The sequence below is a fragment of the Vicia villosa genome, linkage group LG2 (assembly GCF_029867415.1).
Source record: "Vicia villosa cultivar HV-30 ecotype Madison, WI linkage group LG2, Vvil1.0, whole genome shotgun sequence".
Classification (NCBI taxonomy): domain Eukaryota; kingdom Viridiplantae; phylum Streptophyta; class Magnoliopsida; order Fabales; family Fabaceae; genus Vicia; species Vicia villosa.
In genome coordinates, this window is record NC_081181.1 from 90,064,741 (window position 1) to 90,136,829 (window position 72,089).

The 72,089-nt window shown below is 39.2% G+C and overlaps 2 protein-coding genes across 3 annotated transcripts; both read right to left on the reverse strand.

Moving 5' to 3' along the window:
* Window positions 1-12,557: 12,557 nt before the first annotated feature.
* Window positions 12,558-15,270, reverse strand: LOC131651631 (F-box/kelch-repeat protein At1g26930-like). Of its 2 annotated transcripts, none has more exons than XM_058921298.1 (2): window positions 14,985-15,270; window positions 12,558-14,641 (listed from the first exon to the last, which is right to left on the reverse strand). In XM_058921298.1, exon 2 carries the CDS (start codon window positions 14,466-14,468, stop codon window positions 12,960-12,962), a length of 1,509 nt encoding a protein of 502 aa, XP_058777281.1. In that variant the 5' UTR covers window positions 14,469-14,641; window positions 14,985-15,270; the 3' UTR covers window positions 12,558-12,959. The 2 variants fall into 2 exon arrangements, with proteins under 2 accessions (XP_058777281.1, XP_058777282.1); XM_058921299.1 differs by having other exon boundaries at window positions 12,558-14,449; window positions 14,985-15,269.
* LOC131649561 (uncharacterized) lies at window positions 14,539-55,924 on the reverse strand. The gene is made up of 4 exons (XM_058919320.1): window positions 55,741-55,924; window positions 55,102-55,596; window positions 54,386-55,008; window positions 14,539-14,607 (listed from the first exon to the last, which is right to left on the reverse strand). Exons 1-4 carry the CDS (start codon window positions 55,922-55,924, stop codon window positions 14,539-14,541), a joined length of 1,371 nt encoding a protein of 456 aa, XP_058775303.1.
* Window positions 55,925-72,089: the final 16,165 nt, after the last annotated feature.

Genomic DNA, 72,089 nt, shown 5'->3' on the forward strand with positions numbered 1-72,089 from the left:
ATGGTTAATTAAGTAAAAATGTATTGTCTAATTATAGCCTTTAACTTAAAATTATGATTAGACAAAATATTTATCTTGATTATCAAACATTTTTTAAAAATTAAAATTAAAAAAAAAGTGTTATAAATCCATAAAGCAAACTAGGTGAATCTAATGACATAAATCAAACAACTTAAATCGAGTTGTTCGTGAACTTACGAGTCGAATTTAAATTTAAAAAAATTTAAATCAAATTTGAATTAAATTTTGAACTAAACCAATATTTACCGAGTCGAACCGAAGCAAGTTTAACTCGACTCATTGAACTCTTCCCAAAGAATATTAATGTAAAAATACTTCTTCATGAGAGTGACGGGCAAAATTTAAGATGGCAGAATAATTTCTCTCTTTTATGTGATTAGACACCGTTGAATTTGGTGGCAGAATAATTTTTCTCAGACAACAATTAAACTTTGTATAAACTATCTGATCGTACCTGATCAGAAGAATCGTCGTAGGCTGCTCGGACTGGATCTTCTAGGAAGGAGAAAGGGGGGGTGTGCCTGCAAGGTACTCCAATGCCAAAGTAAGTTGACGAGCAAAGGAGCGCAAGTACTAGCTAAGAGTGAGTAAGAATTGAATACCTGACCCTCTACTGAGAGAGGGTATTTATAGCCCCCAGCGCTGGGCCATGATCACGCTAGTGGACTGGATTTCCAAGCCCAACTAGGAGACTGCCAGGTTTCCTAGGCGGAAATATCGGAGGTGCGTGATGCCCTCTGTCCTGGTTAACCGCTCCGGAATCCAAGGGAGACGCGGTCTTATAGGGGCCACGTGGACTCCGTAGTATTCGGAGGATTGGGTGTGAAGGACCACTGCGCGGAGCAGGGTCCTCGGCAGTTAGATGCTCGCGGGGAGACCACTGCACGGAGCAGGGTCCTCGGCCGTTAGATCCTGCTCGTGGAGAGCACTGTGCCGAGCACCAGCTAGAAGACGGAGAGTGGCGCCGGGCAATGCCTAGACGAGCATCGTCCGCCAGTAGCTTAGGTTGGTTTGGGCCTTTAAGCCTAATGGGCTGACACTAGGTTGGGCCAAATCTTGGCCCAGCCCAGAACAGGAGCCCCCCAAGTCGGAGTTCCGAGGAAGGAGCTTCGAGTTTTACTTCTGCTGGCCGGCCACCCCGAGCAGCGTTACCTCGAGGAGAAAGTCGGAAGGTCGCGCGTGGAAGGCACGCGCTGACGTGGCAGTGTAATGATTGCCTAGGGGTAGGAGGCGGCGCCTAGGGGACCTGTGTCAGCCGACGTGACGTTTCGTATTCCGGGCAAAACCCCCTATAAAAGGGAGTAAAATCCCTCATTTGGGAATTTTTCTGCTCCCCGTTGTATGCTCGGCATCCAGGTCAGTCTGCCAACTCCGCTTCTGCCAGCGTTTCTTCAGCAATCGAGTTTCTCTGAGATCATGTCTCAATCAGGTGCGTTTGAGTTTTCTTTCTGGTTTAGAATGTCTTTTGTTTAACTTTATTGAGGATCTACGTAGTGATTCTGCTGTTTTTGCCGTCTAAGTCGGCAAACAGATGCAAGAACCTGACTTTATCCTCGGGTTATTCATGCGATGCCTGGGGGATGTCAACGTAGAGGTTGTACTTTTACTGATTCTGTTCGACCTCTTTACCCTCTAGCCCGTCAAATTCATATACTGGCCGGCAACGTTGGGTTGTCGGCCGGCTTATTCATAATTATGCCTGATGTGCTCTAGGGTTCTTCATGCCTTGTCGGGCTAGATCCGAGCATTCGTGTTTCATTCGTTAAGTTAGTCTTTTCTCGGGCGAAGACCTTGGCCGAGGATCAACGAATTCTTCGAGGGGGTTTGGTCGGTGGCTTTATTGCTCGCCGTTTCACCCTTTCACTTGCCTCGCGGTGGAAGGGTGGATTTGATGATCATCGAATTCACTATTTCCTTCTGCGTGCAGGTGAATCAGGCTCGGGATCCAGCTCGGGGTCCAGTTCTAGTTCTAGCTCGTGGGGTGGTTCGTATACCACGACCGCGAGCAGCTCTGAAGTCGAGGTAGTGGAGGTTGAGAGTTCGCACCTTACCAGGATAGAAGAGGGCGACGAGGAAGGGGTGCTCTCGGGATCTGATGAGGAGAGTCATTTAACTCCGCTTTTTGAATATGACTTCGAGGTGGACCTAGATTGGGTGGCCGAAGAGCCCCAAGTGGAGGTATCGCGATACACCGAGACGCTGTCCGGTGCGTTCCGTGAAGTTGAAGAACGAGGGCCGAGCGATGAACTGAACTTTCAGGTGGTGTGCCCGTCCGCCGACGAGCGCATTTGCTCTCACTTTCATGGAGATAGTTTCGCCATGTACGAGTATGTTTTTCGGGAGCTCGGATTTCGTCTGCCGTTCACCAGCTTCCAGGTTTCGCTTCTGGCTCGGCTTGCATTGGCGCCGTCTCAACTACATCCGAACGCCTTTGCTTTTATGCGAGCCTTCGAAATTGTCTGTGAGTATCTGGGCATCGGGGCCACGACCGACCTGTTCTGTCGGTGTTTCAGAGTCCAACGGAAGGTGGCCGACGGGCGGTATGGCTGGGTTTCCTTCAAGAACGCCGATCGTAAGCTCTTCAAAATGTTTGTTGACTCGGTTAAGGACTTCAAAGACCGGTATTACGTCATCCGTCTGCACAGCCGGGCAGCCTACACCTCGCTGTCGAAAATGGTGACAGTACGTGGCGAGGACGGGGCCCCGGAGAGGGACGAGGAAGGGAATGTTCAGACCAGACTCTGCAGCGTGTTCCCCTTTGTTTGGTGGAAGGCCCACTTCAATTTTCCCCCCAAACATTATGCTCGGGAAGACGGGGACTTGGACGAGCAAGATGCAGCATCGTACCTTCGTCTTTGCCAGTGGGTGGATAGTTTCACCCTTAGTTCGTGGGTATCGAGGACCGGGGAACCTATCTGTGACGAGGATGGGGTCCCGATGACCGAAGCTAGAGCCATCAATACCCGGGCTCTTTTGATGTGCCGGACGACGGCGGACATGAAAGCGTTGTTAGGTGGACTTTTAGTCTATTTTGTTTTGTTTGTTGATTGCTGTTCGGCGCTAACCTGTTTGTTTTGTTTTGTTGGTTGATGCTCGGCGCTAACCTGTTTGTTTTGTTTCAGATGCTATGCCCTTGAAGGAAGACAAAGTTCTGAAAGCAACCCAGGACCGAAAAAGACTCCGGGCGTTGAAGAACAAGAACCGGGGAACGACCTCGGGTGACCACTCTGGATCTGCAGGCTCCCCCCTGGTAATCCCGGAAGGCGGGACGCCGAAGAGGCCGCGTCGAACGGAGACGCAACGAGATGAAATGTCGGCTCCAGGATCTGAGCGCGGATTTGTTCTCCCCCCTTGCTTCAATGAGGGCTTGTTTTTCGAGAAGTTCCCTTTGTCTGTCTCCCCGGACGAGGTCCGTCGAGTGGAGGGGATGTCCTCTTCTGCTCGTCAAAAGCAGTTGGCCGGCGACAGTGCTGCCGTTATGAGGGTCATTGGCATGGCCCAACTATTTGCTCAGGGGGGTGGCGTTTCTGCTGATGCTTTGAAGAAGGTGGAGGACGAGAAGCGGATTGCCGAAGAGGAAGTTGTCAGGCAAAAGGCTCTTCGGGAGAAGACGAAGAAGAGGATGGAGGATCTTCTGAAGCTGAAGGATGATGAGTTGGAGGGTGAGAAGAGAAAGGTCACCGAGAAGGATGAGGAGTTAGAGAGGGAGAAGAAAAAGGTTGCCGAACTCGAGCAGAGTTGGGAGCCGACGCCGGAGGAATCTGCCGACGTGGCGGTGTTGAAATCACGGGTGGAGTTCGTCGAGAAGATCGACGACCTAAAGATCGAGCTTGCCGATATGGCTGAAGCGGGGTTCAACTGCGCCGTTCAACAGTTGAAACTCTTGAATCCGGATCTAAAAATGGACAACGTTGGAGTGTCGAGCCGGATTGAGGATGGTCGGCTGATCCCCGGCACACCTGAAGACGATTGAGCTTGTTTGGGGCCTGCGTGCCTTTGTCTTCTTGGCCTGCGCGCCGTTTTTTTATCTTTAGGATTTTTGGGGCTTATGCCCGGTATATTTGGGGCCTGCGTGCCCGACATTTTGATTGTAACCTTTGGACATCGTCGACCACGTTGGTCGGCAATTTTAATGTTTTATAACTTTGCTTGCTAATATCTGTTTATCTGCACCTTCGGTGTTATCGTTGTATGCTCGTGTATTGATAACTTTCCTGTTGTGCTCGTATGACGAGGTATTTCCTCCATACTTAGAATATTTTTCGATTGTTTTAGGTAACTGATGGCTTATGCTCGGATACGCCGGAGAGTTACTTATATACTTGTGACATTATCGGTTTTGTGGACTATGCTCGGCCTAGATTGATTGCCCGGGCGTGTTGAGTACGGCCCGGGTGCGCAGAGCAGGTGTGCGCTGTTAGCGAGTACGAGTCCATGATCATGGCCAAGTCCTCGCGGCGTGAACGGTCCCATCGCGAGTTGGGGTTCTGCCATGCAGGTACTTCCACGGAGGGTCTAGGTGTAGAGTCTTCCGTGTGGTCGGTTCTCCCATTTTGTGGTGGTATCCGACCGTTGCTGTCGTGGAGTTCTCGCGTTCGTACCTACGACGCGGGTCCATACCCGGTTAGCACCCGTGTTGGATACAGGCGTCCGGGAGTGTTAGGTCGGGTCTAACTGTAGTAACGTCTGAGTTTTTCAGCGTTCCAGGGCCGAGCAAGTCTTACTCCGAGGAGATCCTCGAGGTAGTAGGCGCCGTTCTCTGTTTTATCGTAAACTCGGTACGGGCCTTCCAAGTTTGGGGCTAGTTTTCCCTCGCGCGAGTCTTTCATGTTTCTGCGGAGTACTAGGGCGCCGATTTCAAATTCGCGCTTTATAACTTTGGCGTTATGGCGGAGGGCTATTTGCTGTTTTAGTTTAGCTTCTCGGAGGGAGGATCCTGCTCGGATCTCCTCTACCATATCGAGCTCTTCCCTCATGGCCTCGTCGTTAAGTTCTTCCTCGAGGGGGTATTCGGTGCGCCGAGAAGGTTCTCGGATTTCCACGGGGATTACGGCTTCGGTGCCGTAGGTTAATCTAAAGGGAGTCTCGCCCGTGCTCGAATGGGGCGTCGTCCTATACGCCCAAAGTACACTATGTAGTTCCTCGACCCAAGCTTTTTTAGCTTCGCCGAGCCTCCTTTTCAGTCCTCGGAGGATGACTCGGTTGGCTGCCTCCGCCTGCCCGTTCGTTTGAGGGTGTTCGACTGAGGTGAAGTGCTGTTTTGTGCCGAGCTTGGCCACGAATTCTTGGAACTTCCTATCGGTGAATTGGGTGCCATTGTCGGTGATTATAGCCTGTGGCACCCCGAACCGAGCGAGTATGTTTCGTTTGTAGAAGCGTAGCACGTTTTGAGATGTGATCTTGGCGAGAGGTTCGGCCTCTATCCATTTCGTGAAGTAATCCACGGCGACCACCAGGTACTTATTCTGGTATGAGCCGACTGGGAAAGGGCCGAGGAGGTCCATTCCCCAGGTGGAGAAAGGCCAAGGAGAGGAAAGGGATTTAAGCTCGTTGGGGGGAGCTAGGTGCATGTCGGCATGCCGCTGACATCTGTCGCATTTCTGAACATGCTCTTTGGCGTCCTGCTGCATAGTCGGCCAATAATAGCCGGCTCTGAGGGCTTTCCTCGCCAGCGACCGACCGCCGAGATGCTGGCCGTTAATCCCCTCGTGAAGCTCTTGCAGTACTTCTAGTGCTTGCGAGCCGTCGATGCATTTAAGGAGTGGGACGGAGAAGCCTCGTCGGTAGAGTTTGTTTTCGATGACTGTGTACGAGCAGGCTCTCCTCTTAATGGCTGAGGCTTCCTTCGGGTCATCGGGGAGCTCGTCGTTCGTGATGTATTTGTACACCGGGGTCATCCAGCAATGGTCGTCTCCGATGGCAAACACTTGTATGGCTTGCGTGTTTTTGCCTATGCTTGGATCGGACAAGATTTCTTGTATCACTGACTTGTTCCCTCCCTTCTTCCTCGTGCTCGCAAGCTTGGATAAAAGGTCGGCCCGTGAGTTGTGCTCCCGAGGGATGTGTGCGACGTCTGCCTTTGTGAATCCTTTCATCTTTTCTTTGACGAGCGATAGATACTCGGCTAGTGTGTCGTTTTTGGCCTGGTAATCGCCGCTAACTTGGGACGCGACCAGTTGAGAGTCGGTATAAATCATGACTTCTTGAGCGCCCACGTCCTCGGCGAGGCGTAGGCCCGCTAGGAGGGCTTCGTACTCAGCCTGGTTGTTCGATGTGGTGAAGGATAGGACTAAGGATACTTCGATGACGAGCCCCTCGTCGTTCTCCAAGATGATACCGGCTCCGCCGCCCGCGTGGCTTGAGGCGCCATCAACATCGATGGTCCACTTATTCTCGGTGGGTGTTGGGGAGTTGGAGATCGTCGTCATCTCGGCCACGAAGTCGGCGAGTGCTTGGGCTTTTAACGCTTTCCTGCCCTCGTATTGTATGTCGAACTCGGACAGTTCGAGGGACCACCTCAGCATTCTCCCGGCCATGTCTGGTCGGCTGAGTAGCTGTTTGATTGGTTGGTCTGTCCGGACGACAATAGTGTGGGCGAGGAAGTAGTACCTCAGTCTTCTGGCGGCCGTTATTAGGGCTAGCGCGATTTTTTCTATCTGTTGATAGCGGACCTCGGGTCCCTGAAGGGCTTTGCTAGTGAAGTACACCGGCTTCTGCCCGTCTTCCGTTTCTCGGATTAGGGCCGCGCTGGCCGCCTCGCCCGAAACGGCCAAGTAGAGATAGAGAACCTCGTTGCTGTCTGGTCGGGATAGCACCGGGGGTTTGGATAGCACTTGTTTGAGGTGGGATAATGCTTGTTCGCATTCCTCGGACCACTCGAAAGCTGCTTCCTTCCGAAGAAGCTTAAAGAATGGAAGTGCATGCTGGGCGGATTTCGCGACGAAGCGGGATAATGCCGTGAGCATTCCGTTTAGTACTTGGATGGATTTTTTATTGGTGGGGGTAGGGAGGTCTGAGAATGCTCGGCATTTATCGGGGTTGGCTTCTATTCCTCGTTCTGTTAAGTAGAAGCCGAGGAATTTACCTGCCCGTACTCCGAAGGTGCACTTCTCTGGATTGAAGCGCATCCTGCAGGACCTGGCCTGCTTGAAGACCCGCTCGAGATGTAGCGTGTGGTCGGAGTCCTCTCGAGATTTGACGATCATGTCGTCCATATATACCTCGAGCGTGTCGCCGATTTCTCCTCGGAAGACCTTGTTCATCATCCGCTGGTAAGTTGCCCCGGCGTTTTTGAGTCCGAAGGGCATTACGTTGTAGTAATAATTGCCCGATTCGGTCATGAAAGCCGTGCATTTCTTGTCGCATTTCGCCATGGGAATCTGTTTGTAACCAGAATAAGCGTCCATGAAGGACAACAGTTTATAGCCGGCCGAGTTGTCGACCAGTCTGTCAATATTAGGTAAAGGGTAGGCGTCTTTTGGACATGCCCGGTTAACATCAGTATAATCAACACACATTCTCCATTATCCATTAGATTTTTTAACAAGTACAACGTTTGAGAGCCAAGTTGAATACTTGGCCTCGGAAATAAAATTTGCCTCTAGGAGGTCTTTTACAGCTTTCTCGGCAGCCTCCGCTTTCTCGGGAGACTGCCGACGCCTACGTTGTACTACGGCCTTCGCGGTTGGATTGATGGAGAGGTGGTGGCAGGCGACCTCAGGATCGAGTCCGGGCATCTCTGCGGCGCTCCAGGCGAACAGGTCGGCATTGGCTCGAAGGCAGGCTACGAGTTGCTTCCTCGGCAGGTCAGGGATGCCTTTGCCGATCTTAACTGCTCTGTCGGCGTTGTCTCCCAGGGGGATCAGCTCGAAATCTCCGTCGGGGACAGGCCGGACGGGATGGGGGGCCTTTGATTGTGTCTCTTCCCCGGTCTTCAGTTCTTCTTGTGTGAACCTTGCATCGAGGTCGACTGAGCTGACGTTGGCCGTTGGAACCTGATCTTCCCGGGGGCGTTTGTCTTCGGCTCTCGGTTTTTTGTTGGAGCTGGTCGGAGGGGCGATCAGCTCTAGTCCTTTGACGGAGGCATCGAAGATTCTCCTCGCAGCTTCAATGTCGGCGTTGATGGTGGCCACTTTCCCTGTCCTCGTGTAGAACTTCATCTTCAGATGGACCGTGGAGGGCACGGCGGTTAGCTCGGCCAGTGTTGGGCGTCCGATGATGCAGTTGTACAATGTTTTGCAGTCGATCACCAAAAACCTGGTTTTGACTTGTCTGGACGCTTCCCCTTCCCCGAAGGTGACAATCAGCTCGACGTAGCCCCATGGTTTGGTGGTGGCTCCGTTAAAACCCTGGAGGTCGGAACCCACATAGGGAGTGAGGTGCGAGTCGTCCAGCTGAAATGTTCGAAAAAGGTGAGAGTACATGATGTCGACCGAACTACCTTCATCCACCAGGACTCGTCGAACATCGAAGTTTGCCATTCTGGCTCGGACGAGGAGGGGAATGGTGGCGTTTGGAGCTCCGCCGGGCAGTTCCTCGAGGTAGAAAGTGATTGGCTCCGACTTTCCTCGGAATTTCCGCAGAGTAGGGCCGAGGTCGGCATTGGCGCTGAGTAGCTCGTCGAACTTTCTCTTGACTGAACTGACGGTGAGGGAGCCGGGGTCGCCGCCGTTGGAGATGACCATTGCGGTGGGGAAATGTTCCCAGGTGCTGAGGGCGGTCGTCACGCCGAGTGAAGGGATGAAGTCTTCCGGTCGGGTCACGGACAACGCGACTTGAAGCGGTCTGCTGTCTGGTGAGTTCCCCTCGTCAGAGTTTCGAGGGATGTCTCTTCTGGAGGGTTCTCCCTTCTTGGTATATTTTGCCAGGTGGCCCTCTTTGATCAGGGTCTCTATGGCATCTTTGAGATGTATGCATTCGTCGGTCATGTGCCCGTGACTCTTGTGGTACTTGCAGTACTTGGACTTGTCCGTCCCCGGTCTTGTAGGATTTGACTTCGGGGGCCTGATGTTGGATTTTTTGAATTCGGCGTTCTGGCAGTCGGCCAGGATTCTCTCCCGGGAGGTGTTCAAAGGAGTGTAGTCGTTGAAACGCCCTGCCGGTCCTCGCCGTTCTTTGACATCTCGGGACCTGTCGTCCCTTCTTTTGTCTTGTCCTCGGCGTGACCCTGGATCCTCGAGGTTTGAGCTGCGAGCGGCATTACTGCCCCTCGAGGCTTTGATCGCGGCTGCCTCGGCTTCTTCAAAGTCGATGAATGCCTTTGCTTTGCGAAGGAGGGCATTCATCGAGTGCACTTCTTCAATCTTGATGGCCTTCTTGAAGTCACTGCCGGGGAGAAGTCCTCGCTCCAAAATGTATCTCTTCATGTAGTCGGCCGTCTGCACTTGGACGGCCTCCTTGTTGAATCTTTCAAGGTAATCCCGAAGAGGTTCGTTGGGTCCTTGTACCACGGCCTCGAGATTGGCTTCCGATTTCGGTTGTCGTCGGGAGGCTGTGAAGTGGCTCAAGAAGAGTTCTTTGAGCTCGGTCCAGGAGTGGATGGAGTTCGGAGGGAGGTTCCTGTACCAATTCATCGCTCCCTTCCTGAGGGTGGTCGGGAAAATGCGGCACTTGATCGAGCCTCTGACGACGTGATAGTCCATGACCGCTTCGATGCTCCGAATATGGTCGTCGGGGTCAGTGGTCCCGTCGTATTGGTCCAATACTGGCGGTTTTTCCATCCCCCGAGGGAGGTGAGCTCTCCGGATATTGGCGGACAAGGGGCTGCGGAAGTCCTCCTCGTCGCTCGGTCCTGGTGAACGGTAGTGCCTGTTTCGTCGGGAATCCTCTTGGTTGTCACCCAACGCAGCCTTGGAGGGGCCCCGACGGCCCTGTTCGGGGGAGGGGCTCCTTTGTTCAGCGGCTTCAGGTTTCTGGTTCTTCCTGTTCTTTCTGGGTGGAGAACGGGAACGGGTCCTCCGGCGGCGATGTCTTCTCGGGGGAGACCTTGAAGAAGATGGAGATCGCCGACGGTATCTTCTCGGCGGTGAGCGCGAGGAGGAATAGGAGCGAGACCTGTGGCGCCTCCGCGGAGAGGGGCGACGTCGTCGCTGTCTTTCCAGTTCGTGAATTCGGTCGTCCTGGATTCTGAGGAGGCTATTCGTCAATTGTATTTCTTTGAGCAAGCGGACGGTGATGGGGTCAGTGTCCTCGGGAATGTTGAGTGGTTCCTCGTCTTCTCCATGACGGGTTCTCCGCCTCTCGGAGGTGTGGGTGAATGAGGAAGCATGTTGCCCGTCTCGGAGGTCGGTCTTATTCACATTCTGGGCATGTTCCGGCCCGTTGGTCGTTCGGATCTGCTCGCCGTTCTGAACGTGCCCCTCTGGAGGAACTTGGTCAACATTCTGGACCTGTTGTAGGACCTGCAGCAGCTGAGTGTCCTGGGTTATATGCCCGGACCTTTGTCGCCGACGATCCCCCCGACGATGATTGGCTAGCTCGCGGGAGGATTCCTCGATCAGCTCGTGAAGGAGGAAAGGGTCAGCGCTTGGGATGTTGTTGTCGTTGTCAGCCATGACGAATGGAGATGATTAGCTTTGATCTTTGTTCGTTAAAGATGGGGAAGCAAGTTTCCCACAGACGGCGCCACTGATCGTACCTGATCAGAAGAATCGTCGTAGGCTGCTCGGACTGGATCTTCTAGGAAGGAGAAAGGGGGGGTGTACCTGCAAGGTACTCCAATGCCAAAGTAAGTTGACGAGCAAAGGAGCGCAAGTACTAGCTAAGAGTGAGTAAGAATTGAATACCTGACCCTCTACTGAGAGAGGGTATTTATAGCCCCCAGCGCTGGGCCATGATCACGCTAGTGGACTGGATTTCCAAGCCCAACTAGGAGACTGCCAGGTTTCCTAGGCGGAAATATCGGAGGTGCGTGATGCCCTCTGTCCTGGTTAACCGCTCCGGAATCCAAGGGAGACGCGGTCTTATAGGGGCCACGTGGACTCCGTAGTATTCGGAGGATTGGGTGTGAAGGACCACTGCGCGGAGCAGGGTCCTCGGCAGTTAGATGCTCGCGGGGAGACCACTGCACGGAGCAGGGTCCTCGGCCGTTAGATCCTGCTCGTGGAGAGCACTGTGCCGAGCACCAGCTAGAAGACGGAGAGTGGCGCCGAGCAATGCCTAGACGAGCATCGTCCGCCAGTAGCTTAGGTTGGTTTGGGCCTTTAAGCCTAATGGGCTGACACTAGGTTGGGCCAAATCTTGGCCCAGCCCAGAACACTATCAATTTTATTTTAGAATGGAATAATTTTATTAGTTAACTATTTATTATATTTATGGAGCAAGTTAAAGAGAGAATGATATTTTAGGAATAAAATTGATGATTTACTCATTAATTTTTTTTAGAAAAACCATTTTAGTTTAACTTTAAAAACAGACTTCATACAAAAATTAATAACTTTTTTACACAACATATTTTATCATGTTATTTTTGAATTTTTATTTTTTTTTTGAAAATTGAATGTTATCCTATTTAATTTAACTCTATATATCTATCTTGAGCTCACCAATTTGAATGATTTGACTGAACATTTCCATAACTGTGCGGAGGAAGAAAACAAAAATCTGATAAGATCTGAATTCCTGAGAAGTATATAAAAATAGCAAACAAACAAATGATAAGGCAGACAGAAGGAGAAAATATTGCTCTAACTAACAATCATATTGTATTATCATATCACATCTCACAACCCATCTACTTGGATCAAACTCATAGATTCTGCCCAGATAAAAAATATTAATTTCATTAATTAACTTCTTTTTAATAATCGGATATCCTCTGCAGACAAATGTAGAGACTAATCATCTGCGCCCAATTGCAGAGACTAATCCAAATCCAAAGACTAATCATTCTAGTATGAGAGATTACAATTTTGTACTTATAAAGCATACAAAATCAGTATCATAATTTTTTTTTTCAAAGATAGTACATCTCCACTAACCTCAACCTAAAGTATGTCAACAGAAAACTTTTACCAAATTTGCAGAACCTGACTCTGTACATTTTAGTACTTGATGAGCAGAAGCCAATCAACACAACAGGCTATATCACAAACATAGACACACAAAGTGCAACAAATGAACAAGTACTATACAACATTATCTCAAAATATGTGACAAAAAATCTGAATCACCACTAACATTTAGTAACATTGTTTAACTGTTAACATGACACAGAATACTTGACTTTATTGTTATTAGATTTCTACTATCACAGAAGTTATAACAAGGACTAAGGACACTTTTTATGTCTAATAATTATGATTCAACCACTCAACTTAACATTTAAAGCAACTCTGCTATGCAGGGTGTATAATGAGTTTCTCACATTATGGACAGGACCATTGTCATGAACTTATAATTAGGAATATCTATTAACTATAGTATTTAATAAGATTAGGACAAATAAATGAATAAATGAAATTGTTACATTTCAATTTTCAACTAGAGAGATTAAGATACAATGTTGATGAATTCCAATGGAAAATTGAATCAATACATAATCAAGAGAATTATTTCATTCCTTCAAGAGAAGCTTAAATTAAAACAAACAAACACCAGTAACCTACTAAATCTGTGTTGGAACTTCAATTATTTGACCTATTTTCTTTTGCTACATGATGATATGATACCAAGCTTTGAAAAATCTTGTCAATGAAAATGGGGTGATGGTACAAATTTTTCAATGGAAGGAAAAAAAAAAGTGAATTAAATTGTGAACATAATAAGATTAAAAGACTGAAGTGCTTCTGCCTAATCTTGATTAATATCTTAACCTCATCCCCGCATTCGAAACGAAAATATCATGGAAAGAATGGGGAAAGTAGTACCAATTAGCAAGAATCCAGTGATGATGAATGATAGTTGCTTCATGATGTGTAGTTTTTGTATCATTCAGTGGTTCAACAACCCATCACAGCGCAATTATAAACAAAGTTACCGGATCGTTGTTTTCGATCGAGTAAACGCCATTGTGGAGGTCCTTCACTAGGCACCCAAGAATTGAGCTCAATGAAACCCTCACCGTGAGTCCTTGGTCCACCAATAACAATAAGCCTATTTCCACATGCTCTAAATGCAAGACCCCAGCCGTTCATCGAAACGGCTCGTTCCGGAAGTCTCCCAATGGTATTCCACAGTTTTCTTTCCTTCTCATACTTTTTAACTTCCATGTCAGCATAATCAGCAGCATACAATTCATTATTTACAACGGCAACAAGAGGCGGTGCCTCGGTTGTAGCAGGCATATCGGAACCCCTACTACTTCGTCCGGGTGACATGTTCGGAATCTCCGTCCATGTTCTAGTCTGTAAATTGTACTCCTCCCCGCAAGTAAGAAGCTTGGAATCGCGTCCGCCAATTCCACCTATAACATAAAATTTTCCATCCATAAATACACCAGAACACATCTTCCTTGGTTTTTTCATACTCGGGAGTAGCTCCCATGTTTGCGCCTCCGAGTTGTATAGTTCGGCCGAGTCAAGTATACGTCCTTCAGAATCACAACCACCTGCTAATATTGCAATCTCACCGAGGCTTGCAGACCCGAACAAACATCTTGGGGCATTCATTCTCATTCCTGATGACCACGAGTTAGTCAAAAGACTGTATCGATAAATCACATGAGATCTTAGCTCCCTCCCAAACACAAGAAGTTCAGTTCCTACAGCTAAAGATTCCTTATCAGAACACATGAAGCATTCATTCGAAGCCATCCTCGGCAAATGCATCCATCTTTGACGAATCGGATCATAGGCTTCCCATTCAAGGAGAGCACATGAGAAATAAACCCAATGTTCCATGATACCATTTAGTCTCCTCCATGTATAGAGCTCGCCACTTCGGATTATGTTACGAAAGCTCCTATTAAGAGAAGCAAGCGAACCATAATCAGACCTCGAACATCGGCTAAGACAAGCAATCGAGCTGTCTCGGTTCATCCGCGGCAAAAGTGAACCAGAATCCGACGAATCTCCAGCCTGCTGCTCCTCATCAGATTGCTGACTACCAGAATCCAATGAATCCATTGAATCACCAGCACAAACCCCATGACAAACATCCACAGGCTCAGCAATTTCCTGATCTATTCCAGGAAGAACAGAATCCTTATTCTGCTGAAACGAAAGACGAACCGTTTCAACTATATGACAAGATTCCAACATCTTAGTACACTTCTTAGGATGATGCTCATCCTCATCCTCAGCAGCATCAATTTCCATCGGTCTCTTCCCATTTTTGATATCCAAATCCAACATATACTTCATGTAAGACCAATCGTTCTCCGTTTCACAACTGCTACAAAACAACCTCGGAACAACACAGGAACGACCCTCCAACATCTCTCTCCAAAATATTCCCTCAAACTCCAATCCACCACAGCAAAACCAACAACCTGCCCAAACACAGTTCATCAAACTCAATTCAAATCAAAATTCCATTTTTTCAACACCCATCAAAAACATCGAAGCATAACCGTTTCAATCAACACACAGAAACATCAACAAAACAAAGCACACCAATTCCAGATCGCAATCCATTCACTTCAACCAACTATAAATCCACAAAAAACAACATATTTCATCTCCTGATTAGATAAAAATCAAAACAAAATGTCACTTGTGGTAGAATAACAAACAAACAGATCCGATTCAGAAAAAACAGCAGCAACAACACGAAGCTCCAATTGAACAAATCATGCAGAAACGAATCCATCAATCCAATGTATGAACAAAAAAAATCAAATTTTGAACACAACCCACTATTCTTCACATCTCATGATTCATAAAAAAATTAAAAATAAAACAAAAATCAATCAAGATCTCAATTGATATAAATCACAAAACAAACCCAATCAACTAATCAACAAACAAAAAAACCAAACAAAAATAAAAGTAGAAGAAATCAGAAAAGCAATGCTAAAAACTTACAGTGTTAATCAAAATCAGAAACAGACGAATTGATGAACAAATTCTGAAATTGAACAAGAATCTTCTCTTCAACTAATTTTTTTTTTCTCTCTCATTTTCTATAAATAAAATCTATTGCATGTTAGAAGTAATCAATTTTCAATTTGTTTTCTCTTTCTAAAGCGTGTTTGTTTTTTCCTTTGAGAAATTTCTCTGCAAAAATCAGATAGAAAATTTTCAGTTCTTCAAAATTGGAAAGAGAGAAGAGAAGAGGGTCCTCTTCAAGCCCTTATCTCTCTTAAATCATATCTTAATATCCAATTAAATAATAATCATTTTTTCCTAACTTTTTTATTTATTTTTTAATAAAAAATAAAAAAAGTTTTTTTTTTTTTTTGGAAATGTTCATTTTGTTTAAGTGGTGGCGGTGGACGGTGTAATGGAAGCGGTGGTTGTAGTAAATGTGGGTCCACCACAATTTCATCGCCGTTTAATGACCGGTTACCGGTTAAACCAGTTTCAACACGTTTTGGACGGAGACAGAAAGAGACTAAAACGTTCCGTTTTGGATACGTCTCTCTCCGCCGTTCGATTTTGATTCGAAAAAACGCACGCGACGCGGTGTGGTGACGTGGCGGGATTTGGTTGGTTGGTTTTGTAAAGGCAACCGTTAAATTGAAATTCTCTCTCTTCATTTGTGAGAATTTGACTGGTCCATTTTGATGAATTAATAATAAATCTATGTTTTTTAATTAATTAATTAATTGGTTTTTGAAAAAGTGAAAAGCTATTAATTGATTATGATTTATGATGATTACGGTTGCCAAACACGGCTTGTGAAAAAAAATTACTTAAGTCAAAAAAGTAGATTGTGTCAAATCTTTCTAACTTCGATTTTTTTTTTGTGAACTCTTGTTTGTTTTTTACTGTTGGATGGGATTTATATCGGTCTTGTCGTACTTTAATTTTACGTTTATTTCTATAGTAGAATTTGCGTTTCTACTTGACTTTTTTTTTTATTGAGATAATTTAAAAGAGTTTTCAGTTTCCAAAATACTCCTTTGAAATATGAACTGCACATAGTTTGGTTTTTATATGGACTATGGTTGTGTTTTCTTTGGAAAAATAAATTTCATGGTGGTTTGATAAGTGTGAAAATGGTAGGTTTGATTCAATTTTTTTTAATTTAAATGATTTTTAATTTTATAAAATTTTATTCTACTAAATTATTTCACTGATTACAATTAAAGATAAAACTAATTTATTGGTTGAAGTTGGAAGAATTAAAGAATGTAGTGGTAAGGATGAATTTGGGTTTGATTCTCATATGGATCATAGATAAATCGATTCAAGAAATATTTTATTTATAATATTACTTTTTGCTAATTAAATCAACAAAATAAAAAAATTTAAAATGATATTAGATTTGATTTTCTTAAGTAACTCTAACAAGCATGCTCAAATTACGCATGGGTGTTGAGATTATTGGAGAACTGTGGCCCATTAAGCTCTCTCTAGAGTTGTTTTTAATCGTTATCGAGTCATTCTAAAGTATGATAATCAAATGTGGGATCTTAAGCCCTTTTCGTTCAACTTACATTGAATTCTCTTAAATGGTTTACAACTCCTTGTCTTCTTCTTCATTATCGAGTCAATTTAAGGAGAAGTTTAAATCTCAAAAAGTTAGCCTAAAAGTTTGAAATAAACAAGTGTTTGTTGAACTTGATGATCAAATTGAGTCTTTCAGAGAGGTGATAAGTAATTTGGACACCCTTGCCAAACAAAGGACCCTATCTGGAGAAGAGATTTGGGCTAGGTCTAAAACAATTGTGGATCTTTGGCACTTGCTTAGAATCAAGGATTCTCAATTATTTCAAAGATCCAAAGCTGATTGGATGAAGGAGTGAGATATTAATATTTATTTCTTTCATGCTTCTGTCAATCAAAAATAGAGGTAGCAAAATGCTATATTGGCCCTTAAGGTGGGTGATGGTTGGTTAGAAGAGGTGTTTAAGATTGGAAAAAAGGTTTTTAATTATTTTTCAATCTTTGCAAAGAGCCAAATGTAGATCGTCCCAGACTTGATGGAGTTCATTTCCCCTCCTTATTAGTGGATGATAATTAGGTCATGATAACGCCTTTTCTTCTAGAGGAGCTAGATGGGGTGGTAGCGCAGTGTGATGGAATAAGAGTCCTAATCCTGACGGGTTTAATTTTTTCTTTTTCAAAAGATTCTGGATTTTGCTAAGAGAATATGTAGGGATTATGTTTGATTAATTTCACTTTCGCAAATCCATTTTTGTTGAGTGATTCTTGACCTATTTCTCTTGTAGGTTACCTTTATAAGTTGGTGGCCAATAAACTTGGATTGGTAATGGAGAAACTTATTTCTCCTAACTAGTCAGATTTTTTGAAAAGAAGGCTTTTGGTTGATGGTGTAGTGGCTAAACTCTCTAGAAAGGTTTGTCTTATTTTCAAAGTGGATTTTGAAAACACTTATGATTCAGTCAGCTGGAGCTTTCTGGATTACATGCTCATAAGATGTGGGTTTAGTGACAACTAGAGGTCCTAGGTTAGAGTTTATGTGTTTATCATAAACCTTTTTGTGTTGGTTAATGGTTTTCCAACCTAAAAAATTAAGGTTCAAAGGGGTTTGAAACAAAGAGATTGTTTAGCCCTTTTCATATTATTGCTTGTGCTTGAAGGCCTTAGTGGTTAATTAAAAGGGCTAATGACTTGGAACTGTAACGCCCGTTTTATTTTCGTATCTTATTTAATTGTGTGCTATGTGATTTATTTAATTATTATGTGTTAATTAAGTGCTTATGTGATATTTATGTTATTTATTGGGAGTTAATAGCAAATAACATAAGTTAATAAGTTAGGTGAGTTATTGGGCCTAAGTTGGAACTAGTAAGTGAGGGGTGTTAATTAGAGCCCATTAGAAATTGAGGTTTAGTAAGGGTTTAACTAAAACAAGAGAATTGAGGGGAATTGAGAATTAGAACTCATTTGGCAAAGTTGTGAAAGAAGATAAGAGAGAAGAGAAGAGGAGAATCTTAAGGTTAAAGATAGAGTTGGCTTCAATCCAAATCCTAAGGTAAGGGTGGGATTCTTTCATGCTAAAGGGATGTATGATGATGTTTAGGGTGGGTTTAGATGATATGTTGAACCATGTATTGTGTGTTATAGAAACCTTAGGTTTGTGATGAGTTTTCATGAAATTTAAGGTTGAAAACATGTTTTTATGGATGATTTATGATTGAATAATGATTGTTGATGCCTTTGTATGTGTTTAATTGATGTTTGGAATGGGTTTAGTAGTGGATGTGAAGTTTCGCAGTTCTGTCACGAAGGTGATTTTTCTGCATAATCGCACGTCCGCTAAGCGGGCTCTGGCTCGCTAAGCGGATGGTGTTTGTTTTGAAAATTAAAGAGAGCTCGCTAAGCGGAGCCAGTCCGCTAAGTGGAGCTCAGAAATTATTCGCATATGTTGTGGTCCGCTTGAAGCGGGGTTGTTGATTTTGCAAGTGCATAAGCGCGCTTGAGGGTCGCTAAGCGGACCCCTGTTGCGCAAAACTTGTTCAAACTTTGAATTGATGTATCTTTTGATCCGTGACTCTGTTTTAAATGTCGTTCGAACTTCTATGATGCTCTAATTGATGTCTTTTTAATGAATATGATTGAAAACCTTTTTGAAAACCTTTTGATGTTTTTCTTGAAATGAACCGTTTGGTGTGGTATTTGTTGTTGTGAAGTGAAACATTATTGTATGATGGTACAACATAGCGACATGGTTGTGAAGTGATGAATTACTACAAAAGTAATGATGTTTAGTCGATGTTTGGACAATGTTATCGTATGTTGTGAATATGTGTTTTGTGGATGTGTGTCATTGTGTCGCATCCATTGCATAAGTGTCCTTTAGCTTGAGAATGGAAATGACTATTAGCCTGAAAGATGGCAACGACTATTAGCCTGAGAATGGCAACGACTATGGCCCAATGGCAATGATTGAGACGGGAGTTTTACTCCGAATGGTACCACATGCATTTGCATAAGTCGAGTCACATTTGAATTGCATTTGATGTTGCTTTGAATGTATGTTTGTTGTGACATGATGATGAGATGTTATTGTGATGTATTGAACTCATAATTGTGAATTGAATATGTTGTCATATTGTTTATTGACATGGTTACCATTTCGAAATATGTTTGAATGACGTGAATTATTGGTAACATGTCATGTGATGAGAAGTGGTGATATATGTATGATCTTTACTGTGCTTTGAATATTATCATACGTTTCTTTATAATGAATGACATCTCACCCCTTCTGTTTGAATGTTACCCTTTGTTGGTAACGTGCAAGTAATGACGTGGAGTGGTCGTGTACCTATTAGCTCGAGTCGGTGTGTCGATGCTCTGATACGTAGCACTCGGGGGACGTCTAGCCTGTTTGATTGTGTCGTGTTATCTTATTGCTTCTTGTCGTTATATTTGAATGTTGTCATCTTTTATTGGATTATGTTGTTACATCCTTATGAGATATGTTGGATTCGTTGATTGCCATGATTGGCATAGATGCGATATTTTGGTTTATGTTGTTAATGAATACCGCTGCGATGTTTCTAAGTTTTGGATTGAATGACTAATGAGTTATGAGTTTTCCTCCGATATATGTGTTATGTATCTATGAAATGAGAGCATATTTATGATTTGGTTTAATTCAAAATTGTGACGCCTCAAATAAGATGTTTGTTTTGAGACTTTTATACTCTGATTTCCGTGTTAATTGCGGGGTAGATTTGGGGTGTTACAGGAACTCTTCTCAGGAGTTAGCGTTGGTCTCAAGTTTGGTGGTTTCCCACCTCCAATATATAGACAAAACATTAATCTTGCTTGAGAATTCAGTTGAGAATTTGTGGAGTATTGAAGCTATTATTAGAGGTTTCGAACTTGGTTCAATCCTCTGGGTCAATTTTTTAATAATTATTTGGTCGAGATTAATGTGGATCCTGGCTTTTTAGAGTTTTTTCGGGGTTTTCTTCACTCTACGATTGAGTTTCTACTATTTAGGTATATGAGCCTGTTGGTAAGAGTCAATTCATAATTGGTAAGCACTTTGGACTCTCTAGTTATTCTGATGTGTGCAAAAGACTCAATCTTGGAAACATAGGTATGTTAGCCTTACGGGGCGAGTAACCCTTCTTAATTATGTTTTTAATGTTGTTTCTATATTCTTTCTATCTTTTTAAAAATTTTAGTGAAAGGCGTGGGAGAAATTAGTTAGGATTCAAAAGATGTTTCTTTAGGTGGTGTGAAATGTGAGACTAAGTTCTTTTGGGTGAAATGGTCTGATTTGTGTAAACGTAAGAGTAAAATAGGATTGGGTCTTAGGGACCTCAAGCTGGTCAATCTGGCCCTCTTGAACAAATGGAAGTAGAGACTAATTTTGGGCCTCCAGTTTTTTGTGTGATATACTTGCAGGTAGATATGATGATTCAATTGTTTCCTCCTTAAGTGAGGGTAGGTCTTCGGGGATTACGCCCAGTTTCTCTTTGGTGGAATGGAATGTATCTTCCAGGGTCCAAAATAGAAGATTATGCTCCCAATTGGTTAAAGGATGGAATCATTAAGAAAGTGGGATCGGGTTTTCAGACCTTCTTTTGGGCGGATCCTTGATTAATAGTGCATGTCTAAAGATCAAATTCCAATGGATTTTTAATATCTCTCAAGTTCACAATGGGAGTGTGGGGGAAATATGTTAGTTTGTGGACGAGAGGATTTTATGGAATCTGAGATGGAGAAGATCCTTTTTTGTTAATGATGAACCTTTGGTTTCATAGTTCTATTCGGTTCTCCAAAATGTTTCTTTGTCTGAGGATATAGATAAATGGATTTAGAGACATGCCAAAAATGATATCTTCTCTGTTTACTTTGCTTACAAAATTCAAGTGGACCTTAGAAGTTCTTATACTCCCACCTATATGACGAATATTATTACTCTCCCACTTATTTGCGATAGTTGGGCTCCGTCTAAGGTGGTAGTTTTCTCTTGGAAGCTCTTGTTAGATAGATTTTCTTCTAGATAGAATCTTTTCAAGCGGAAGGTTATTATGACCCAAATAATGTCTTTTGTATTATGTGTGTGGATTTTCTAAATGTTGTCTCTCATTTGTTTGTTATCTGTGTTTTAGCTTCCACAATTCGATATAAGATTTTTAAGTGGCTAGGATGGATGGTTATTCTCCATGAAGATCATTATTCGAGAGATCACTAGAAATTTTGACGAAGATTGACTATCAAATTATCTTTTAGTATCCTCAAACCTTAGTGTGAAATATGACATCCATTACTAAAATTAGAGTGGTTAACTGAGCTTCGTTCTCTCATGGATTAGGTATCACCCATAGTCTCGTTGGTCTATTGTATTAAATAGAAACTCATACTGCTTTTTAATTTTGAGGAGTACATTTTTAAACAATTTGTGAAGCATGTTGAATCCTATATTGTAAAGATGCCTATTGGTTTTCCTTCTTGATCTGTGGTATTTTGGTTAGTAAAAAAAAGGACATAGTCACTAGTGATGATGAGATTGGTATTGTACATAGCATTCTCAATTTTAGTTGAAAGTTGTTTGTCAAGAAAAATGTTATTGATATTGTGCTACCTTTTATTGCTCCTATTGTTGAAACTCATCTAAGAGATGATAGATTTTACTTCTCTACCAGGGTGTGTGAGAAGTCACATTCTCAATACTTTGATTCACGAGGCAAATAACTTACAAGAGATCATCACTGCATCCTCTACTAGAAATATCGTGTGCGAATGAATTATCAAGATGTTCACTCCTCACTCTGTTAGAGCATCAACTTCTCAACCTCCTATTCCTAATTATGACATTGTTGCAATGTTAAGTAAGATGTAATGTAAGAGAGTTCTTTAGAAAATATTTATTTTGTTCTAGAATTTGCATAATCTATTTTTTAAAGATCTTTTTAGAAAATATTCATTTTGTTTAAGATTTGATATATTATGGATTTGTTTGTGAAAACCGAATGGGTCTATTAGTCGAATTGACTCTATATAAAGAGGGAAAATATACACTCACCATATGAGCTTATGATGGATGTTTTGCTGATTAAGAAATAAAGTGTGTTCAACTCAGATCGTGTTATTTTCTATTACTCTTTTGAGAGGTGCAATTGTGATTTTTTCTTGAATTTTATCACGTTTTTATTGCTGAAGACTTACAAACACTCGAGAGAATGTTTGAGTGGAAATGAGATGATCTCAAATTCAGAGAGAAATTGAGTTGAAATTCACGAATAATATTAAAAAAATAATCTAGAACTAAGAGATAGTTTAAATAAGACTCTAATGTACTATTGACTATAATATTTCTATTATTTTACTTCCTTTAGGCGTATCTAACAATTACACTAAATTTAATTAATAATTTTTTTTGTCTTTTATTTATTACTTTATTTAATCATTCTTCTATTATTTCTGATCATCTTTTTATATATATTAATTTAACATTGTGTATATCATCTTATCTAATATACATAATTTCAATTATACTTTAAACATTATATCTCTTATCTTTTATCTTTATCATTTTAGCATACTCTTTAAGCTCCTAGATAGCTCCATAAGATATTTCACATTTTTAAGCAAAACAATGTTAGCAAGCAAAAATTATAATGTGTAATCTTCATTTTCTCACTGTTATTAAACTTTGAAAACAATTAATCATCCAAAACTTCAAGTTAGATTTAAATTATCAAACAATACCAATATTAGTACTAATCTAAGGTAGATATCTTAAACGGTGGTAGAAAGTGTAGATATACTTTACCTAATTATATACCATTATCCAAACTGTAGCAATTTTAATTTAAAACAACAAAAAAGTTAAAGTGTCACCGAAAGGATTAAGTATGCTGGACCTAGAAGCTTTGACATTGGGACACCTCTACAAATGAACAAAGAGATTAACTTCAAATTTGTTGCCAACAACACTATTACTGTATTTAGACGGTGAGAGATTCTCATTCTCGAGTTAAGTTTTCATAATCATGTCAAACTTTTAATTATAGTTCTAATTGTCATTGTTCCCTATCTAATCTTATAGCCTTTGAATTTGATTGATAGGGGTATTCTTTTTCATCTAATTCGTGGCTATCACCCGTGTCAATTACTATAATATAAAATATAAAGTACATTATGTTTTTTTATTATTACATAGTACGCTGATCAAGTGTATATCCTTTATCGCATCATGTGTCGAGTGAGAATAGTTCCCATATGTTGGTCACATTCACATACTAAAGGATTAAACAAGACTTTAGAAAATAAAGCACTAGCTGGACTAGTTAGTATAAATAATAAATTTAAATTTACTATAAATAAAAATAAATAAATAAATAAAAATAAGATAATCTAACTTTACAAGTGTGCATAATATAATATTAAATAAATTTATTAGTAAATTTTAAGTTTAAATATACAACATCCAGTGTAAGTAAGATTCGTTTTAGTTTTATGTAAAAGATTTTTTAAAATTTTTTCCACGTAATATTTAGATTTCTTCGTTATAGTCTTCGGGCACATTATTTGAGTTTAGATGCCATTTTGTGAGTGACTTTGTGAAATTTTTTTATTTTTAAAAATTTATGTAAATTATTTTAATTATTTTAATTTTGTTTTTAATTTTATTTTAATTTTTTAATAAATCAAGAAAGAGGTAGTTCATGTGGATTTTTTCTTAAATTATTTTTTATGAAAATTTAATTGTAAATTAATTAGACTAAATATTTTTTTTTGTCCATGTAGCATTGGAGCACTTCATCCTTTATGATTTAATTTACAAATGATATATACATATTTACATTTCAATTTTTTCTAAAATCTTTGTAATATCACTACTATCAACCAATGATTGAAATTTCTGAAACTCTCCAAATTTCTAAACCCATTGCAATTGAATCAAATTATATGCAAATCTAGATTTTGAGAGATAACTCTTAAAGAAATATAAAATGCTCTTCCACATCTCGTATTTTATTTGTATAAGCTTCCCTATTTAACAGAATTTAGAATTCAACAATCATGATTAGTTTATTACTGCCACACTTGTAGCATTTTGTTACACTGTGTAGCAACCTGCCCTAAAATTTTTAGATTTTAGAGTCGCCACCTATTCTACTAGGGCGAATAGGAAACCCTAAAAAGTTTAAAGATCTGGGTAAGTTATTATAATCAGGTCAAGGGAAGGTGTTAGGCACCCTTAACCTTTTCCTAAGGTTTTGTCTAAGGTAATGGTTTATGGCTAATAAAGAAATGTGACAGAAAGTTAAATAAGGCAAACCTCAAACCTATTGAAATTTTTGAGGAAGGGGACTCGCCTTGTTACCAAGTGCCTATGTACCTCCTTATGGAGGATCAGAGTCTACGTAGTTCGGGGTTTTGTTGGTGTTTTTTAGAGGTTGTACGCCTTCGTAATTTGTATGTTGAAGTGTGTTTTAAATTGCAGTTCGCAGTTATGCAATTATCGTAGTTTCGCAGTTCGCATTTTGTGAAATGTTAATGAATTATTACGCGACATACAACCCTATTTAATATCTTGAAACCTTAGTATTGTTAATCGCATTGATCAATTGATTTGATCTACATAATTAACAAATTAATAGGTATTGATTTTATTACTAATTATCATAATCAATTGATTCGATTACAACCATTAGCAAATTGATTTGTTTTAAATTAAAAGGAAATAATTTATTATTAATCATTGTAATCAATTGATTTGATTAAAATAATTAACAAATTAATGAAGAATTGCCAATTATCATAACTGATTGAATCAGTTAAAACCCTTAGCAAATAAGCCTATTTGAATATATTGTTTTAATTAATTGAATAATTGATTATTAATCATCGCGATCGATTAATTCGATCAAAACAATTAATAAATTAACCCTAATACTAAATTATATTATTAATCCAATTTTAAATTCATTCAATCCTGGTACGTTGGATCTGAGGGGGATGCCATCATGTGGCTGGATATCGAGGGTGTATGGTGAACCATATGGCTGATAGCGTAGGGGATCTGGAAACAAGTGATTCATAAAAATAATATTGGAGAAGCCAAGGATCGAACCCAGGTCTCTTCCCTCGTACGCTCACCTTGCCAACTCAACCAAATGCGCAGTTTATTTATTAAACGCACTCAGTTTATAATATAGAAAACCAATAATTAATGATGGAAAACGCGCGCACAATTTTGAAATAACCAATGGTGTGTTGCCACGCGACCTTCTTCTTCCCCAGGACCTGTAATTTTCTGGAAAAATAGCTACGAATTTGCTACTATTTCGTTAGTAGCAAATAAACCTGTCAACCATTAAAACTACATACGTGCATAAAAATGTTTCGCAACCCTACGAATCAGTTCGTCCCGTCCCTCTGAACACGATGGTACCTATAATTACTCCTAATTTTACCTAAATCAGAAAACCCCAATTCGAGACCTCTAAACCTAACAATGGCACATTACGATATGGTCAAGCATTCATCAAATAAACTACCCAAAATCGTTCTAAACATCACCACAAACCATAATATGCAATCAAAATTCATGTATGATGTGTGAATCCTAGTATTCGATCTTAAATTGTAAGTGACATACCGTGGCTTAAATGGAGGTGATTCTGGGGGTGTTGATGTCGTGTGATGATCCAAGCAGCTTCAGGGACCTTCAAGGATTGTATTGCAACCTTCAAAATGCTTTAAAACCTTTCCAAACTCCAAAACTGAATTTGTGTTCTTGAGTGAAAATTTTGCTCTTTAAATAGGGTTCTTGCTCCCGAATTTTTCGTCCCCTTATGATCTGCACCACTTATGTACTTATAGTAGGTGGTTTTAGGTTAATAAAATTGGCCAAAATCTCTTTGAATTAATCATTGAAAATTTGAGAAATTTGATTTGTGAATCTTTCTAATATTGGCCTAAACTCAATCCAATCTTTCCCATTACCATGTGCACGAATTTGAATGCAAAATATGACTTAAATGTTGATTGAATATGATTGGAATAAGTCTTTAAATCATATATTTGATTTTCCCTTTATTTATTTGATTTTAATCCTCTTTTAAATGAATAAAAATCAAATAAAACTCAATAATTCGTGGCAATTGGATTTGATATCTTGGATAACTTGAGGATCAAGATTGGGCCAAAAAGGTTGGGCTTGTTTGCAAGAAAATCCATTTTGAATCACTTTTATTTCACATTTTCCCTTCAAAATTGTCCAACTTTGACAAGGCATATCTCCCTCAATTTTTAAGATATGGAAGAGTTCTAGGACTTTTTAGAAAGCACAAGATGTCCTCTACAAGTCACTTTGGAACCTTTTTTGCATTTGAGGACTTTATCTTGATGATATTGGCTTTGACAAAAAACTGCTTTTTGTTGACTTTCAAAAAAGACCTATAATCTTTTGGACCATATCTCTTAAATGAAGCATTTTTAGCCTTTGCATTAGAGGCATAGTTGTAGAGAATTCAATTTCCTCCAAAATAGGCTTTGGTTAGGAAATTTCTGATGTTCCATGTGAAAGTTATGGTTGGTCAAAGTTCAGTTGACTTTTGGGTCAAAAACCCTAATTTTAGAAACTTTGAGTTTTGTTGATTTCTGAACTTTCCTCTATGAATCACGATCAACCCTTGATCAAATGATGAATTTTATTTCAAAATATTGATGTTGACCAAAAATCAGGAGTTTTGACTGCACTTTGACCATAATTGACTTTTAGGTCAAACTAGTCGATTGTTGACTATCCGAGCAATTGAATGAGCAATCTTTGGAGTTAAAGCTTGAATTTTGGCATGGGGATAGTTTGAAACCTAACAAGACATATGAAATCCATTGGAGACCTTGATTCATCAATTTTATTAAGAGAATGCAAAACCCTAGTTCAGGAGGTCTTTGATTAGGAGAGTGTGCCTTGGGTTAACCCTTTAGTGGAAAATAAAATAGATAAAGAGAGAGAAATTATTCCCGAGAATTATAGAGGTTAAGTCTAATGAAGTGAACTACTCCTCTACCCATGAAGATCCTGAGAGTATCCACTATTGCTTGAGAGTTTTTAGAAGGTTAAATGCACGACCCTCCTTTTACAAGGAAATTAAGTTTTTAGGATAACTTTTAACCAAACAACGAACATGCTTGAATCAGTTAGTCTTCACACCAAACAGTGAACAAGCTTGAAGCGATTAGTCTTCACACTAAACAGAGATTTTGCACAGACTGGTCTCGAACCAATACGGAGTTGTAAGTTGGATAACCTCCAAATTGAACTAGGATTTTATATGCATTGACCACACACCAAACCTATATTTTTAACAGGTTGATCTCAAACCCATTGACTTTTTATACTAGGTTGAACTCTTAAACCAAGAGAGATTTTACACCAGGCTGACCTCGAATCAATAAATCTTTTAATTGGGCTAAGCTCAAGAACTGTTATGGATATTTTTCACTGACTGATTTCCACAAACTAAAAGAGAACTTTTCAATGACGAAGCTCGCGAACTAAATGGAAGTTAAATTAATTTCACAAATAAGAGATTTTTAAGTGGTTTAACTCCCAACAAAAATAATCACTTCCTAAAGAAGAATAATTTACTCAAGATAAACATTTTACTCTTGGTAAATTTGCAATTATACCTTCACCCAAAATTGTGGAATCTTATTTTACACGTGATATGATTTTAACAAGGACAATAAATTTTGATGATGACAACTGGTGTCTTCTAACAAGTCAAGCATAAGCGATTAAGCGGATAAAGATGCAAAATTAAGTATATGGACTTGACTATTCAATGATGGAAATCAAATGGAATACAACTCAAGCCACATCACAAGTGAACTCAAGCAAGTTTATTCAAAAGAAAGTATCTGACAAAGTCTTGAACCGCAAGAAATACCTACCCTAATTAGTCTGAGTGAATACTTTATAAAAATTAGAGCATTCTCGTAACACTGCATGGCTAAAACACACACACAAAGTCATTTTTTCAAACAAATTTTTCTCAAGAAAATATCTTCAAAAATATCTTAAAGTTGTGTTGGAAGAGTTGGAAGCTGTCGGAATAGCTCTGGGAAATGTTTTGTCTTTGCCAATCGATTGACACCTTAACCTAATCAATTTTCTCGGTTCAAAATTGAGACCTAAGCGATTATCACAACATCTTCATGATGCACAATATCTAGATATCTTTTATTTCCTTTTTGAACTTACAATCAATTATATTTAAGGTATCTAATTGATTGACATTAAGTGTTAATTGATTAGCAAGTATTAAAGTGCATTGAAACCAATTTTTTTTAGCCAACCTCTAGCTTATAAATAGCGGTCCCTTCCCTCATTTCAAATTATCCAGAATCGTATTTTGACACTTCACACTCTCAGGTTATTGGTTAGCTCGTGGTAAAGCCAAGGTTTAAGCTTGAATACTAAATGCTCCAATATTCTCGTGGAAAGCGGACTAGTCGCTTCAATTTGTTATTTGGAATAAAAGAGTCAAACTGCTCAATTCTTAGTCATATTTTTGGTTGGAAGTCAATCATTTTTCTTGTATAAGGGGGTTCATGAGTATTACCTATTAAAATATCTCAAAGTTTATTGGATACTCTCAAGATCAATTTTTGGGAAGAGGAATATGTTTTTTTTTATAAAACCTCTATAATTTTTTGTGTTCTCTCTTCTCCCTAAACTCTTTACTCTCCGCAATTTATATTCCATAATTTTATTTTTCGCTGCTTATTATTTAAAACTTTTCTCAAATTTTTTTAACTCAGATTTTACTTCCAAAAAAAATTTTAAAACATCATTTTTTGAGCCACACAATTCACCTATCTCTTGTGTGTGAATTCACATATCCAACTAAAACAATATCCTTACGAAGACTCTATAACACTCTCAAAAGCATTATGGCTAGAATATGTGAGAAAAATATGAAAGATTTAGAGAGGTTATGAGATAAATTAAAAATGAGGTTTTTCACATTGTATTGATGTTTTGAAATGATATAGAAGCTCTCTATTTATAGGCCAAGAAATGGTGTAAATTGGGAAACAATCCATGGGCCAAATAAATGACCTAATCGATTAGGCAATGTCAATAATCGATTGTGGCTGCCTAGAATGGAAAGTTTAGATATACAGTCGTTACCAATTATTAAGAGACTGTCATAATCCTTTAGAAACTCGATCAGGAATCATCTAATCGATTGGGCTATAAATCTAATCGATTAGACAATTTGAAAAGGTTTTTTCAATCAAGTAGACAAACCCCTAATCATCCGACTTGACTTCAAAAGCATTTTTTTTGTTATTTTAGTAAAAAAAAGTGAGAGACTTCTCAATATTTTAAGTGTGTGTGATTTAGGCATAATACTTCCAAAAATGCCCTTATGTCTAAGACATCAATCATTCAAACAAACATGTACATATGGGCTTTCACACTTCCTCTCTTTCATTCGTAGAAGCTTCAAGTCTTAGCATCGTTATCTTTGATTTTAGCATCACACAAAAACCTCGAGTCTTCTTGATGAGGTTTGAGATATTTTAATTTAGCTACCATCATCTGAGATATTTAAATTTTAAACCACCGATGATCAAAAGTCCTAAGTATTCACTTGGGAGTCTTTGGACTAAGTGTTGACTTTAAGCAAATGTCTTTGGGAAGAAAACTTGATCAACCATCCTGTGCATCTTTGACCGCTGAGCTAACTTCAACAATTGCTTGACTTTAAGTGTTTTCATCATCAAAACCATTTCATCATAAAAACTAAGCAACTACTAATTGACTTGTATCTTACTATCCACGAGCTTCATCATCTTGGACCACTTCTTGATTACACCTGGAAACACATAGATCCACATTATTCCCCCTTTTTGATGATGACAACACATCTCTCAAGAAGGTGATAAAAGATAAAGTAGGTGGCTAAAATTTAGAGTGGTTAAATTCCCCCTCACGTAAGTAAAGAGTATAATGAACTCCCATGAGAGTATACTTCTCCCCATTTGTCATAATAAAAAAAGGTGGATAAATATGATAGATAAAAATGTAAATATTCAAACACATTGTTTACATAAGTCAAACAAATTTTTGTAAGAAAGGAAAATATTACTTTATTAATTCAAATATTAGAATTCAAATTATAGAAAGTAGAAAATTGTGGAAATTGAAATAATTCTAGAAAGCAAAAAAAAAAATTAAACACACATAGATATTAAGGATAAAACATATAAATGAGACTACTCATTGTCATTAATATCATCATCTCTTGAGATGTTTTTCTTAATTACCTACATGTTCTTTGCCAAATTCTAAATGGATAGGGTATTTTGTTGACAGATATCCACAAGAGCATTGAAGGTTGTATTATCTACAGCTGGTTGGGCTACGACTTCGCCTTCATCCATCGATTCGATCCTTAATTTTCATATGAACCATCGTGCTACTGACTGAGAAGTAGTTGATCTTGGTGTGGATCACGTCCACTGATTCACCCATAACGTCAACTCCAACAATCGTTAATATCTTAGGCTATGTTTGGATTGATGGACTAGAACGGAGCGGAACGGAGTGGAACATGATGGAATGGAGTGGAGCGGAGCGGAATGGTATTGAGATTCCATTCCATTGTTTGTGTATATTTTATAGTTTGACGGAGCGGAATAGAATATTTTAGTTTATTCCATTGCATACACCTCAAATTGGGTGGAATGAAAATTGAAGGATATGATGGAATAGGATGGAATGGATTCCATCATATTCCATTCCACTCCATCCATTCTTTATAAATCCAAACAATGGAATCTAATTAAATACCACTCCACTCCATTCCATTCCATCACATTCCATCAATCCAAACATACCCTTAGTGATTAAAGCCCCATACACTACAACAAATAACGCTTTTTAGACGAAGCTTTCACCACATAAGATAAAAAACTGCGGGTACATGTGACTGGAGCGCCTTTTTTTATTAAATAATAATAATAATAAATCAGTTACCTCGAATTTAAATAAAACCGACATAAATATATGCTCAGGGTTTGAGGTTCGATTCTCAACTCCTTTTATTAAATGTTTTATATGGAACCAAAAAGGTGCCTTTATTTTTTTTAGATTTTACGACGAATATGTTACCTCAGTTTTCTGTAAAATTGAGATAAAAACTCCCTATTTTTTATTTTTTATGTAACCAAAAAGGCGCCTTTATTTTTTGTAGATTTTACGTGATGGTTTGTTACCTCGATTTTTATATTATTTGAGATAAATAATTTTTATCTTTTTAATTTCTTAAGTGTCTATCTAAATCAATTTTCGAGCCCTAACGAAAGAACACTTCTTCTCCAAATAGTCATAGAGAACGAAAAAAGTCTCTCACTGGTATGTTATTATTGTTGTTGTTGTTGTTATTGTTGTTGTACTCCATTACAGTTGTTCTTGTTGTTGATGTTGTTCTCCATTATCGTTGTTCTTGTTGCTCTCCATTACTGTTGTTCTTGTTTTTGTTGTTGTTCTCTATTACGGTTGTTCTTGCATGTTGTTATTGTTGAGGAACATTACATTTTTTTGTTGTTTTAGGTTTTGGTGTTTTGGATGGTTAACGTACAAACTGCCTCTAGAATCAATGAATATGAGAAAAACTTGAATCTCTCCAAGATAATTTATTGTAAGTTATAATTTTTAAATATGAAAGCATTTCCTTTATTTTTATTTTAGTTTTATTAAAATTCAGTATAGGATGAATGTTGATAGATTAATGTGTATGAAACCATAGAATGAAACCCCTAAATTAGTTGTAACTTTAAGCTAACAGATAAGACACCATAGAATAAAACTTTCATTAAGTAAAATTATAAAAGGTTCATTTTTTATTAATCATATCTAAATCCTCTGGATGACAGAAAGTTTGACCAAGTATAATTTGCTTCATCATCATCATCATCATCATCAAAATCGATGATGAATGTCATTTTCACCTTTATTTTTCTTGATCTCCTCTTCTTGGGAGCTCTCCTGGGTCTCAAAGGTTCGGTAGCAGCATGGTCTCTTTCAACGACTTGGACCCTTACATCCAATTCAGCTTCTATTCTCTCAGCATTAGATGAAGCACTCAATTTCTGTTTTGGTTATTTCATGATTTGGACCTCTTCTTTGATTTCTTTGGATAAAGTTTCAGCGAAAGTACTCATTTTGATTCTTCTTCTTCTCTTATTTCTCTAGATGAAGTTCTTTCGCTTTTATATTGATTCTTCCTTTTCTCTGATCTTTAGAATTCTAAAAGCCAAAAGATTCCACGAATGTCAATTACTAGTAATTCAGTCTAATTATTGCTTCTTTAATTCTCCACATTTTCTTATCTTGGAAGTTGGAAAGGTCTTCTGGTAGACTAGCTACCTTGAGCTGTTGAAAGATTACATCTCTTTGTCTTTTCAAATTTCTTTTTTCCTTCTTTGATATTCCTTCCACTCCTTCTTACACATAATTTGATTTAATTATATGTACATTGTAGATTCCCAATGAATTGTGTCATTGATGTTATTCTTGTTCTTGCTAATTTTGTTCTTGTTGTTGTGGTTCTCCATCCAATTCTAAAAATAATAAAAATGTTGATGCTGATAATCAAATCCACGTGCAGTTATCTTTATCCCTCGGCATTTTAATAACCGAGGTGATAAGGGGTAGCTTTTCATGACGACCTACGTTACCTCGCTTTCGTATCCAACGTCAAATGCATTTCGCGTCAGATGTTAGATGTGTTTTTTTGTAGTAGTGATATGATAAACGTGCTGATTGATTTTGCTTAAGCATTCTTTTATATATATATATATATATATATATATATATATATATATATATATATATATATATATATATATATATATATATATATATATATATATAAAAGAAATTCTTGTTGTTTCTTTCATGAAGAAGGCTAGCTAGGGACCGAAACATTAATTTCATTTTGGATAATCAAATAAACTTTACTGTATCACCATAGTACAAAAACCAGGCCAAATTAAATTTCTCACTAAATTCTAAAACTAGAATACAAAAATAGAAATATAGTACTTGTACAAACTTAAACTTATGGTCATTTTTCATTTGCATTGAAAAGTTGAATAAGACAAGTAAAAAAGAAAGAAGACAAAAAATTATCTAGGTATCTAAAATCCAAAATAGTTTATAAAGAAGTAAAACACTGACCTCTCAATGTTATTGCTTTTCAATACGAATTTAATTTGGAGTTTTTTAATGTCATCTTGCTATCCATGATAATAACATTAAAATCTTCCTAGAACAAACGTATAGAAATAACAACACTTTTTTGGGTACTAACCAATGCCAACACTTTGTTTATATATAGAAAAAGATGTCTTCCAATGAAATTGCATAAATGCAAAGAAAGGTAAAGTGCATGTTGGATCAAACAAGCATTTTTTAGATTTGATATTAATTAATTAATTAATTAATTAATTCACTTTAAAAGAAGCACCCATTATAATATTTATCGAAAAAATTTAGAACATGACCACGTGCACGTGTCACTTAGAAAAAGATATTGCCATGATAAATAAGTAGTACTAAATCTAAATAAAATAAAATATACTAAAATTAATGATTAATAAATAAACACAAGCTTCAAAACCAAGCAATATTGCACTGTCCAAAGCCTAAAAAACAAAAGATTCTTGGCGTGCACTAAGCACTTTGTAAATAATCTGCTTCTTCACAAACCAAGAGAACTTTTTATGTCTATTGCCACCTTCGCACGTGTCAAACTCCCATGTAAAGGTGTGTAGTCATGTGAAATATTATTGGGAAAGACCTTAATGAAAAATTGCGACTCACAAAACCAGCAACATATTGTATACCAGGGATGAAGTGTACTAAAACACATATTTTAATATGTTCAATTTTATTGAATAGAATTGATAAAACCCACAAAATTAAACTTTCTTTGGTCTTAATAAAATGTATCTAGTCAATAGATAGAGTATATTATTTCATCTGAACTTTATTATATAGAAAATTTAAATTTTAGATTAATGAAATAATCAATATATTTGGTAAATATGGAACAGATACTTTAATTCAATTAATCTAAAAGTAATTTTTTTTAATAAGGACAAAAAAATTAAATCAAAATTATGAATTTTTATCCATGTCATCTAAGTTATGCCATATCAAATAAATTATACCGCATCAAATACATTTATATCTGACATCTCTAAAATTCATCTTTACTTTTCAAAAAAGTTTATTCTCTATTATATGTCAAGGGTTCAACACCCAATAACAATAAAAAAGCTATTAATTTAATAACTAATTATAATACCTTTAATTACTTATAACTCCACTATAAAATAATTTTATAAACTTTAAAAAACAATTTATATATATTTTTTTGGTTAATATCACTTTTTTCTTTTGTAATATAGGCATTTTCGCTTTGTCCTCTACAATACATATTTTTGGATTACCCCTGTAATATGGTTATTATTATAAAAGAAAATTTACTTTTTAATTTATGGAATAATCAATGTATTTGGCATAAATATGAACCAGATACATTAATCATTAAATAAATATAAAAAGTAAACTTTCTCTTATAATAAAGACCGGAGGGAGTAAATCTGAATCTCGAATTTTTATCCATGTCATCTAAATTATGTCACATCAAATAAATTATGCCGCATCAAATATATTTATATGTGGAACCTCTAAAAATTCATCTTCACTTTTTAAAAAAATTTATTCTCTATTTGTGAGATATTGGATCGAACTCTAGTATGGTCGATGGGTAGCTTCTTAGTTCGACAAGATTAAGCATGAAGTCGAAGGTTGTTCACATGCTTGTGTCGAAGATGCTAGGGTTGTTAGCATGTTAAATTAGGTTTAGTGTTTAAACCCTAATTTGTTAAGTTAGCTTGTTTATTAAGTTGGCTTGTGTAATGGGCATTGTGGAAAAAGCCCATTAGTTAGTATGTTAGGTTTTATTATAAATAACATACTAGTCTCTCATCATTGCAACACAACAAATCCTAATTTAGGGTGAGAGAGGTTATTTGTTATTCTTGTAAACTTGTAATCTTGTTTTCTAAGAGAAAGTAAAGGAATAGCAGTTATAACCAATTCTTGTGTTCTTCTTCTTCCTTTTTCTTTATTCTTTCTTTGCATTATACTTTGTTCTTGGCATTTAATTCACAACAAATTGGTGCGGTGAGCATGGAGAAGATGCCTTCAACAAAGTATGAGATTGAAAAGTTCACCGGAGTGAATGATTTTGGTCTGTGGTGCTTGAAGATGAAAGCCCTACTGGTTCAGCAGGGTTGCTTGGAAGCGTTGAAGGGAGAGACAGCCATGAATGCTGAATTAACGGCATCGGAGAAGACGACTATGATCGAGAAAGCACACAACGCAATTTTGTTGAACCTTGGTGATAAGGTTCTCCGACAGGTATAAAAGGAGACGACGACATCAGTGTTATGGGTGAAACTTAAAAGTTTGTACATGACCAAATCGCTGGTAAATCGACTCTACGTGAAGCAAGCTTTGTATTCATTCAAGATGATTGAAGACAAAGTATTGGCTGAGCAGTTGGATATGTTCAACAAGATGATTATTGATCTTGGAAATATTGATGTGAAGATTGATGATGAAGATCATGCGCTGTTACTATTGTGCGCTTTGCCTTGATCACATTCTCACTTCAAAGAAACTCTCCTGTATGGAAGGGAGTCCCTGACCTTTGAAGAAGTTCAATCACCCTGTATTATAAGGACTTGAAAGAACGAAAGGAGCATAAATCTTCGACTGTTGGTGAAGGTTTGGCCGTTAAAGGAAATTTTTTGCGTAAGGATGGTAAGTTCGACAAGAAGAAGAGCAAAAGCCAGTTGAAGTATTTCAGTGGAGAAGCATCTGGCATTCGATGCTATAATTGTAAGAAGGAGGGTCACACAAGAAATGTGTGCCCTGAACGGTTGAAAGATCATGGAGGTAAGGATAATGGCAATGCGGCCATTGTTCAAGATGATTTCAAATCATCTAATGTCCTTGTGGTTTCGAGCAGTGACTCTAGGAAGGAGTGGATTATAGATTCAGGTTGCACTTGGCACATGACTCCAAACAAAGACTTGTTCGAGGAATTATGTGATCAAGATGATGGATCAGTACTGCTGGGAAACAACAAAGCTTGCAAGATTGCAGGTGTTGGATCTGTGAGATTCAAGCTCCATGATGAGTCAATAAGGTTATTAACTGAAGTCAGGTATGTTCCTGATTTGAAGAGAAATCTTCTTTCTCTTGGTGAATTCGACAAGAAAGGATATGTTTTCCAAGGAGAGAAAAGTATCCTAAGAGTCATGAAGGGGTCGAAATAAGTCTTGAGAGGCGTGAAGAAACAAGGCTTGTATACCCTTGAGGCTCAAGTTGTAAGTGGTTCGACAAATGTTGCATCCACGAAACCATTGTCGAAGAAAAAAAACCGGCACATGAGATTGGGCCATGTCAGTGAAAGGGGTCTGGTCGAATTAGGGAAACAAAATCTGCTTGGTGGAGACAAAGTCGAAAAGCTGAATTTTTGTGAACCCTGTGTACTTGGAAAATCTTGCAGAGTGAAGTTCAACAAAGGTAAACAAAGAACACATGGATCCCTTGATTACATCCATGCTGATCTTTGGGGGCCTGCAAGGTGTGCATCACATTCTGGAGCGAGGTATTTCCTATCCATAGTAGATGATTATTCCATGAAGTTATGGGTATTCATCTAGAAGACTAAGGATGAAACTTTTGAGAATTTCAAAAGTTGGAAGACTCTGGTCGAAAATCAGACTGGCAGGAAGGTCAAGAGGTTGAGAACCGATAATGGCCTTGAATTTTGCAATGAGGCATTTGACAATTTTTGTGCTGCCTCTGGTATTGTAAGGCATAGAACTACTGCAGGTACTCCACAACAAAATGGTTTGGCTGAAAGGTTTAATCGAACTATTTTGGAGAGAGTCATATGCATGTCGACTAGTGCCTGATTAAAGAAGGTGTTTCAGGCCGAGGCTGTTTCGACAGCAACATATCTGATAAACAGATGTCCTTCGACAGCGTTAGATATGAAGACACTTGAAGAAGTTTGGTCGGGACATCCACCAGATCTTGACAAACTGAGAGTATTTAGTTGCGTAGCCTATGCTCACATTAGGCAAGACAAGGTCGAACCTAGAGCTCTGAAATGCATGTTCATGGGATACCCTGATGGAGTCAAAGCTTATAGGCTATGGTGCTTAGAGCCTGGTCACAGGAGGTGTATCACCAGTCGAGATGTAGTTTTCAATGAAGCTGAGATGGCTTTCAAGAAAACTGATGATGATGGTCGAAATGCAGAAGGGCTGGAACAGATAGAGATTCCTGTTGAGGTGGAGCAAGTTGATGCTGAATTGCATATTCTAGATGAAGTCGAAGAAGAAGCAGAAGATGCTAAGGAAGTTGAGGAAACTGTCGATGACTACCTATTGTCAAGAGATAGGTCGAGAAAATTCATCAAGGCACCTCCGAGACTTGGATATGCAGATCTTATAGCTTATGCCTTAATCTCTGCAAGTGAGGTTCTAGACGAAGAACCTAGAGACTACAAGGAAGTTATGAGGAGATGAAATATCTTCATGATAATCACACTTGGGAACTGATCAAGAAACCTGTTGGGGCAAGATTAGTCAGCTGTAAATGGATTTTCAAAGTTAAGGAAGGAATTGAATGAGTGACGTCGAAAAGATACAAGGCAAGGTTAGTTGCAAGGGGTTTCACTCAGAAAGAAGGTGTCGACTTCAATGATGTGTTTTCTCCTGTTGTGAAGCATAGGTCCATTTGAATGTTGCTTGCCATGGTGGCACAGTTCGACCTTGAACTGGAACACATGGATGTGAAGACCGCGTTCTTGTATGGAGATATAGATGAAACGATCCTGATGAGGAAACCTGAAGGGTGTCGCACGCTCGCGAAAAAATGAACAGATTCGCCACTAATATATTTATCCCATAAGGGAAAGGAATATCAGAAAACCTAACAAAGGATAAGAGCGAGGTCTTTCGACCAGAGAATCTAGGTACAGGAGTCGGTTACGCGAGGGTAAGGTATTAGCACCCCTCGCGCCCATCGTACTCGATGGTATCCACCTAGTTTGTTTCTATCTAAAGGGTGTGTACTATGTCTATGTCTATATGCGAAATGAATGCAAAATGTAGGGAAAATAAAGAATTGTACTCGCACGGGCCCTACCCCGTTGCCTACGTATCCTTTTCAGGAATCAGAGTTACCGTAGCTCGGCTCAAGATTTTCTGTTTGTTTTGTGTTTTTTAGTTGGGCGGAGTCAACGTTCGCGCTCTTGCATAAGGGATCGACCTACGATGCGTACGAGCGGAAATAACGGTGCCCTTAGAAAGGAGAAAAAGAGATTGGTTTGTATCTTTTAGGGTAATTCCATGATGACGAGAACCCACTACAAGGTCTCGCATCACTTCCTTACTTTTGCTTTAAATCTGACCATTTATTAGTGTTTTAAGTGTTTTTGGTTGGTATTTTTTATGGGGGTTTGTTTGTGACTTAGATCATACCAAAAAGAGTTTTGTTTTACATATTTAGAGAATGCACATCGAGGCCTACGCCACAATCGTTTCTCTAAATAGCGGTTAAGAAATACATCGAGGCTTCACACCTCAATCATTTCTTCTCCGCTAGGTAAAGGAAATACAAAAAGGAGTTCTTTTGTGAATATTTAGAGAATGCACATCGAGGCCTACACCACAATCGTTTCTCTAAATAACGGTTAAGAAATACATCGAGGCTTCACACCTCAACCATTTCTTCTCCGCTAAGTAGGAAAGAACATACATCGGGCCCTACACCCCAATCATTTCTTTCTTACTAAGAAAATAGAAAACCGTATGATCTTTATCAGTATTTATTAAGTATTTTAAAAGTTGAAAAGGAAAAGAAGATGATAAGGGAACTATTCCTAATTCTAGTCTAAGTTGTCTATACAAGGGAATTAAAATGATAAACTATACAATTTATTAACAACAAAAAACTATACATGGAGTAGGTAAAAGAAAATCAATATGCGACGAACAAAATTGAGAACTATAGCGAACAAACGATATCCACGAGCATACATACATCTATTAGTTCTATACAAAAAAATCGAGACTAAAAAATAATTCCTAAGTCTATTAACGAGTTTTTTACAAGGAAGTATTAAACAAAAAAATATTCAAGTGTTGTAAAGGAAAAGATTTATTAAGAGGATTAAAACAATTAAGAAAAAATTAACAAAAATCATGACAATTATTTACACACTCTAAAATATCTAAACAATTTTTTATGTATTTTTATTTGTTTAAAAAATTGGAATTATGAACTAAAAATAAAAGCAAACAAAATTAAAATGAAAACTAGATTTTAAACTGCAGGGGGTGCATCAGTAACTTTTAATGAACTGAAATCAGTTATAGCAAAACTGGGCCAGAGAAACGGGGGTGGTAATAGCTAGGGCGCTCAGGCCCAGTTACAGGAGATGGTGGTGTATTAGTGCACTAGGGGGTGAGATCCAGATATGGGGGCTAGGCCCACACGCGCATGGTCCAGCATGGCATCAATCCAATTATTCTTTCGTTCATTGTTTTTATATTATGTTATCAAGTACCAGAAAATAACGTGACATGCAAAAGGATAATAAGAACCAACATCAATTGGTCAATCCCACTTAAGTCAGAAAGGACAAAATTAAACATTCCAGCCAATCACCACACGTCATCAAGCCATTCCAATCATATGCAAAACAACAAAACGCATCAGAAAAGGAGAATAAACCAACGCATGTGAGCCACGCGTGCTTCACGGGAGAGGAGAAAAGGAATAAGGTCTAGACGCCGGAGATACTCCGGTCATCCTCTCCGGTGAGCACCACCACCAACTAACAACATCATGCCCAGAAATCACTGAAACGCATACCGTTCCACTCAGATTCTCGCACTGACCTCAAATATGGCCTTAGATTTTTGTTTCGAAACTTCTAACACCCTAACCGAACACCTATATGAAACCATGATTTGAATTGAAATTTGCTCCAATCCTAACAACACACTTATAATCAGATAACGAGTTCGAAAAACACGATTTACGCACTTTAAGCAAGAAGCACTTCATCAATGTTGGAATCAAATTTCAGAATCGGAGAGAAACGCATGAGCACAACGCTTAATACATGATTAGTAGCGTATGATTTAAGATGCTAAGGAAGATTTACAGGACTCACCTTCAGGTCTTGAACGAAACCTCAGAAGACTCTATAAGATCTTGATCTTCGTATGGTGAGGCTCTCTTGAGAAATAAAACTCAAGAATCGTGTATGATCCTCTTTCTTCGATGGCAGTGAAACTTGCTTCAAGAGGACGTTGATGATGGCATTACGAATCTGAGAAGATGATGATGCAGGTACAATGATGATTGTTGAAAAGGAAGGTGGAAGTGATTCGGTTATTGAAGCTTGGAGGTTGAAGGTGGTGGCGATGGATGAGATCGGGAATGGTTGAAGGATGAAGGTTCTTGGTGAAAATATGCGGTGGTTGAGGGTGGTGTGTGCTAGAGATAGAAGGTTGTTACGGTGGCTTTTTAGAGTTTGTTGTGGAGGCTAGAAACGGTTAAGGTGGAGAGAGAGAGGAGAGAGTGAAGATGTGGAGCTGGGAAAAGGAAGTGGAGAATGAAGTTATCAAGTGTGAAAATGGAGCTCCTTTTTCTTTAGTGAAGGCTCACTGTTCTTATATATACATGGTGTAGGGGAGTTATGGTGGGGTTGCAACATACTGGATCTTTTCCTCAGCCACTTTGTGAACAAACTATGAAGAATTCGTAGTAAGCCTCCTGCATACCCTCATGCCCGTAGCCTTGTGCGTGGTTAACCTGGAATCTGGCCCGGCGTCCTCTCGAATGCCACTTCTCATGGGCATCACTTTAATGCTCCATTCCCGTAATCAACTATTAACATTATTAGTCCACTAGGTAGATAACATGGAAGGGAAGCGTTTTACGTTGATTTTGAATCCAAGGGGCGACTGTGGTTCTCTAAATACTCTCTTGAAAATGACCCACCATATGCTTGATCAAATGCCTCGCTTGTGCCCTAGTCTCTGGCCCAGGTTCTTGGAAACACATGTCTTGGCTGGGTCATGACTTTGAACACTTGTAGCTCACTCGCTACAGGTCCACCTTCCATGACTTTGGTACCACTAGAAAGAGCACATGGAGGGGAAGGGACTAGTACCAAGTTTGCAATCAATGGACCTTCGTGTTGCTCTAAAACTGACTTCCATTATGGCACGCCACCTGCTTGTTAGATTGCTTGCGCGTGACTCAGATTCCTGCCTGGCCAGATGTGTAATTTAGGCTTAGCGAGGAGGCCACTTTGGAGCTTCGTATTATGTTCAATATTCACTCAATTGAATTGCTTCTTGGCTTATTGAATAGAGGGCATGGTAAGGAACAGATGGATGACAAGTTTGCGCTTCATGGATCTTTGTGGGCTCCTAAAGATACTCTCAAAGTTAGCACGCCAAGTGTTCGATGCATTGCATCACACATGTCCAGAATTTTACTTAGCTGTATGACTTGAAACAATGTGTTTCCTCTAACTTCAAACCAACTTATCTTCTCAACCAAGCTTCAAATGAGAAAAATTTCAACTAGAGAATTGTAGCATGCCATGATCTGAACATTTTTGATGTTGGAAATTTTCTGAAATAAGGACTTTTGACACGTGTAATTTGATGGTGAAGTGGACTATTCATCAAGCTTTCAAGAATCAAGAAAATTTCTAAGTATAAAACTTTCCATTTTTGTCATTTTCTATTTTTGGCAACTTTTGTCAAATTCCCGATTTTATTCATTCCTCGACTTTTCTTGACCGATTTTCCACCAAAAGTCAATATTTGAATAATTCTTCTGATTTTGACCCGAAAGTCAACTGTTCTGATTTTCCGACTACTGGTGAAATTCCCGATTAAATCTCTTCCAGTCAAATCCAGTCAAACAAACACATCCACATAGTCAGTGTGAGGAGCTTTTCACACATAGAAACCATTCCTGATTAAATGTTGACCAGAAAGTCAACTGGTTGACTTTGGTCAAAGAAACCCTGATTTAAAGAACCGGATGATTTGCAAGCCAATATCCTTCAATCAATGCCTTGACTTGAGACAAAGAGAAACCCCAATCCAGGAGGACTTCCCTGAACATAGAACCACATGATTATACCTCAGTCTCCTTATTCTCTGATCAAAATTCTTTGCAATAGAGCTTTTTCTTGCTAGCCTCTGAATAGCACCCATGATATGAATGCATGAGTATGGATTATGACCTAAGTGATGTATGTACATGAATGCAAAGCCTAAGCCAGTTAGAAGTAAAGGGGTAGGACAAATTTGGGGTATGACAGGTGCCCCTATTTAGTCATCTTAAACCTGAAGGTGAGATTGCGTTAGCCTTCGAACATTCGAGGTAGAAGAAGATTAAATATCAAAGACCTGAAATTTGTCCTGAAAAGATGGAGTGATCTTTATTCTTTGTTTTTGTTTTGATATCTGCTGGGGAAGGAGAATTTTGTTTTTTCTGATGGAAATATTTACAGTGAGTAATTGGGAGAATGGTGATAGCTTGTAACGTAGCCGAAGTGCCAATACAAGGTTCTCAAAGGAAATGATTGTTGTCTGAAACTGTGGTTGGAAAATACGGGTTTGATGGAAAGGTAGGACCTACGATCCGTGACTCGAAACTAGGGTAAGGTCAACGGACCTACGACCCACAAGAATTGAAAAAGATGAGGATAAGGTCAACGGACCTACGATCCCCAAGAAATGAAAAAGATGGGGATAAGGTCAACAGACCTACGATCCACAAAAAATGAGGATAAGGTCAACAGACCTACGATCCACAAGAAATGAAAGAGATGAGGATAAGGTCAACGGACCTACGATCCACAAGAAATGAAAGAGATGAGGATAAGGTCAACGGACCTACGATCCGCAAGAATTGAAAGAGATGAGGATAAGGTCAACGGACCTACGATCCACAAGAATTGGAAAAGATGAGGATAAGGTCAACGGACCTACGATCCACGAGAATGAAAAAAATGAGGATAAGGTCAACGGACCTACGATCCACAAGAATTGGAAAAGATGAGGATAAGGTCAACGGACCTACGATCCACAAGAATTGGAAAAGATAAGGATAAGGTCGACGGACCTACGATCCACAAGAATTGGAAAAGATGAGGATAAACAATGAGGCCGAAGCAAGAGAAGATTATTAACAACACTGAGGCCAGGGATTGGGAATTGGTTTTGAAATGGCTTGCCAGGACAGAAACTGGGTTTTGAAGGGGTTTGCCAGGATGGGAACTGGGCTTTGAAGGGTTTGAAGGTCGGAAGGCAAAGGATTCACAACACGGGGGTTGGACCTGAAAAGTTTTCCCATACGGGGGAAGGGACCACGGAGACTAGTGACGACTAGACTCGATCAAAAGACATAATCACGAAGATGTTGACGCTTGCGAAGCATAAGAATTACATTAATCCCTCAGGCGAAAGGCGGGGTGTAACTCTTCGAGAGTGGCAATCGTCCGAATTACCACACACCAAGTATGGTTATTCAAACGATTGAAAAATGAGATGGGTTGAATGTCCACCCTCATTCGCACTCTAATTTGCACGCAGCACACGGGAAATAACCACAACAAGACTAGTGACGACTAGACTCGACAAGAAGGCGATAGTAACCACTGGGGATTACGGGAATATCGATGCTTACGAAGCATAAGAATTACATTAATCCCTCAGGCCAAAAGGCGGGGTGTAACTCTTCAAGAGCGGCAATCGTTCGAATTGCCACACACCAAGTATGGTTATTCAAACGGTTGAAAAATGAGATGGGTTGAATGCCCACCCTCATTCACGCTCTAATCTGCACGCAGCATACGGAAAATAACCTCGGAGACAACGATTCTGACGAAGAAAGACATTGTATCCGATCCACATTGGGGAGAGAACATGAGACTTCTTTTGGGGATTGAGGATACCAGGTATTGGCACCATGGTTTGAGGAGATTTGTAATGTAGTAGCAGATATCAATTGGAGTCTGTGAGGACATTTTATATGGGGATGTATCATTGTCCTGATTGAGGGATGATTTGCATTATCTGGCTTATGCTTTGTATGCATGTTTGACTTTTCTGTGGCATAATGTTCCGCTTTTGACGGATATGCTACGCTTTTGAGGATGCAATGTTATATGCAATGAAAACTATATGCAGTGCCAAATAAAGGCCCTTGATGGATTAGAAAAGTAGGACCATTGGGGTCCGTTGCCTGTGATCTTGAACCATCATTGTGAATTGATATTGGAAACCCCACAGTACCAAAGATTATTAGTAACTGCGTTGAGGGTTGGAGCATAGCTCTGCTGGGGATGAAATGATTTTGCTCGACTTTCCTTACATCCTATGCTGCTTGGGGAATTATGAGTTTTGAGAGACCACTCTTCGTCTGCTATATGGAAGAGGGATATGGACCTTTTCATGTGCTCCATGCTTACCAGTGCTGATGAATTATACCTTGGAACTCTTATGCGGGATGATGATGACCTTTGTGACATACCATGAGCCAAGATGACGGCTAGAACCTGCAACCTGCACAGAAAACAACGCTTGGATGCAAAGGGTGCCCCTTAGAGCACTTTTAGGTTTATGTAACATCATGTTTCGTTTTGACTTTGCGATTATTACCCCATGCTTTCAATGCAATGTTTAATAACGAATTAAATCACCTCGCATGCGCAAAAATGAAAAGAAAGAAAGAAAGCTTTTGCGTCAAAAGATCATTTTATTGATGGAATGCCTGTGAATAGGCTTCTGTACAAGGAAGCAACTCCTAAATGAGGTAGTTGCGAAAAAGAAAATAAAATGCAAAGAGCAAAATGGCAAAGATGAATGCTCGGATTTCCATTAAAACTGATATTGCTACAGTTCCCAAATCCTCGATCCTCTCAATGCTTTGCTTCAGAAGGGCAGTGGTTGGACTGATCCGTCTGTTCTGCCAAGGGCGTATAGTGGTCTTTGTGAAGAATATTCAGACTGCAGCCTCTCGCTTTTGGTCCCTAACTTTTGCCTGGATCGCCCTTTCGGGTTTTCAATCCAGCGGGATGCCCCTTTTTGCCTAAGTCGACCTCTCGGGTTTTCGACTTAGCGGGTTATTCTTTTTTGTTTTATCCCTAACTTTTGCCCAAACCCTTTTGGTTTGTCGGGATGCCCTTATTTTTGCCTAGGTACGTCGACCTAGCGGGTCTTTTATGCGTAGTATTTTTTGACTGAGTCAGAATTGACTGGAAGCGGAACGTCTTCCCCATCCATCTTTGTCAGGATTAAAGCACCACCTGAAAATGCTTTCTTCACAATGTATGGTCCCTCATAGTTGGGAGTCCATTTGCCCCTTGGATCAGTGTGAATTGGCAAGATCTTCCTTACGACTAGGTCACCTGTGTGGAATTCTCGAGGCCGAATCTTCTTGTCATACGCTTTCTTGATCCTCTTTTGGTACAACTGGCCATGGCAGATAGCAGATAAGCGTTTCTCCTCAATTAGATTGAGATGATCAAGCCTCGTTTGAACCCATTCTGTTTCATCGAGTTTGGCGTCCATCAAGACTCTCAACGAAGGAATTTCCACTTCGACAGGTAGTACGGCCTCCATACCGTAGACAAGAGAGAAGGGAGTTGGCCCAGTTGAAGTACGAACCGAGGTTCTATAGCCATGCAAAGCAAATGGCAACATCTCATGCCAATCTTTATACGTTCTAACCATTTTCTGGACAATCTTCTTTATATTCTTGTTAGCAGCTTCGACTGCGCCATTCATCTTTGGCCGATAGGGTGATGAATTGTGATGTTCAATCTTGAACTCTTCACACAACTCTGCCATCATCTTGTTATTAAGATTGGACCCATTATCAGTGATGATCTTGTTTGGAACCCCATATCGGCATATGATCTCTTTCTTGATGAAGCGAGTAACGACTTGCTTGGTCACGTTCTTGTAAGAAGCAGCTTCAACCCATTTGGTGAAGTAGTCGATAGCAACAAGAATAAATCTGTGTCCATTCGAAGCTTGTGGCTCTATCCGGCCAATCATGTCTATGCCCCACATAGCAAAGGGCCAAGGCGATGTCAGGACATTTAGAGGAGTCGGAGGAACATGAATTCTGTCAGCATACACTTGACATTTGTGACATTTCTTCACATACACATAACAATCACTTTCAATCGTCATCCAATAATATCCTGCTCGCAAGATCTTTTTGGCCATAGAATGTCAACTGGAATGAGTTCCAAAAGATCCTTCATGAATTTCCCGCATGATCAATTCTGCTTCGTGTCTATCCACGCATCTGAGCAAAACTGAATCATAGTTTCTTTTGTACAGGACGTTTCCTGACAAGAAGAATTTGGATGCTAACCTTCGAAGCGTTCGCTTATCACCAATCGTAGCATCTTCGGGATACTCTTGCTTCTCAACATACCTCTTGATGTCGTAATACCATGGCTTTTCATCGTACACATCTTCAGTAGTGAGACAATGAGCAGGGAATGCATGGGCAGGCTCTTTGTAACGGAGGATCGTTATGTCTGGCACTTCCTTAGGGGAGCTAACTCTGAACATTGCTGCCAAGGTAGCCAAAGCGTCTGCCAATTGATTCTCCTCTCGTGGGATGTGATCAAAAGTGATTTCCTCGAAAGCGAGCAACAACTCCAAGATATAGTCCCTATAAGGAACTAAATTGGGGTGCCGTGTTTCCCAATCACCTCTTACTTGATGTATGACCAAGGCAGAATCCCCATAAACCTCAAGGATCTTGATCCTCATATCAATGGCTGCTTCGAGGCCCATTATGCAGGCTTCGTACTCTGCGACATTGTTTGTGCAATCAAAGCATATTCTAGCTGTGAAAGGGATGTGAGTTTGACGAGGAGAAGTCAAAACTGCCCCAATACCATGGCCCATAGCATTTGATGCACCGTCGAACGTGAGAGTCCATCGCTCTTCTGGTTCGGGTCCTTCATTATCATCCAGTTTCATGATATCTTCATCAGGAAAGTCAAACTTCATTGACTGATACTCTTCTAATGGCTGATGAGCAAGATGATCTGCAAGGACACTTCCTTTGATGGCCTTCTGTGTGACATACTGGATATCATATTCTGATAAAAGCATTTGCCACCGGGCTAGTCTTCCTGTAAGGGCCGGTTTTTCAAAGATGTACTTTATCGGGTCCATTTTGGAGATCAATAGAGTGGTGTGAGTCAACATGTACTGCCTTAGTCGGCGAGCAGCCCATACCAAAGCATAGCAAGTTTTCTCGAGTAGTGAGTAACGGGTTTCACAATCGGTAAACTTTTTGCTCAGGTAATAAATGGCGCACTCTTTTCGACCAGACTCGTCATGCTGGCCCAGCACGCACCCCATAGATCCTTCAAGCACGGTTAAGTACATAAGGAGCGGTCTTCCAGGAACCGGAGGCATGAGGATTGGTGGCTCTTGGAGATACTGTTTGATCTTTTTGAAGGCTTCTTGGCAATGATCATCCCAACAGATATCTTGATTCTTGCGCAACAATTTAAAGATGGGTTCACAAGTGTCAGTGAGATGAGAAATGAACCTGGCTATATAATTCAATCTCCCAAGGAACCCTCGAACTTCTTTTTCATTCTTTGGTGCTGGCATATTCTGTATTGCTCTTACTTTATCAGGGTCGACCTCAATCCCTCGTTGACTCACAATGAATCCAAGTAATTTTCCTGATCGCACTCCAAAAGTGCACTTGTTTGGATTAAGCCTCAACTTGAATTTTCGCAAACGAGCAAACAATTTCTCAAGATATACCAAATGTTCCTCCTCGGTTTGGGATTTTGCAATCATATCATCGACGTACACCTCAATCTCTTTATGGATCATATCATGGAAAAGAGTCACCATAGCTCGTTGATATGTTGCACCAGCATTCTTAAGACCGAAAGGCATCACCTTATAACAATATGTACCCCACGGAGTGGTAAAAGTAGTCTTGGTCATATCTTCAGGAGCCATCTTTATTTGATTATAGCCAGAAAAACCATCCATGAAGGAGAACACCGAATACTGAGCAGTGTTATCGACTAGCACATCAATATGAGGCAGAGGGAAATCATCCTTTGGACTTGCCCTATTCAAATCTCGGTAGTCAACACACATGCGTACCTTTCCGTCCTTCTTAGGAACAGGTACTATGTTTGCAATCCAAGGAGGATACTCACACACAGATAAGAAACCAGCCTTCAACTGCTTTTCAACTTCTTCCTTGATTTTCAAAGCCATATCAGGTCGAGTTCTTCGTGGTTTTTGCTTTACAGGCGGACATTCTGGTTTGAGCGGTAGCCTGTGCATAACTATATCCGTGTCTAAACCAGGCATGTCTTCATATGACCAGGCGAAGATATCAACATACTCTCGAAGCAACTCAATCAACCTTCTCTTTACATCACTTTGCAAAGCGGCACCTATCTTGACTTCTCTCTTTGTTTCTTCCGTACCGAGGTTGATGACTTCTATGGCTTCTTGATGCGGCTGAATAGATTTCTCCTCTTGTCTCAAAAGTCTTGCCAATCCCTCATGGACTTCACAATCTTCCCCACTATCCTCATCAGCTTGGTCAATTGGATTCTCAAAGATATCAAGACGTGGAACTGTAACATTATCATTTTTGATGGAACCCGCGCCGGATCTGCACGATGGATGATTTATGCCTTAGAATGCAACACATAAAAAGGAAAAAAAAGAAAAGCTTTGCCATTTTTGAAAAAGTTTTTAAAGTAAAAACAAAAATGAAAGAAATGGAACAGTAATTGCATGCGAAGATATGATTTTCATTCAATATTAAACAAATTGAAACAACATGGGGGCCCTTCTTTATACAAGTGGTCAAAATGCTTAGGGCGAAGCACATGACTTATTGAAACAAGAGAATTACATCTCCATAAAAGTGACTCTAGGGATATCCAAGATAGTCCAATTGTTGAGTTCTTGTCCAGGCGCAGCATGGCAAATGAATCTGGAGAGATCTTCTTTATCATCATCATCCACGGCGAGAACTTGACTTCCAGAACTGGTGCTTGCACTGACGAACACTTGAGAAATGGGGGGAATCACCTTCTTTCCAGGAATTATGCTGAGCTGAGTAGAAGAAGATGGTTGATACCCAAGGCCATACTTGTCTCGCTTCTCTTGAACGTCAATCAGCTTGCCCCAGGCACTATGGGGAGTACCAGCTTCTAAGAAAGCCTTAGCATCATTTAAAGACGAGAGGGGTGCTCCAGGTTCCCTCTTATTCTCGACCACAGGGAGTTTGTCCACCGACACAATCTCTAAGGCTTGAAAGGGTGTCTCTTGTACTTCCCCTTCTACTTCCACATATCGGTATGTTGCCAGATTATTGACTACCAGATCCTCCTCACCAGTGATCATAACGATCTTGTCATTCACAACAAATTTCAAACACTGGTGGAGAGTAGATGTCACAGCTCCAGCAGCATGAATCCCAGGACGACCCAAGAGGCAAGTGTACGAAGGGTTTATATCCATAACGTAGAAGGCAATGTAGAACATGTGAGGACCAATCAAGACAGGCAGATCAATTTCTCCTTCTACGGATCTTCTGGAACCATCAAATGCTCTAACACTCATAGTGCACGGTCTCATCATAATCCCATCTATACTCAGCTTAAACAAAGTGGCCTTGGGAATCACATTAAGAGAAGAACCCGTATCAATCAGAACTCGAGACAGCACAGCATCCAGACACTTGACGGAGATATGCAACGCTTTGTTATGTGCCCTACCCTCAGGTGGAAGTTCATCATCAGAAAAACCCAAACAATTACCAGCAGCAATGTTGGTCACAACCCCTTCAAACTGAGGCACAGTAATGTCTTGAGTTACGTGAGCGGAAGCCAGAACTTTCATAAGAGCATCACAGTGAGCTTCTGAGTGCACCAAAAGGGACAAGATGGAGATTTTAGCTTGATTTTGGTCAAGTTGATCAATCACCTTGTAGTCACTTTTCTTAATGATTCTCAGAAGTTGCTCGGCATCTTGTGCATTACGTGTTACAGGAGGATCAACAGCAACTTGCTTTCCTTTTGCTTGTGTACTAGCCTATTTATTGGTCTCTTTAGGAAGCGGAGGAGGGGCAGCAAAGATCCGACCACTACGGGTAATGCCACTAGTGCCAGTAATATTAGTGATGCTTGAATTACCCACTGGAGGACAATCATACTTCTTCCCTTGAATATACACAGCATTATAACTCCAAGGAACAGCCTTAGGATCATTCACATGAGAGGGAACGAGAGATGAGGTCGAAGGAGTTGAAGGAGCATTTGGAACCTGAATAACCATCGGAGTTCTCGGAGCTTGAATGGCCAAGGGAGTACTCGGAGCCTGAATGACCAAGGGAGTACTTGGAGTATGGATGATCAAAGGAGTACTTTGGGCTTTCGTCGTATCAGCAGGAGAATAAGGGATCTCTAGAATAGCCACTTCGTCATCAGGAATAATTTTTTCCACTCTAAGGACACCTTCATCCATTAGTTTCTGGATTTCTTCTTTCAACCTAGTGCATTCCTCAGGGTTGGAAGAACATTGCAAACAGTAGTCATGTAGTTCACACAAAACCTTTTGTTGCATAAGATGTTCTCTGACAATTGCAAGCGGCATTTTGACTTCATTCACATCAGTTACCAGGATTTGTTCGTCACACAATTCAACAGCATTGGTCGTACCTGCATGGGGAGGCATAGGATTATTCTGCACATTAGGACCAGTAGGAGTGAACGAGATGAGCTTGTCATCAAGAAGATCCTGGACTCTGTATTTTAACGCTTTACACTTTTCAATCGTATGGCCTGGAGCGCCTGAGTGGAATTCACAGCGAGCATTAGCATCATATCCTGGAGGAAGAGGACTAGGCGGAGGGCCCATTTCACGGAGTTGCACCAACTGACCAGCAAGTAATTGGGGAAGGAGCTGGGCATATGGCATCGGAATCGGATCTATACGCCTATCAGGGTACCTCTGCCTTTGTGGAGCTCTTTGACCTTGGGGCCTAGGATTCTGTTGACGATTCTGAGGAGCAGCAACTTGTTGTTGTGGTACGAAAGGCTGTTGGGGTGCCATCCATGGTTGTGGAAATGCAGCAGCGTATGCCTGAGGGGCATATGGATTGGGAACAGCATATGGCATCGGGTAGTAAGGAGGTGGAACAGCAGAGTATACTGGAGTTCGACCTTGGTCAACTGAAGCAGTACTGGTTTCACCTTCTTTCTTCTTCACAAACCCAGAATACGGCTTCTTACCATTACCACTCGAGTTTCTAGGACTAGTAACACCCTGAATGGTACCAGCTTTTACACAGTTCTCAACCCGTTCACCAATGATGACCACATCCGAGAAGGACGGAGAAGTATTACTAACCATGTGCTGAAGGTACGGCCCTTTCAGAGTACCCATAAATAGATCAATCAATTCTCGGTCAAGAAGAGGAGGTTGAACTCGAGCAGCAAGTTCACGCCACCTCTGGGCATATTCTTTGAAAGATTCTTCAGACTTTTGTGACATATTTTGCAGTTGGGCACGGCTAGGAGCCATAGCAGTATTGTAGTGGTATTGCTTCAAGAAGGCATCAACAAGCCCTCCCCAAGTACTGACATTGGCCCTCTCAAGTTTCATATACCACTCCAACGGGGCTCCTGTGAGACTGTCCTGGAAGAAATGCATAAGCAGAGGTTCGTTCTCGGCGTGAGCGGCCATCTTACGACAGTAGGAACGAATGTGAGTTTCTGGGCAAGTAACTCCCTTGTACTTATCAAAATCTGGCACCTTGAACTTCGGTGGAATAACAATTCCAGGTACCAAGCTCAAAGCAGCAGTGTCGAAACTCGAAGTTTTAGCAACCTCAACGGCCTTAAGGCGTTCTTCGAGAGCTTGGTACATCTTAGCAGTCTCGGTCAACTCAGCAGTAAGATCATGTTCAAGATCAATAACCTCATGGTGGTCATCCACTACCTTTGCTATCCCCTCAACAGGAATCTCCTTAGTTCTTACTCCCCCATCAGCAGAATTAGTAGGAGTATCCTTGATCAATCCAGCAACGCTCTTTCTGAGCTCTTCTTGTCCTTGGACAACGACATGGAGAGTCTCCATAAGTTGGGTCATTCTTTCCCCCACAACATCCATATCCCTACGAAGGGCGGCTTGATTCTGTTCAAATTGGTCCATGATTCTCTTCTCGTTGTTCCTGGTGCGGTAAGGATGAAAGGAAGTCAGCTTTGTCGTTGAAGCAGAAATCTGTTGCTGAAAGGGACCCCAATTAGTTTCTTGTACAATAACCTGAAAAATGCAATGTGATAATGTGAATGTATGAGTGCATGTGTGCGTATGACGTGATGTGCCATTTTCAGAGTATCCAAGATTTAATATTGATCCAGAATAGCTAACAATGTGACAAAAGATAAGTATCAAGAGAAACTAGTTCTTTTTATTCATAACAGAAATTTAAACTTGGGCAAGCCATACATCAACAAGATAGTTCAACAAGGGAAATAAAAGACCCCATCCAACAAGTCTGGAGGTGGTCGGGACATACAGACTCAAACATCAATCCATCTGAATATAAAATAGAGGTCCTCCTTGTCTGAAGTGCTCATCACTCCACTTCTTGGTTTCATCAAACAGTTTCTTGGTTGCTTTCTGATCTCTTCCTTTGACGAAGCTTTCGATTACCACGTCCTTTCGGTATAACTGCTCATCTAGTTGTTAGAACAAGATTTGTTCTGATCAATTATCTTAGTTTTGATGATTACAATAATATGAATTTTGCTTAAGATAATATGGTACTCTAATCCAATGCAATTTCCTTTTCAGGAAATATATAAAGAGTATGCATAAATCAGCGCTCAGAAGCTTTGACTCAGAAGGTTCAGCATGCAACATCAGAACATGGTCTGGCAAGACATCAGAAGATGGTCGAAGCAGAATCAGAACATGAGTCTATGGAAGCATCAGAAGAACATGAGATCAGAAGCACTGAAGTTCTGATGGTATCACGCTCAGAAGCACTTCAAGGTCAGAAGATCAGAAGATGCTTTGCACCAAGCTGTTTGACTCTGATGATAAACAAACGTTGTATTTACAAACATCAGATCAGAAGAAAGTACAAGTGGCAGGCTACGCTGACTGACAAAAGGAACGTTAAAAGCTATTAAAGGCAACGTCAGTAGACACAGCGTGAACAAGGCTCGAGGTAGTTGACAAAAGCATATAACATTAAATGCGATGCTGTACGGAACACGCAAAGCATTAAATGCATTCAACGGTCATCTTCTCAAACGCCTATATATATGAAGTTCTGATGAGAAGCAAGGTTAATAATTCTGAATAACAACTCTGAACCAAATTCTGTGAATATTAACTTGCTGAAACGCTGTTCAAATCAAAGCTCAGAATCTTCATCTTCATCAAAGCTCACTACATTGCTATTGTAATATATTAGTGAGATTAAGCTTAAACGTTAAGAGAAATATCACTGTTGTGATTATAGCTTGTAAGAAGCATTGTAATACTCTTAGAAAGATTACATTAAGTTGTAAGTAACTAGAGTGATCGTGTTGATCAGAATACTCTAGGAAGTCTTAGCTTGTGTCTAAGCAGTTGTAATTAGAGTGATCACGTGGTGGTCAGGATACTCTAAGAAAGTCTTAGCTTGTGTCTAAGCAGTTGTTCCTGGAGTGATCAGGTTGTGATCAGGATACTCTAGAAGACTTAGTCGTGGACTAAGTGGAAAACCATTGTAATCCGTGCGATTAGTGGATTAAATCCTCAGTTGAGGTAAATCATCTTTGCGGGGGTGGACTGGAGTAGTTTAGTTAACAACGAACCAGGATAAAAATAACTGTGCAATTTATTTTTATCTGTCAAGTTTTTAAAGCTACACTTATTCAAACCCCCCCCCCCTTTCTAAGTGTTTTTCTATCCTTCACTAGTTTCTTGCAGCACTCCCTGAGTTCGTCACATCCTTTGCATTCTGGGAGATAATCCTTCTCAGATACGTCCTCCATACCCATCATTCGATCTCTGAGCTTAGCATTCTCTTCTGTTAGTCGAGTATTGCGGAGGTGACTTCCTTTCAGTTGAGTCTCAATTGCCATTCTTTGAGTGGTCTCTTCTTCCAGTTTCTTTTTCAGACTCCTCACTTCAGCTCTAGCCTCCCTTTCTATTTTGAGTTTATAAGCCTTCAAGTCTTCTCTGTACTCTCGCCTGAGTTTCTCTTCTGCCTCTTTTACGGCCCTTTTTATGATCTCCTGGTGATCCTCGACGATAACAGCAGTATCTCTTTCACCTTTTTCCGTTCTAGCCCTCTTTTGAACTCTCAAAGATCCTTCTTTAAGCACCTTGGCTTCATGTGCCAACTCAACCCTTATTTGATCTACAAGATGATGTTTTGGTCGCGCATCTGACCTCTTTTCGTGCGATTGGGTGCTTTCCATATTCACTTGGATGCAATTCTCAGCAGGCATAGTGGCAATTGGAATCTTAGGTGGTTGCTCGTACAATGGGTTAACCTTCGGGAAAGGCAACAGGCGATCTTTAACTCTATCTTCAACCCAATCTGTGTAGGCTTGTTTGGCAACGACATTCTTTTCACCTAGAGAAATCTGATCACTTGTATGGATGCTGTTCCAGGCACTCCTCACTTCTTCTAGACCCTTTGGATCGGTTCCCTTCTCAAAGCAAACGGATTCGAATATCTCTTTGTCCAAAGGCTTGTCTTCAAGTGCAAAACCCAACTGACGCAGCGCTAGCTTAGGATTATAATTGATAGCACCTTTTGTTCCTATGAGAGGAACGTTGTCAAAAGTACCACAGCTAGTTATAACTTTCTCCACGTCCATTCCAGTGGGACACCAGACAATGTCATTTCCGGTAAGCCCCATGATCCTTTGAGGCCATTTCTGAGTAGAAGTAATGAAAGGACCACTTGTAGGTAGGTGGGACTTAAACCAGGTGTATAACAACGGCAAACAATTTCTTATGGCTCCTCCTTTCCCATATCGAGAGTGAACGGAATAGTACGTATCGGCTAGCAAAGTAGGGACCGGATTCTTATCCACAAAAAGACATATAGCGGCCAGATCAATGAACTTGTGAATGTTAGGGAACATCACGATCCCATAGATCAAAACGGCCAAAAGGGCGTTGAAAGCCTCCCACATCTTTTTGTTGGCCAACTCTTGGGCCTTCTCAACCAAGAAACTCATATAGAAACCATGAGTGTTACCATTCTTCTTCCAATTCCCAAGAACATCTTCTATGCTCAAATAAAGAGCGTTGGCAATGTTGTCCAAATCAGGTTTCTCTGGGACACAAACGAAAGGAACCTTGTGTTGAATCTTGATATTGAGAAAGTGAGAGTACTCCTCAAGAGTGGGAGCCAACTGATAGCCTGAGAAGGTGAAACAACGCAAGTCAGGATCATAGAACTGGAGAAGAGTAGACAAACCCCATTCGTCGACGTGTGAGTCCAAAAGAGTCAAGATGTTTCCATAATTCTCAGTGAACACAGTTTTATTATGACCAGTGATCAATCCACCCAATTGCCCCAACTGAATCAAGCCTTCGCGATGGAAACTGTAAGTGTGAGTACGCCTTGTAGCTTCTCTGGTAGCGGTCACGTTGTTAGCCATCCTGGATGAAAAGTAATAACCTCGGATACCCTGAAAAATGGCATGCATATGAGAAATAATACTATTTTTTCTTCTTTTCTTTTTTTTTCTTTTTTATTACATCTTTTCTTTCTCTTTTTTTTTGAAAATAAATATGCCATGATGAAAATGATGCAACGGAGATTCTCCCAATATGAGAGAGTTGTTGTGTTGTCTCTGAGCAGAACCGAATGTCATAAGGTCAAAGGTCCGGCATAGGTGCCGCACAGCCATAAGAACAATAGTCACCAACAGAACAGAATAGTCACCAACGGTACCTGTCATGTATATCCCTCCCCACTCACAGGTGAATCTAGGTCAGGGTAGGTCAAAGAAAGCCAACAGAGGATTGAAAGTAGGCGTACTCATACGATATTGCCTCTTTCAACCAAGCTCTGCCCGTGGATACATGATCGAATCAATCAGACATACGTCTTCTGTCCGTCATGGCCACTCTATTCCTAGTTCCTAAGGTATCACTCATGGCCTGGGTATTGGGCCTTTTACCTCATACAAACCCCCCACCTGCAAAACAGAACAGAAGACCCCAAGGAACACAGAATATAATCCATATGCATGATGTGCAAACAGAAATAAACATGATAAGCATGCAAACATATATACAAGGTATAGACATAAAAACAAGTAAACACCCAGTAAATAAACAAACAAACGCAGGCTAGGATCGACTCACTAAGGATGGACCAGCAACAGGTCTAGCAACATCCCCAGCAGAGTCGCCAGCTGTCGCACGCTCGCGAAAAAATGAACAGAGTCGCCACTAATATATTTATCCCATAAGGGAAAGGAATATCAGAAAACCTAACAAAGGATAAGAGCGAGGTCTTTCGACCAGAGAATCTAGGTACGGGAGTCGGTTACGCGAGGGGAAGGTATTAGCACCCCTCGCGCCCATCGTACTCGATGGTATCCACCTATGTTTGTTTCTATCTAAAGGGTGTGTACTATGTCTATGTCTATATGCGAAATGAATGCAAAATGTAGGGAAAATAAAGAATTGTACTCGCACGGGCCCTACCCCGTTGCCTACGTATCCTTTTCAGGAATCAGAGTTACCGTAGCTCGGCTCAAGATTTTCTGTTTGTTTTGTGTTTTTTAGTTGGGCGGAGTCAACGTTCGCGCTCTTGCATAAGGGATCGACCTACGATGCGTACGAGCGGAAATAACGGTGCCCTTAGAAAGGAGAAAAAGAGATTGGTTTGTATCTTTTAGGGTAATTCCATGATGACGAGAACCCACTACAAGGTCTCACATCACTTCCTTACTTTTGCTTTAAATCTGACCATTTATTAGTGTTTTAAGTGTTTTTGGTTGGTATTTTTTATGGGGGTTTGTTTGTGACTTAGATCATACCAAAAAGAGTTTTGTTTTACATATTTAGAGAATGCACATCGAGGCATACGCCACAATCGTTTCTCTAAATAGCGGTTAAGAAATACATCGAGGCTTCACACCTCAATCATTTCTTCTCCGCTAGGTAAAGGAAATACAAAAAGGAGTTCTTTTGTGAATATTTAGAGAATGCACATCGAGGCCTACACCACAATCGTTTCTCTAAATTACGGTTAAGAAATACATCGAGGCTTCACACCTCAACCATTTCTTCTCCGCTAAGTAGGAAAGAACATACATCGGGGCCTACACCCCAATCATTTTTTTCTTACTAAGAAAATAGAAAACGGTATGATCTTTATCAGTATTTATAAAGTATTTTAAAAGTTGAAAAGGAAAAGAAGATGATAAGGGAACTATTCCTAATTCTAGTCTAAGTTGTCTATACAAGGGAATTAAAATGATAAACTATACAATTTATTAACAACAAAAAACTATACATGGAGTAGGTAAAAGAAAATCAATATGCGACGAACAAAATTGAGAACTATAGCGAACAAACGATATCCACGAGCATACATACATCTATTAGTTCTATACAAAAAAATCGAGACTAAAAAATAATTCCTAAGTCTATTAACGAGTTTTTTACAAGGAAGTATTAAACAAAAAAATATTCAAGTGTTGTAAAGGAAAAGATTTATTAAGAGGATTAAAACAATTAAGAAAAAATTAACAAAAATCATGACAATTATTTACACACTCTAAAATATCTAAACAATTTTTTATGTATTTTTATTTGTTTAAAAAAATTCGAATTATGAACTAAAAATAAAAGCAAAACAAAATTAAAATGAAAACTAGATTTTAAACTGCAGGGGGGTGCATCAGTAACTTTTAATGAACTGAAATCAGTTATAGCAAAACTGGGCCAGAGAAACGGGGGTGGTAATAGCTAGGGCGCTCAGGCCCAGTTACAGGAGATGGTGGTGTATTAGTGCACTAGGAGGTGAGATCCAGATATGGGGGCTAGGCCCACACGCGCATGGTCCAGCATGGCATCAATCCAATTATTCTTTCGTTCATTGTTTTTATATTATGTTATCAAGTACCAGAAAATAACGTGACATGCAAAAGGATAATAAGAACCAACATCAATTGGTCAATCCCACTTAAGTCAGAAAGGACAAAATTAAACATTCCAGCCAATCACCACACGTCATCAAGCCATTCCAATCATATGCAAAACAACAAAACGCATCAGAAAAGGAGAATAAACCAACGCATGTGAGCCACGCGTGCTTCACGGGAGAGGAGAAAAGGAATAAGGTCTAGACGCCGGAGATACTCCGGTCATCCTCTCCGGTGAGCACCACCACCAACTAACAACATCATGCCCAGAAATCAGTGAAACGCATACCGTTCCACTCGGATTCTCGCACTGACCTCAAATATGGCCTTAGATTTTTGTTTCGAAACTTCTAACACCCTAACCGAACACCTATATGAAACCATGATTTGAATTGAAATTTGCTCCAATCCTAACAACACACTTATAATCAGATAACGAGTTCGAAAAACACGATTTACGCACTTTAAGCAAGAAGCACTTCATCAATGTTGGAATCAAATTTCAGAATCGGAGAGAAACGCATGAGCACAACGCTTAATGCATGATTAGTAGCGTATGATTTAAGATGCTAAGGAAGATTTACAGGACTCACCTTCAGGTCTTGAACGAAACCTCAGAAGACTCTATAAGATCTTGATCTTCGTATGGTGAGGCTCTCTTGAGAAATAAAACTCAAGAATCGTGTATGATCCTCTTTCTTCGATGGCAGTGAAACTTGCTTCAAGAGGACGTTGATGATGGCATTACGAATCTGAGAAGATGATGATGCAGGTACAATGATGATTGTTGAAAAGGAAGGTGGAAGTGATTCGGTTATTGAAGCTTGGAGGTTGAAGGTGGTGGCGATGGATGAGATCGGGAATGGTTGAAGGATGAAGGTTCTTGGTGAAAATATGCGGTGGTTGAGGGTGGTGTGTGCTAGAGATAGAAGGTTGTTACGGTGGCTTTTTAGAGTTTGTTGTGGAGGCTAGAAACGGTTAAGGTGGAGAGAGAGAGGAGAGAGTGAAGATGTGGAGCTGGGAAAAGGAAGTGGAGAATGAAGTTATCAAGTGTGAAAATGGAGCTCCTTTTTATTTAGTGAAGGCTCACTGTTCTTATATATACATGGTGTAGGGGAGTTATGGTGGGGTTGCAACATACTGGATCTTTTCCTCAGCCACTTTGTGAACAAACTATGAAGAATTCGTAGTAAGCCTCCTGCATACCCTCATGCACGTAGCCTTGTGCGTGGTTAACCTGGAATCTGGCCCGGCGTCCTCTCGAATGCCACTTCTCATGGGCATCACTTTAATGCTCCATATCTCATCATTCCCGTAATCAACTATTAACATTATTAGTCCACTAGGTAGATAACATGGAAGGGAAGCGTTTTACGTTGATTTTGAATCCAAGGGGCGACTGTGGTTCTCTAAATACTCTCTTGAAAATGACCCACCATATGCTTGATCAAATGCCTCGCTTGTGCCCTAGTCTCTGGCCCAGGTTCTTGGCAACACATGTCTTGGCTGGGTCATGACTTTGAACACTTGTAGCTCACTCGCTACAGGTCCACCTTCCATGACTTTGGTACCACTAGAAAGAGCACATGGAGGGGAAGGGACTAGTACCAAGTTTGAAATCAATGGACCTTCGTGTTGCTCTAAAACTGACTTCCATTATGGCACGCCACCTGCTTGTTAGATTGCTTGCGCGTGACTCAGATTCCTGCCTGGCCAGATGTGTAATTTAGGCTTAGCGAGGAGGCCACTTTGGAGCTTCGTATTATGTTCAATATTCACTCAATTGAATTGCTTCTTGGCTTATTGAATAGAGGGCATGGTAAGGAATAGATGGATGACAAGTTTGCGCTTCATGGATCTTTGTGGGCTCCTAAAGATACTCTCAAAGTTAGCACGCCAAGTGTTCGATGCATTGCATCACACATGTCCAGAATTTTACTTAGCTGTATGACTTGAAACAATGTGTTTCCTCTAACTTCAAACCAACTTATCTTCTCAACCAAGTTTTAAATGAGAAAAATTTCAACTAGAGAATTGTAGCATGCCATGATCTGAACATTTTTGATGTTGGAAATTTTCTGAAATAAGGACTTTTGACACGTGTAATTTGATGGTGAAGTGGACTATTCATCAAGCTTTCAAGAATCAAAAAAATTTCTAAGTATAAAACTTTCCATTTTTGTCATTTTCTATTTTTGGCAACTTTTGTCAAATTCCCGATTTTATTCATTCCTCGACTTTTCTTGACCGATTTTCCACCAAAAGTCAATATTTGAATAATTCTTCTAATTTTGACCCGAAAGTCAACTGTTCTGATTTTCCGACTACTGGTGAAATTCCCGATTAAATCTCTTCCAGTCAAACAAACACATCCACATAGTCAGTGTGAGGAGCTTTTCACACATAGAAACCATTCCTGATTAAATGTTGACCAGAAAGTCAACTGGTTGATTTTGGTCAAAGAAACCCTGATTTAAAGAACCGGATGATTTGCAAGCCAATATCCTTCAATCAATGCCTTGACTTGAGACAAAGAGAAACCCCAATCCAGGAGGACTTCCCTGAACATAGAACCACATGATTATACCTCAGTCTCCTTATTCTCTGATCAAAATTCTTTGCAATAGAGCTTTTTCTTGCTAGCCTCTGAATAGCACCCATGATATGAATGCATGAGTATGGATTATGACCTAAGTGATGTATGTACATGAATGCAAAGCCTAAGCCAGTTAGAAGTAAAGGGGTAGGACAAATTTGGGGTATGACAAAGGGTATGTCGAAAAGGGGAAGGAAGATTATGTGTGCAAGCTAAAGAGATCCTTATATGGGCTGAAACAATCTCCTCGATAGTGGAATAGGAGATTCGACAAGTTCATGGCACGTAAGTTTCATTAGAAGTCAGTTCGACCACTGTGTTTACTTTAGATTTCGACCTGGATATTCATTTGTTATTCTGTTGCTTTATGTGGATGATATTCTCATAGCAAGCAACAACGTCGAAGATGTAAAGAGGGTGAAGGGTGAACTCAATAAGGAGTTTGATATGAAGGATCTAGGAGCTGCTTCCAAGATTCTTGGAATTGACATTTGAAGAGATAGAAAGAAGTTGAAGTTATGCTTATCTCAAGAGGCATATCTACGAAAGATTCTCGAAAGGTTTGGTATGTCGAATTCGAAGCCAATTGTGACTCCTACAAACCCTCAATTCAAGCTGAGTATTGATCAGTGTCTCAGTACTGATGTTGAAAGAGCCTATATGAACAACATCCCATATGCTAATATAGTTAGTTCTTTGATGTATTCTATGGTCTGTACTAGACCCGACATAACATATGCAGTAAGTCTTGTAAGCAGGTACATGGCGAATCCTGGAAAGGCTCACTGGCAATCATTGAAGTGGATTTTAAGGTACATAAATAGGTCTCTGAACAGGGTCCTAATTTATGGTGGAGCCTTCGGTGAAGATAGTAAAGCAGTAATCGAAGGATATATCGACTCTGATTATGCAGGTTGTATGGATTCTAGAAAGTCTACTTTTGGATATGTTTTCACCATGTTTGGCACAACAATTAGTTGGAAAGCAACACTTCAGAAGATTGTTGCCCTATCAACCACTGAAGCGGAGTATATTGCCCTAACTGAAGCTGTGAAAGAAGCATTGTGGCTTAAAGGTTTTACTAAGGAGCTGAAACTTCAAGGTAAAGATATCACTGTTAAATATGATAGTCAAAGTACAATACATTTGTCGAAGAACTTAGCCTATCATGAGCGAACTAAGCACATTGATGTGAGGCTGCATTTCGTCAGAGGAGTAATCGAGCGTGGAGAAGTCCAAGTGCTGAAGGTTTTGACTGAGGACAATGTTGGTGATATGATCACAAAGACATTGCCGAGTTGCAAGTTTTTCCACTGTATGCAGTTGATAAAGCTGCATGAAGAAAGCTAGTTTGTTCCCTTGACGTTGTAGAGTTGGGTCCTAGGTGGAGATTTGTGAGATATTTGATCGAACTCTAGTATGGTCGAATGGTAGCTTCTTGGTTCGACATGATTAAGCATGAAGTCGAAGGTTGTTCACATGCTTGTGTCGAAGATGCTAGGGTTGTTAGCATGTTAAATTAGCTTTAATGTTTAAACCCTAATTTGTTAAGTTATCTTGTTTATTAAGTTGGCTTGTGTAATTGGCCTTGTGGAAAAAGCACATTAGTTAGTATGTTAGATTTTATTATAAATAGCATACTAGTCTCTCATCATTAAAACACAGCAAATCCTAATTTAGAGTGAGAGAGGTTATTTGTTATTCTTGTAAACTTGTAATCTTGTTTTCTAAGAGAAAGTAAAATAATAGCAGTTATAACCAATTCTTGTGTTCATCTTCTTCCTTGTTCTTTATTCTTTCTTTGCATTATACTTTGTTCTTGGCATTGAATTCACAACACTATTATAGGTCAAGGCTTCAACACCCAATAATAATAAAAAATCTATTAATTTAACAACTAATTACTAATACCTCTAATTAATTATAACTTGAATATAGAAATAATTTTATTAACTTTAAAAATAATTTATATATTTTTGGGTTAATAGCACTTTATCCCCCTATAATTTATCCTCTATAATTTATCCTCTACAATATATTTTTCTTGGATTATCCTCTGTAATATCATTTTTTGAATTCTCCCCTTAGCGTACAAATTAAACACTGAATTTGAGGGATAAATCAAAAAAATAAATTACAGGGGGTAACTTGTGCACTGAAGGGGCAAAAGATATAGATTTTAATATTTCAAGGGGGTGATCCAATTTTATTTTTTTACAGGGGATAAAATAAATTTCGCATGTATTACAGATGGATATTGTATATTTAACCTTATATTTTTACTCAATATTTTCATCTAATTTATTATTATTAATATATTTTTTTAAAGATAAAATTAATTCTATCTATTTACTCAATATAATTATATATATATATATATATATATATATATATATATATATATATATATATATATATATATATATATATATATATATATATATATGTATATATTAAGACAAAAAATAAATTATCAACCTTAAAAGATTTACACTAAAATTCTACATTCGAACGACTCAGACTCTATCTAACCAATCATCAGCGTCAAAATTAACATCTAAGATAAACCTCTCTATTTTTCGAAGAGTACATTTTTAGTTTTGTATTTTTACTAAAATGGTGTGAATAACCTTATTGAAATATAAGATATTTTTTCTTTTAATCTTTGGTGATATTTTTAAAAATATTGGAGTAAAAAAAAGGAAATATAAAACAAAATTATTGAAATATTGACTATGATGATTTGTTGCATAGAGTCTGAGTTAATCAAATATAGAGTTTCTCTCATTCATAAATTGATGAAGATTTAACATTTTTGAAAATATTGGAAAAAATGGAAACAAAATATGAAACAAAATTATTGAATATTTTGACTGTAATGATTGGTTACATAGCATTAGAGTCATTCGAATGTAGAATTTCCCCTATCCATAAAAGGAAATATAAAAAAAAAATTATTGAATTTTTTCCACTTATTTCACATTTTAAAATTTAAATAGCGGCATCTTATTTATCATTTATATAATTTAAACATAATTTTTTCGTTTAAAATTGTTCTCTTTCTTTTATTCACTTCATTTATCGTCTCAATTACAATCCTTATTATACTAAACAAAATTAAAAAAAAAATTATATACAGTCCAATATTACTTTAAAAAAACTATCAATGTCCCGCGCATTGCGCGTTTTTCAATCTAGTTCAATAAATTTAAAAGCAAATATTTCTTATAAATAGATATAGAGAAAGTATAAGTTTTATATTACTTTGATGAAATTTAAAGCAATTTAAACTAATAAATAAATGTGTTGAAATAATTAAGAAAGTGTGGAATTCAAAGAAAAAATTATCCTATTATCCATGACATTGTGACATATAGAAAATGTTCTCGCATTAGACTATGGAAAATTTTGTCACATTATCTTATTAATTTCTTAGTCTATTTCTTTAATACGTGGCACGCTGTCATACCCCAATTTTGACTCTAAGATTCTCTTAATCATTTGCATTTTTGCAATCATTAATCAAGATCATAATCTTGAGGCTCCATCTTTGGTGTTATGATCACCTCATCTTTAGGGGATCACCAAGCACCCATATTTGTTTAGCTTGTGAATATTTATTTGTTATACCATTTACATTTTTGCAATCATTAATCAAGATCATAATCTTGAGGCTCCATCTTTGGTGTTATGATCACCTCATTTTTAGGGGATCACCAAGCACCCATATTTGTTTAGCTTGTGAATATTTCTTTGTTATACTAACCAAAATACAAAAATATACCTTTGTCTTTCAAAACTTTGTGTAAAATAGGTGATTGAAACAAGTGTATCCAAACCTCTCCTAAAAGCTAAGGTTTTGAGGACCGTGTATCCAAACCTCTCCTAAAAGCTAAGGTTTTGAGGACCGAACCTCAAATAACTAAGCATTCATGGAAGTCAAATGGATTAAATTCAAGAGAGATATTCACAATTGATTCAAGAAGATAGACCTAATTAGACATGTTCTTAATTCTATGATAAAAATGGCATAACTTCTTTAATTTTCAACATTTTTGAGTGGTTCTTTTTTCAAAATCCTCTCCTTGACATCATCAACAAATTCTCTTAACAAGTCAAGAGGAAAGTTTGTGAAGAAAGTCATCACAAATGAGAAGACATTACAGGTCTTCTTTGAAAATGTAAGGAATTGTTTACCAACTTCAAAGGATCACAACTTGCTCAATTTTTATCACCTTGAGCCCATTCTTTTTACATAGTAATCTTTAGTGAGTCTACTTTGATCCATCTTTGAAGTTCAAGAGCAAAATATGAGTGGAAGATTATGTATGAAGAAGAAACATTATAGGTCATGGTGAGAGGCCTAGGGTTTAAGGCATGTTTGGTGTGCAAAACTGGCCTCAAGGCCAATTGGTGCAAATTTCTCTTTCTCTTTCATAATTTTTGTTTTTAAGACTTAATTTTCCATAGTCTACAACTTTCATGTTGGGACTTTTGACAAATTCAATCTCTAAGATGCACTTTTGGCATATGCACCAAGGTGTTTGATGAAATGACTCCGGGCAAATGCCTTGGTTTTTGTCGAAGCTGCCATGTTCATATATCTTGATTAATGGCACCAATGAAGTTGATTATTTTTGCATCATGTTTATCATAAGGAGAATATCATTTGGATTAAAGAAAAATGGAAAATGCACGAGCCAATTTTAAGAAGCCCTAATCCAAAGTTGTGTACTTAAGGAGGTCAAATACTTCGAATTTTTTCTAAGTATGGAAGCAGTATTTTCTACCAACTTTGAGGACTTGTCGTTTTATGCTCAAATGTCCAAATGAAATCTTTCCAAGCATATTGTAAAACTTTCAAGCTCCTCTTTTCAAAGCTACCAACCGAGGCCGAGTACAATGCTGCCTCAAATGCAGCAAAGGAAGCTGTTTGGATCAAGAAGTTCAATAGTGAACTTGGCATAGTCCCTAGCATTGTGGATCCCATTGATCTCTATTATGACAACAATGGTTCTATCACACAAGTTAAGTGAAGGTTTAGAAAACACTTAGAAGGGGGGGGGGGTTGAATAAGTTTTTCTTTTTCGCTTCAATAATAATAGACAAAACACAGTTATTTTTATCCAGATTCGTTTGCAACTCAAACTACTCCAGTCAACCCACCAAGGTGATTTGCCTCTCTCAACGAAGACTTAATCCACTATAACCAAAACTTGATTACAACTGCACAACCAATAGGTATGACTAACAACACAATGCACAAGCCAACTGCTGGTGACTAACAACCTTGCACAAGCCAACTGCTCGTGACTAACAAACCTCTAAGACTAAACTAGTCCTAGCCCTCTTGAGAATTCTGACCCAATTGGTCTCTCAAGGAACAACTACAAGGTAACTTCAAATAATAGTGTTTCAGATTGCTTCTAGTAAGCTTTAATCACAACTGTGATATTTCACTAAATTTTAGTACAAGAAGTATGAACTTAGAGTATTGATATGAAAATATTTTTCTTCAGCGAATTTTTCGTTACTTCACACACCAGCTGTTGTTAAGCAGAATAATGATGTATATATCTTGTGTTGTGTGTATATATCTTCTTCTAAATCTTTTTCAAGTGAGCTTATATATATTTATAGCTTCAAATATTTGTCCGTTGTCTTGATCTTTGGAGAGAGAGAGAGCATTAAATGCTTGCGTGTTTGCATTTAGTTTTTGTTTCTCCAACGAGCTGCATGTGCGTAGCTTCTTCAATCAACCTTGGGAGTTGCTCCATTTGAGTGCTTCATCCATTTTTCTAATCATTGTATTTTTAATGGCATCTTATTGTAGCAACCTGCCCTAAAAACTAAAGACTTAGAGTCGCCACCTATTCTGAAGGGCGAATAGGAAACCCCACGCAGTTAAGAGATTCGGGGTAAGTTATTATAATCAGGTCGAGGGAAGGTATTAGGCACCCTCAACCCTTTCCTATGGCTTTGAATCTAAGGTAACAGTTTTATGGAAAAAATATTAAGGTTTAATAGCTAAAGAAGTGAATAGGGTGAAAATTTAGATTTGAACTGAATGGAGGTTTTGAGGAAGGGGACTCGCCTTGGTTATCCAAGTGCCTACGTATCTCCTTAGGGAGAATCAGAGTCAACGTAGTTCGGGCACAGGGTTGTACGCCTTAGAATTAGTATGAGGTTGTTTGAAGGCTTTTTGAATGGCCTATCGTAGTTTGAATTTGATTTGAAAGGCACTTTGAATTGCCTGATTGAAAAGGATGAAAATCCGTAGTATCGTGGTTTAGTGTGTTTTAGATGTTTCGGGCGTACAACCCTGATTTAATATGTCACTGTTAGATGCGATGATCAATAGATTTGATCAGTATAGCTAACGGATTAATGGGGCATTGCTGGTTACTCAAATCGATAGATTCGATCGTCACGGGCAGCAAATTAAATGTATTTTAATTTATTTATTTTTATCTCTCGTCTAATGCAACTAATAGCTTTAGTCGAGTCGAGGAGAGAATTATTCAAGAATTTAGTAAATTATTATTCGCAAATAAATTAAATTAATCAAAATTATTTCTCGCCTAATGCGACTAATAGGTATAGTCGGTTCGGGGAGAAAATTAGTTTGAATTACCAAGAAAAGAATAATTAAACAATTTAACCATTTTTACAAAATCAATTAATTAAAAAAATATATTTCTTAATTATGTTGCGTGGGGGGTGTATTTTTCCATTTGTTAAGTAGTTTGGGGTGTGTGGATAGCAATAGGGCTGAGCCCAATAGTGTTTGAGTCCGTTTGGTTCCAATGTTGCGCATGCTCATGGGATTAGGGTGTGCGCTTAGGGTTACGACCGTTGGATCTTGATCCAGATGAAACAGACGGTCTGCATGTGTTTGGGACCAAGGGTGCGTGATAAGACTAGCTGCACTGAATCATGTTCAATGGCAGCGACAAGTGACCATGAGAGGCCACGTGCCCTTCATACGATGACCAAAAGGACAAGGATACACACAAAAAAAACAAAAGAAAAAAACTTCATTTTTCCGATTCCACTTACCCCGCTCTCGTTCTCTTCTTCCCTTACTCTTGTCTCTCTCAACCAGAATCAAACAACAACACCCACAAATCCAGAAAAGTACCACCAACCACCGTTTAAACCGTCATGAACTGCCCCCCACCACCGTCCAAATCCCCGAATCCGATGAATCTTCATCGGAAAATTCAACCCTCAGCCCAGAATCCTTCAATCCGAACCCAGAACCTCACATGTTCTTAACCTATGAACCCTAATCCAGAAAATCAAAGCACATGCGTATAGATCAAAACCCTAAAGCTAAGTTTTAGGCTTACCTCTTGTCGTGAATCTCTCCGTTATCCCTTCCTGATTTCGATTCGATTCGTCTAATCCCCTTCTGCTTTTCCCTTTTGCAGGTTTGCTCGAAGATGAAGATGATCCGTATCCGTGTTCGCGGCGCTTCCCCCAGAAAATTCTCCCCCCTTCATCTAATTCTCCTCTTTTCTTTTATAACATTAGGTTTAGATTATTTTAGGAAGGTTTAGATTAGATTGTTAGTTTGATTCAACGATTCGATCTGTAATGTAAATTGATTCAGTTTTTTAATAAAAATATTATTGATTATATTAAGATTTGATTCGATTCTGTTTATCTTTGATTCAATTTTGTTTTTATGAATATTTGATTTTGATTATTGTTGAAGATTAGATTCACTAAAGACTTGATTTTCGTTTGGTTGATTGAGTTTGATTCACGGCAAGTTCTGGGCCTGGGCATGAACGAAAATTTTTTAGGGTTTCTTGTCTTGTTGAGCGGCGCTGCAGAGGGATGAGGATGATGAATAGTGTCCGGGTCGGTTTGACCCGGTTCACTACCCTGGTCCATGTAGAAAAGAAAACCGGCCCATAGTCTTTCATTTTGTTTTTCGGCCCAACAACAACAATCCAACAAAAAACCCTAATAATCTTAATTAATCTATTTAATTATTTGACTAACCTCTTAATAATTTTATGACAATTGTAAATTAAGTTATTAAAGTTAATAATCTTAATCAATAATAATATTTAAAATAATACTAATATAAAATACTAATAATAATTAAATTAAATAAATTAATACTAATATATCAATACTCCTAATACTAATCTTAGTTAAAATTAATAATATTAATAATCTTTATGGTTACTGATAATAATAAAAAAAGAAATGATAATACCAATGGGCCTGAACCAAATTAGATCTCGAATTTTTACTATTAACACCTTTATTCTGTTTTAATCAATTTATAAGGGCATTTTATAAGAGATCGAGTTTAACAATAGGTATATTAAACCCTATGGCTCCTAATTTTTAACGCCCTTAATAAATTGACAGATGTAAATTATATCGGGTAAATTTTGGGGTATAACAACTGCCCCTATTTAATTATCTTGGATTGAACGGCGTGAGAATACGCAGGTCTCACGTTTTTCGGATCGAAGAGTTATTAAATAAATGGAAGACCCCTAAATTTACCTTGTACTTGAGTGTGAGGGAGAGAATCATCCTGCTAAAGCCTGAGTCTTACATAGCGAGGACTTGTAAGAGGGATCACTTGTTATGATTCTAACAAGCTTACCTGCACCATTAGGATCATTTGCGAGGGTTATCGCGAACTCACCTGCACCATTAGGGTAATTTGCTAGGGTTATAGCAAACTCACTTGCACCGATAGGATCATTTGCTATGCTTATAACAAACTCACCTGCACCAATAGGATCATTTGCTATGCTTATAGCAAACTCACCTGCACCATTAGGAGTCATTTGCCCTGGTTCGGGCAAATTTACCTGTATAGAAGATTGATTTGAAAATGCGTATGCATCATGTGTATGTATTATGCGCATGCATATTCCCCTGTTGTTTGTATAATGTATATGTATGAATGTTTACACACGTAAGTGTTGCATGTATGTAAATGAGCATGTATGATAACCCCAGCACCTTATCTCCTCATCACCCATTGCCTTTGTTTCACCTTCTTGAGATGTTTGGGAATCCTAGTTCAGATTGTATTTGAAGAAGTAATGTCTTACATAAGACTACCTGAAGAGGTTCCTGAATAGGGGATGTCAACGACTGATGTAAAGAAGATTAGGCTTCAAACAAAGCTCGGGAAGAATTGTCTTAGAGAAGACTGACTGAGGAAACTCTTTGGAAGAGCAAGATATGTCTTTTTTAGAAAAGATTGAATAATCTTTTTCTGAAGAATATTACCTAAAGAGGTTGAGATATGTTTTAAACAAGATTATCTAGAAAGGCTCCTAAAAAGGATATGAAATGTCTTAAACAAGACTACCTAGACAGGTTATGGTACGTCTTAAACAAGACTGCCTAGAAAGGTTCCTAGAAAAGATATGAAACGTCTTACACAAGACTGGCCTAAAAAGATTCCTGGAAAGGATATGATGTTGTCTTAAACAAGACTACAAGTTTAACCTAGATACGTCTCAAACAAGACTGACCTAGAAAGGCTCTTAGACGGGAGATGAAATGTCTTAGACAAGACTAACCTAGAGAGGTTCCTTGAAAGGGCATGAAATGTCTTAAACAAAACTAACCTAGAGAGGTTCCTAGAAAGGATACGAAATGTCTTCAACAAGACTACAAGGTTAACCTAGATATGTCTTAAACAAGATTGACATAGAAAGACTCCTAGAGAGGATAAAAAGGTCTTAGCGAAGGCTACCTAGAAAGGTTGATAATCGTTTTGGAAAAGACTACCTAGAAAGGTATGAAATTCTTTAATTGCTTCTGGATTGCCCTAGAAGAGAGACTTGGAATGAAGCATCAAAATTGTATCTGTGAGCGTTAAGATTAAATCGTTGAAACGATCGTATTTGCACCGTATTTGGATGATGATGTCCTTTTGACTCTGGGGTGACCTGAAAAGGAAAATGTTGATTTCATGCAATGTTATGATGCATGTGTCATGTAATGAGATCCTAAAAATAAATGAGAATTATGTATGTACGACGATCCCACATTGTAGGTCGTAACTAATACAGGCGTAGGAAGGCCAATTATGCAGCAAAGCTCCTTGTGTGATACTAGCGTGATTTCCCCGATATCAGAGATTTTGAGGGACGCACCATTTATCCTGAAGGAAATATCCTTAGAGGGAACTCGAATATTACCATGTCATGCTACGAACCTGACATGCACTGCCTCAGTATTGGAATTCTTGAAAGATATGCCCCAGTCAATAGGATTGTTTGTTGTATGCCCCTATAATCCTCGATATTTTGCCCCTGTTTAGGAGAACCCCCTAGATGTGGTTCCCCCGATTCAGGGATCTTTATTAGCAATGATCGCCTTTGATTAAACCAATCTCCCTGATGCTAAGTATTGATTTGAATGTGAAGCAGATGCTTTTCAGAATTAGTCATGCATTTTGGTCGTGTCTGATGGACAAAAAATTCGCTAGATACTCAGAATGAGATGATGTCTTCGAGGAGATTACCCGAAGAGGTTCCTGGAAAGGATATGAGATTGTCTTAAACAAGACTGTGCTTTAAACAAAGCTCGGGGAGGCACGTTTGTAAAGAAGGTCAAAAGATTCCCATAGAGGACAAAGACTATTTTAAGGAATGTAGTGTTTTAAACAAAACTCAGGAGAAGACATTTTGAAGAAAGATTACCCTTTGAAAGGATAGGAGACCGTCCTAAAGAAGACCGTACTTTTAACAAAGTTTGACAAGGTTCTTGGAGGCATAAGAGAAGTTTGAACATGTCTTAAGAAAGACTAACTGAAAAGATTGACGGGCGTCTTAAAGAAGATTTCCTAGAAAAGTTCCTGAAAAGATGAGGGATATTTTAGAGAATATTACCTGAAAAGGGTAAGGAATATCTTAAAGAAGGCTACTTGAAAAAGTTAAGAGATGTCTTACAGAAGACTACCTAGAAAAGGTTCTTAGAAAGGAATATGTCTTAGAGAAGACTATCTGAAAAGATTTCTGAAAATGACGAGAGATACCTGGAAAGGCTTGTAGAAAGAACGAGAGGATGTGT

What these genes read in the sequence shown, in the direction of transcription:
- LOC131651631 (XM_058921298.1), bottom strand. Translation starts at nt 14,468, where the DNA reads ATGAACTGTGTTTGGGCAGGTTGTTGGTTTTGCTGTGGTGGATTGGAG.
- LOC131649561 (XM_058919320.1), bottom strand. Translation starts at nt 55,924, where the DNA reads ATGGCTAACAACGTGACCGCTACCAGAGAAGCTACAAGGCGTACTCAC. An exon ending in GAAAGTTATAACTAGCTGTG is followed by an intron (nt 55,009 to 55,101) that starts GTACTTTTGACA and finishes TTGCACTTGAAG; the next exon opens with ACAAGCCTTTGGACAAAGAG. An exon ending in AAGAGACCACTCAAAGAATG is followed by an intron (nt 14,608 to 54,385) that starts GCAATTGAGACT and finishes GTGGATTTATAG; the next exon opens with TTGGTTGAAGTGAATGGATT.